This window comes from Cannabis sativa, unplaced genomic scaffold (genome assembly GCF_029168945.1).
Source record: "Cannabis sativa cultivar Pink pepper isolate KNU-18-1 unplaced genomic scaffold, ASM2916894v1 Contig1, whole genome shotgun sequence".
Classification (NCBI taxonomy): domain Eukaryota; kingdom Viridiplantae; phylum Streptophyta; class Magnoliopsida; order Rosales; family Cannabaceae; genus Cannabis; species Cannabis sativa.
The window spans coordinates 2,196,373-2,268,461 of NW_026870037.1; the positions used below are offsets into that span (position 1 = coordinate 2,196,373).

The following is a 72,089-nucleotide window of genomic DNA, read 5'->3' on the forward strand; positions in this document are numbered from 1 at the left end:
TATCTATCGAAATGGCAATTACTTGCTACTACTATCTTTTTCTGAGACAGTGGTGAACAAGTTTCGATCATAACTAAAGTTAAAAAGCTATTAGGGGCTTGTGTAGAAAGCCAGCTTCTCTAAAAGAATTACAAAATCACCTTGCCACATGTATATGATGATGACAACATATATAATGTACACTTAAATGTGAGAAAACTGGCTACTGCAAAAAATTGAAATGATTGTAACATATCAAGTATTCTCCACCGAAAGGGAAAGAAAAGAAAAAAAAAAAAAAAAAGGACCAAAAACTACGTAAAGAATCACTTTCATTACTTGTGTGTACCCATTTGAGTCATTTGATCATCAAAATTAATAATTAAATGCAAATAAGCAGTATTTGCTTAATATGGAATTAATCAAGTACACGTACATTTCCAGGGAAGGTTCGTTCCCCAATGAAACAATTACTGGAACAGTATATATGTATTTCATTTATTCTTAGTATGAGACAGTGGTCCAGGTGAAGAATATAGAGCTATTTCTTTTTCATCGCTATTAAACAATATGTATTAATCTAGCTGTAATTTCTTATATTTTAGAGGCATCAGCCGTGACTCGGCTCAAGGCAATAGCAGTCTTTGAACCTGATGGGCGACTCAGCTGCTTGCTGATGAAATCCCCAGCCTTCATGAGCTTCGGAAGATCCACATTTGTCTTCACTCCAAGTCCATTGAGCATGTATACAACATCCTCGGTGGCAACATTCCCCGAAGCTCCTTTAGCATAAGGACAGCCACCTAAGCCCGATATGGAGGAATCGACAGTGCTAATTCCCATCTGTTATTTAAGAAACTCGATTCTATTAATTAAATTAATTGCTTCACAACTTCAAAAATATAATTTCAGTGGCAACTTATTCTTCTTAATTGCACTTTGTTAAGATAGCACCACCAACTTATTATATCAAGACAAACTAAGTTTTTTACTCCCAAGGCAGAAGGTAAAAACGGCAATGATATATTGGCTAAAGTTCATACATATGCAAATAAAAATTAGGAAGCGTGGACTTCAAATCCAGTATAAGTTTGGAGTTTGAGAAGGCTTACTTGAAGGGACAGTAAAATGTTTGGCAGAGATTGCCCATAAGTGTCATGAAAGTGGACAGCCAACTTCTCAACAGGAACAACAGCCATGACAGCCTCAAGCATTGGAACAACAGAACCTGTGTACGTCAGAACAGAGAAAATTAGACAGCACTTCGCCTAATAGAAGACAACTGTGTATATGGGGAATAAATATTTTGATATTTTCCATGTGCGATTCAAGAATAATTACCAAAATTTTAAAGAGGCATTGCACAAGTCAAAACTCAAGTTTATTTTCTAATTGACTCAACTATGCATCCACAATTTGAGCTCTTATATAATTACATGCAAAATAAATTAACCAATGTCAGTGTAAGCACCAAAAAAAAAAAAAAAGAGTTACCAGGTGTTCCAACTCCAATTGTGTCACCAAGAGAAATTTCAAAGCAGCCCATGTCATAAAGTTCTTTTGCTACATATGCAACTCTTGATGGTGAAATATCTCCTTCTACAGGACATCCGAGAACACATGACACATACCTATTTAAGTAAACTTTTGATGTTAGAATTATCAGAGGAAAGCATTTTTTTTAGAGACAAAACAACACAAAGAACCACTAAATCATGGTATACTAGATACACAGTAGAGCAGGATCTTAAACAGCACATTGATTAGTATCTCTTATGATACCATATACTGGTTTTATATACTAGATACACAGTTCAAGTAGACCAGGAACTTAAACAGCACATATTGATTAATAGTATCTCATACGATACCATATACTGGTTCTACTCATGTCTGATAGGGCTTTCATTTCAATTCACTACAGTGCCTTAATGGCTGTTTTAAAAGGTGGTTATCATAAAGAAAATTCTTGGTGGCAACACTCGTCCTACCATAAAATACGAGGGATGGAAAAACTGTAGAAAAATCAGTTGGAGAATATTGACTTCAACTGGTCACAATTGGTTTTTTTTGTCTTATGGATCTGATTTCTAGGCCAGATATCTTGAGTACAATATCAACTATTTTATTCTTCTTGATGAACCTTATTGGCTTGGTAAATAGGGTGGTATGTCATTAGTTTCAATGAGTGAAAAAACCATTTCAGGAAGAACTTCTTCCCATTTTTTTCTGTGGTTGATCATAGACCAATTAAGTAGGAGCATACCCTCTAACAGGAACTGAGAGCTCTTTTGCAGCACGAGTAACAACACGGTAACGATCAAGACTTTCTTCAATGCTACAATTAATGTTTGACATCGAAAATGACTCAGATGCTGATGCAAAAACTGCGATTTCTTTCGCACCAGCTTCCATGGCAGCTTTAAAGCCCTAGAGGAAATAAACGTGTCAGAAATTCCAGCTACACCACATATCAAAGTTTAAAAACTTCCACTTTTCATAATATCATACTCACTTTCAAGTTAGGTGTCAAAACAGGCAATCTAGCACCCTCCAAATTGCGAACTGCTTGCATTACATCCTTAGCATCTGCTAGCTACAGATAAAAGGAATGTGGGAGGAAGGAAAGTGATGTTATTAAAAACTCTAAGGTGAAGGGAATATGTTAAAATGTTATTTCAAGGGAAAAAAATGATGAGCCATGAAAAGAGAAAAATAAATGCAGCTATTATGGAGGAAGAGAAAGAACAAAAATCCAAAGAATTAACATAAAGACAACAGATTCAGTAAATCCTTTAAAACAGCCATCCCTGCATTGTTTTATGGCTGCAGATTTAAGGGAACTGTGGGATAAACAAGTTACCTGAGGTACCCATTTTGGTGATACAAAACTTGTAGCCTCAACAACAGGCAAGCCAGAAGATACTAGCCTGTGAATCAATTCAATCTTAACAGCTGTAGGTACGATATTCTTCTCATTTTGAAGTCCATCCCTTGGACCAACTTCAACAATCTTCACAAACTTCGGAATACCTTTCAAAAGCTTTTTTCATATAAGAAAAAAGAAGAAAGAATAAGAAAATGAGGTAACAGTGCTGCAAAAATTTATACTTAGTCATGAACTAGGAAAAAATTAATAGTACAATTACACGTGAAAGGTTTAAAAAAACACAGTACACTACAAAACTGTGAGTCCATCAAGTACCAAGTCATAACTAAAGTACAGATAAATAAATATCCAAAAAAAAAAATATCAAGATGCATATATTGTACATAACAGGAAATTACTATTCAATAAGTCCTAAAATAGACATAATTCCACTAAAGAAGCTACTGTGTAGAAGAAGTGCAAAAAATAAAAAAAAATAAAAAAATCGAAACAGATGGAAGAAAATATTAATTGTCAACACGCTATTACAGCAGTTCTTCATTTCTAAACCATAATACCTAATTACCTTGTTTGATAGACCCTGTTTTTCTTTGTCATTATACTTGCTATTATATTGATGATCTGGAGTATACCATGTATCACAACCATTTCCAAAAATCTTGGGATTCCTGCCTAAGCTCGAAGTTCTCCAGTTTACAGTGTCGCCCTGCGAGAAGTCTCTTGTGTGTCTCACCCATGGAAATGCCTCTCTTGCAGACCCTTCATATTCTTCACTGCAAAAATAACAGATATTCCATAATTCCATGTTAGATAATTGATTACAGTTATAAACATGTAAGAATACTAACATGAAATGAAATAATTGAACCTATGACAATACAATGTAAGGCAATTCAGAGAAACAAATTTTGGTTATTTCCTAGAAATGCAAACAGAAAGTTTAACCAGATAATTTCATCATCTAAATAAAATCATGGAGCAAATCTAGGCAGATGTAATGATATTTTCTTATAAAGAACTGTTATGCTTAACTACAAGAATCAGACCAATAATACTGTGGTGCATCTCCCTTTCATCTTGCTCGCTGTAACACGAACCCCAGAAAAAAGGGAAAAAAGAATAAATAAATAAATAAAAATCAACTTGAGCAACAACACTGTTTCAAAGTAATTCATCAGCCTCTTCCTAACATTTACTTTCAATACCACAAAATAAATTAAAATGAAATGTGCATGCATGCACAATGAATGTAATCAATTTATGACTTCTCATTCATTTCAATAGTTTCCATCACACAGTTAGAAAGAAGGGATCCCAAAAAGAGAACCACTAGTCTAAAAAAGCAATTTCTGCTGCCTGTTGCAAAAGCATTAATTTTGTTCTGTACTGGTATTGAATGTTGATTGAGGTACACAAAATACCTAAAACAAGTGATAACAGCAAGCGAATGAAATTAATATTCATTTGTGCAAGAAAAGCTAAAGTGAACCATGCAATAAGAAGCATTCCAAGGTCTTTGGTTAGTGCATTAAATAGAAAGAAAATACCATACATTAAAAAAAACAAAAACAAAGATCACAGGGGTGTATTCATTGTTCAAATAAGAAAAGATCACTCGGTATGTAAACACAAATCTGTGAAAGAACATACAGCAAAAATGGTTGTGCATGTACAATGAAAAGCAGCAGCATATCATATGAACAAACAAGCAGACAGAGAATAATTCTCATTCACCTGCAACTATTGGATGTGCTGCAAGTTCTTCCTTCAATCCAGCAGTTACCCATACCCATGTTATCTTCTCTTGGCCTGCAAGCACCAGATGAAAATCTCTGCATCCTATCAATAGTACTCATACTTGGCAATTTGTCAAAACCCAGGGGCTCCTCCAAACTTGACATGCTGGAGCGAAGATGAATTGACTGAAACAAACAAATAAAAGCAAATAATTAAGTGGCCTGTAATGCAAATTTTACCAGAATTTAATTTATAGTAAACAAATGAAAGGGTCCTGAACTTAATTGAGATTGTTAATAACATTGGATCTGGTTCTTCAGAGAAACAAGAATAATACCAAATTAAGTTCACTCAGAATTAACCTTTAGCTATAATATGCCACTAGTAATCTAAGATAGTTATGTCATCTAAGACAGTAATGTTAGTAGAGATGTTTTAAAAAAATTATTTTAATAAATCAAAATGAAAATGACATTTTATTGATAGTTGTTCAAAGATGGGCTAAAATTTCAAGTACTAAGATGCATTGCTGAAATGAAGTATAGACTACAATATTAAGGAAAATTTAGTCAAATCATTAGTAGCACTTGATGACAGAAGGACAAGCATAAAAGGGAAGAGGTGATAGATAATTCAAGCACACAATACAAACAGTATAAAAATTTCTTTAAGAAATAAATGAAACAACAACAACAATAATTATGCATGTCCCCATGACACGAAAAAGTTATTAATTTTTCAAAAACAAAAACTACATTTTATTGATTACTTACTTCCACATGTAAAATATAACACCCTCATTATCATGAATACATGTTCAAGTTAAATGCCCCGAGAGGCTACTATGCACTTTGTGCTTCTTATTCTACTTATCCATCATTACTACAGCTCTGTCACCTTAACTAAATGCCTTAATTTTCATATTTGTACAAGTATTGGCTTCCCCCAATTCAAGTTGATCTTACTTAAACATGCATTCAAAGGCAATTGGTCTTCTTTCTCTTCACATTACACCATAACATCAACATTCAGCAAGAAGAATAAAAAAATATTCATAGTTAATAGTATAACTTTTTAGCATTTGCACATTAACATACAATTCATCGTACAGAACCTCCTAGAAGATTCTAAACTTTCAAACTTATTTTTCACCGATCCATCGTACAGATTTAGACTACTGTACAATGGCATAATTAACTTACTACAAGAGAGAAAATTCAGTAGCAAGAGAAAACGAAGAGCAAATTCATAAACAATGGAGGGGAGATTGAATTTGAGGCTAAACTATTATTTCAATCAGAATGACTGAATTTAACAATACAATCCAATAAGCAAAACGAGGAAAAGCACAATTTTAGAAACAAACACGATTATAAACACAACACACACAAAAGAAGGGTAAATTAGACCCCAATGCTGTTGAAGACAATCACAAACCGACCAATTCAAAGAAAATCATAATCAAGTTATATAATTCCAATTTCCCCTCAAAAAAAAAAAAAAAACCTCTTCTACATTCACTTTTTGGCAACAAACAGAAAGGAATAACTAAAAAAAAGAAAAGAGAGAAAGGCAACAGACCTGAAGTTCCCTTGAAATAGAAGAAAGCAACAAGATTAGGGTTTCTTAGCAGAGAAAGAAACCCTAAAATTTGGGGGAAAATTCTGAAGTGTAGAGAATTGGGGAAAATTAGGGAAATTTGTGGTTTAAGGGAAGAGAGTTAGATAGGAAGATGAACAAGACCAAAAATTGGCTCAAAGGCAAAAGCTTTTACATAGTTTGGTAGACTACTGCAGCCGACAAAATAATAATATATATTTTCTAAATTAGAGGAATGAAATTGAATTGAATTTTAGTTTGGTAGTATTTTAGTCTCTCTTGTTTTCTGGTTAGAGTGATAAAGGCGTGAACTTGAAAATCTCCGTCTAATTTGTTTGACTAAAGAGTAAAGAGGGAGAAAGAATGGTGGGAAAAGGGTGGTAGGTAGTTTTCAGTTGGAAGTTTGTCATTTTCTTTTATTATTATTATTATTATTATAATTCTGAAAAATTTATTATCATTATTATTTTTATTTTATTATGATTATTATGATATTTTTGGGACGGTTCTTAAATCCCAACCACTCAATATTTCCTATTTCTATTTTTTTCATTTTTAACTAGCAAATAAATTCCTTCAAAAACTAAACTTTGGTTCATAAGAAAAAAAAAATATTCCTACGAAAACTATCAAATAAGCTTCCGGTGTTATAAATTGATAAAATAATTAACAGACCTTTGAATTTTTTACACACCTAATAATTGTATCATTTATTCCAAAAAAAAAAGTAGTTATTCGCCCAAGTATACCTATTACAAAAAGTTGAAGAATCCTTTTGTTTTTACATTAATTAAATTTACTATTAAATAAAATTTAATTCATATATTTTTTTATAAGTATTATACCCAAATTATCTTTACATATTCACATACATAATTTCAAATATAATAAATTTTTTATTTTTTTTTTGGAGATGGAGCTACAGATTTGTGAGAAAGTTAGAGAAAATTTTAATTAGAAAAGATTAGAGACTATCGTAAGGTGATTGAAGTAAAACTGGTAGAATAAATAAAAAAAAAAAGGTAAATATAATAGATTTTGAAAGACAAGGTAAAATTAAAGTGATCAATTTAAAAAAAGTACGTGTAATTTTTATAATGGGTCAAGTCACCATTCTTATTAGGAATAATTACATAAGGCACCAAAATTTGTAAAATATTTACATTTTTACGTTCAAAGAATATTTTTTTACATTATTACGGTTTTTCAAAAAATAACATGAAAACAACATAAAATCAACAAGAAAACTACATAAAAGTAACATAAAAATTACATTAAAATAACAACAAAAAATAACATACACATAACAAAAAATCAACAACAAATTAATAAAATTACAACATAAAAAGACCGTATTTTCTGCAAATAAAATAAAAAAAATTGTAAAAATATTTAAAATTACGTGAAACCGTCTTTTTATAATTTTTGTGATGTTTTTATGTTTTTGTGAAATATTCCCTTCTTATTAGGGAAACTTACGAAAATACTGGAATTTGAGTTAACTTTTACAAAAATACTGTCACACGGAATTTTTTTCAAAAATACTGTGTTTTTATAAAACACCAGTAAAACACAAAGCAGTATAACTCAAAACAACAGTAGAACACTAGTAAAACACCAGTAGAACACTAGTGAAAACTTAACACAGTATACTGCAGTATGAAACTTATAAAAAAACACAGTAAAAAAGTAAAAAATACCGCCTGACAGTATTTTTGTAAAAAAATGGCAAAAGTTAGTATACCATCTAAATTTCCCTCTTATTAATCAGACCTAATTCCCAAGCCCAAGCCAAAGACCAAGCCCACATGTAACAGAACTTTTGAATTGAAAATAAATAAATAAATAAAAAAGCGGAGAAGCAAGCAAACAAACCAAAGTGCTCCTGCTCCAGTTCAATATACAACATAAGCGGCTTCATAGTGAAGAAAAGAAAATGGAAAGAGGAGGAGAAAAGAAAGAAGAAGAAGAAGAAGATATAGTTTGCTTAGACCGATCTTTCTTTATCAATGATGAGTAGGTTATTTATTCATTTTTTAGAAAAAAAAAATAATTATGTGTGTAGAGTGCTAAGAATACTATTTCTTCAACTTGTTTTCACTTTTCAGTTACCAGCTAGCTGAATTCACATTTGGCTCTCAAGTGATCAACCTCTTTTGTCTCCAATCTGCTTCTAGTAAGTTCCTTACTCAAACTTTGCAAACAAATGGATTTTATTTATTTCTCACATATTTTTAGATAATATAATTTGAGAACTATGTGTTAATTTATATAGATTATAGAAGTTGTCTTGTACTAAAATATGTCACAGGAGGTGTTCGGAAATTAGAGCTTTATAGCCATTTTAAGCCAATTTTAAAATAACAAAAGCAAATAATGATGTGTAGCTATGATGATCTGATAATTTTATTGGTTTGTCTACAAAAGACCCTGTATGACATATCAAATATTGATGAAGTCTTGACTGGTATTTGGGGTTAAGTTCACTGATCATTTGGAAGTATTTAAGTTATTGTGTTTTCATACAATCAATTGTAATGGCTTTTCACTTCCATTTGAGTACTGAAGAAAGAAACATATAGAGAGTTTGATATTCCAGTTTCCATTGATCTTAGAATAGTATGGTACTTTTCAAACTTATTCTGAAACCAATTCTATTATCGTTTTTAAGATTTGTTTTATGAGTCATAGCGAAAGGACATCTATTATACATAGTTTTCTTTGAAGTTTGTAGAAAAAACTTCCTTTACCCTCTAAAATTATTATAAATATTTTTCTTACATTCTTCAGATGAATTTAATATAACATTCATCAGTCATACATATTGAATTTTTCTTTGAAAGGGTATTTTGCCAACAACACCAAGTCATCCCTTTACCCTCTGTTTGGATCTTGGATTATAGGATTGGGAATAAGGTGGATTCCAAAGGATCTCATTTTTTCATGTTTGGATTCAAACAAAAAATTGAGAATTCTTTCTCTAGAAGAATTAAAAGTTTAATGTATTATAATTTTATAACATTTGGGAACAATTATACACATATTCAAAAACGGAAAATGTATATATGTATATTTTTTGAAAATAAAAGTCTTCTATCAAATTTCAGGAAATATATTTTCCAACATTTTTTCTCTACTCTTTTTACCTCATAGAATTCTTCCTTTGTAAATTCAATATCAAAACATAGCCTTAGGATATGTGTATGTTGTTTTAGGCCCATACTATATTCTATATAATTTCTATTCTTAATGGGATTTTTATTTGGATAATGCAGCTGATTTTGATCTGACTGGGCAATTGGTATGGCCTGGAGCTATGCTTTTGAATGATTACATTGCACATAATGTTAATCTGCTCCAAGGATGCTCTGTTATTGAATTAGGTTCTGGTGTTGGTAAGTAGTTACTATATTATCAGTGCAATATAAAATTTATTGCTTGAGATTTTTCTCAGTACTGAATTGTATGTGTTGATTAGGCTCTAGCAGAAGGGAAATCGTTTAGCTGATTTAATTATATCCCGTGAATTGCAATAATAGATGAGCAAATTTGTGAATTTTCTCCTTCTTGGTGTTTGGAGGAAGATATTTTCTCGGTATGCATAAGATTTTTCTGTATTGTGTATCAATCAGAACTTTTGCTAATGCAACAATAATATTCATTTATACTACATTTATCTTCCTTTCTACCTTTTAGGTGTTGTTTTCCCTTCTTTTATAGCTTAATTGTAAGTTGGAACTTCCACAGTTTGACTGTCTGTTTACTTTGTAGGTATTACTGGTATACTAAGTAGCAGATTTTGCCATAAATTTGTGTTAACAGATCATAACGATGAAGTAATCAAGGCAAGGTCATGAAACTATAATTCATTTCTGAGATATTTGTAATCTTCATTTATAGGATATTTGTAATCTTCAAGCATTTTGACTGTGGATTTGTGTGTCTCAGATCCTCGAGAAAAACGTAGAGCTGCATGCATCTTCTCATGCTGGTGAGAGAAAGTTCTTATAATAAGATGCGTATTTACAGTTCATTACTTCTTACAATCTTTCTTTAATATAATTCTTTTCGCAGAATTATTGGTTGAGAAACTAGAGTGGGGAAATTCTGAGCAGATTTGCGATATCTTAGAAAAGCATTCGAGGGGATTTGATCTTATTCTTGGAGCTGATATCTATATCCTTGAGTTTCCTGTCTATCTTGCTCTTGTTAGCTTATAGCAACATAAACATATACAGCAACAAATCCTTGAGGACCCTTACAAAGGGTGCCACATGCCAAGACATTGATTTAGTAATGTGTTTTATTTGTTAAAAGCTATGCTAAACTATTTAGGTCCATCATCCTATTCGAGGCTTTGCATTGTAAGTATTAGTTTTCTGTTCTCACAAGATGTAGGTTCTATAAGGTCTGCTGTTGATTTCGTTAGTGCTTATTTTACTTAGGTATAATAATACTAATGATTGCGATATTTCTGAAAGAAACTTCTGGTGTCGTGATAAAAGCTAATACCAGAAGGTAATTTACCATCATTTCCTATATTAATTTTCTCATGCATTAATATATCAAACAAGATCTTTTTTTGGGCCCTTCAAGTTTATAATCTCTTTTTGTTTTTTATTTATAAATGAACTCTATTTCTCCATTTATTTATTATTACATTTGGATTTAAACTTATGCTTGTACCTTCAATTGTTATGATTTATTCTCAGTTCTAGAATTCCCTTTTACTTCATTTCAATTGTTATGAAATCTGAACTAATTAGTAAATCAAGCACGTACTTCATCATGTTCTAATCTTTTAGCATTGCTTTGACCAAACTGGAGAGGAAAGAAAACCTTGACAATACATAAGCTTTCAACAATCGAGCATTCCTTTGCTTTTCAGTACAGTGAAGAAACTCCTTGAAGTTAGAGGCCAAGGAGAATGCAAATTCATACTAGCCTACGTATCCCGTGCTAAGAGGTAAGAACTAACCCGCCTCTTTAATCTTTCTTCCTTTTTTCATTTATTTAGCTTAAATTTCTATAAAAGTTTCTTTTATGATAACTCATCCCAAGTTTTATGAACAAATAGAGCGTTAAGTTTAGCATTTCTTGAAAGAGGCATTTGCCATATTTTCCATTTAGAAAAATGGTTCTAAATCTGCACGTATTAACTGGAGCTACTTACCTGTAAGAAGCTCACATTGGTTCTTATCTATAATGAGATATTATAATAGAAATCTCTTTACCCCCAACGATTAAACTGTATTTTGAGATGATCACACTGTACATATACTCGTTTGCTTTTCTTCCCAGTTGTTTGTTTCTTTACATAACATACTTATGTTTCTTCCTGTCTAGCATGGATTTAGTGGTTCCAAATGAAGCTAAGCGGTGCGGCTTGCAGATAACCGAAGTAGTTGGAACTCGGCGTGCTGTTAGTAATTTGGAAGGAGTTATTTTTGAGGTGACCCTTTGAAAAAGGTTTAAGCCATTTTAATGTCAAAATATTTAGTTTCCTGCCAGTTGAAAAGGAAGCTGTTTTAGTTTCATAAAATTTTGGTTATTTGAGAAGTTGCTGATATTGTCGAAGTTTGGTATTTTGAGAAGTAAATTCAACCAGCAATGATTAAGTATTTAACAGTAAGAGGATATTGGTATGAAATGGGGTTTGTTGTAAAAAAGTGTTTTTTTTTTTTTTTTTTTTTTTTTTTTTTTTTTTTTTTTTTAATTTGCAAAAATGCAACACAAAAGCTCCCTCTTTATTTTTATATCTAAGCAACGACACCAACCTAAAAAATAAGTATTTAATAACAATAAGAGTAAATAATAGCATAAATACTTAAAAATTTGAGTTTGTAAGCAACATAAATTTAATAATTTTTTTAGTGGCATAAATATCTAATATTAATAAAAAATAATTTACTTCGGTTTTATCATTACATACTTCGTTAGTGTCTTACATATGACACATGTTTTTAAATTATTGGGTGTGAAAACATAAGTTATGTCCAAATCTTCTTTTAATATATTCAAATAGAGCTTTTATAAAATTAGACGAAAATTACAATTTTATAAATATTAAGTATTTATACAGTTAAAAAAATTATGAAAAATTTACAATTTAGAACATTAAAAAAGCAATTAAATTTCAAAAATATTGTTGTTTTATTTAATACCCTAATATATATCTTTTTCTATAACGTTTTTAAAATAATTGTTTTTTTTTAATCAATATAGTTTCTCAATCTATGTTTGCAATGAGAACAACGACATCATCATTGTCCATGTCCATCACATTTCTTCTTGAGTCCATTGACTCATTGGTTTAGGTTTAGTGACCTCATCTTCCGTCACAGTCGGACATCTTTAGCCGTCTTCAACGGCCATCTTGACTATTTCATCGACAACCTTCAAGAACGCACATGTCTTTGTTTTCCAATAGGGGTAGTTGGCCACTTCCAGCATCGATGGCTCGATATAGAACCTTCTTCCCTGAACATTTTCATCCTAGAAAATAAATATCAACTAACCAGAACAATTGAGAGCTCCTAGAGTCAAGACCCAGAGAGTGTTAGTGGTGACTTGATCAACCAGAATTCAAGAAATGTAACTATGCTAAAGAGGAAAATAAATTCAATAAGATCATTTAACATAGTAACCAAGAAACGAGGATTGAAGAAAAATTTATTCTAAATTTTCAAGCTCTAATACCAAATGAAAGACCTAAGTTATTATAGTTACTGAGTTTAATTAACAATTGTGATTTTTCTTGTTGATTCAATTCGATTATAGTATTTAGACGGTAAAAGATAAAGTTAAAACAATATGAACACAATCGAATTTACAAGCTTCCCCCTGACATTTGGAAACAAATTCCAACAGAGTATTGCTTGGGTTCCTAGAACCAGGGTAAGTAGTTTCACTATAACAATTGTGATTTTTCATGTTGATTCAATTCGATTATAGTATTTAGACGGTAAAAGATAAAGTTAAAACAATATGAACACAGTCGAATTTACAAGCTTCCCCTGACATTTGGAAACAAATTCCAACAGAGTATTGCTTGGGTTCCTCGAACCAGGGTAAGTAACTTCACTATATGATTTGCAAGTTTTTTTTTTTTTTTTGATAATTTATGATTTGCAAGTTTACAACAAACAATTCGTACAAATTGCAAATTCCTTAATGCTAAATCCCTTGGCAAACTTGGCAAGATCCCCTTGCTTCTCGATCGTTGAAATTCCTTCAACAAAATCTTAGATCTAAACATCTTCAGATTTGTTTGCGAAGATATGATTGAACTCTCTTCAGTTCACACTCATCGACTGTAGGCCATATTCAGAACCTTTAAATCACCATTGACAAAGTTCCAAACTTCGACCTACAAGAACACAAGAACAAAAAGAGTGGAAAAGTAAAAAGTAAAACGTGATCTCAATCTCCGATCAAAGGTGTTAGTTACAACAGAATAAAGATCATAATATTTATACCTAACTGAACTAAGAACAATACCAGAAAACAAACAACTGTAATATACTTGACTTAAAAAAACACTAAAATGTATAGACTAAACAATAAACTCCAAACATAACAACTAAAGAACCCGGGCATGACTAGACATAATTTGTCATAAAAAAAATACTGGACCTTACATAAATTAAGTTTATGTATATATGTCCATTCTACAAAATTTACATAACATATGGTCTATATCCATAAAATCTTATGAAAGCTGAACAGTTTGTAATCACTAAATAATTGTAGATTGTAAGGCTTATTAATCAATTGAAAACAATTGTACAAAGCTTCCAAACAAACAAAAACAAAGTTGGGTTGAAAAAAACCAACCACTGAAATAATTCAAAGGTACAATCTCTCCGAGAACAGAAATTTCCATTCCAAATTGGCCATCTATAATTGTCTTCGTTTAATAAAAGTGGCAGCTCAACCCGGAAGACTGAACTCATTCCTTGAGCACCAATGTCTTCATAAGACTCAAGTTTTGCACCTTTTGGTGACCACTTTTTATTTTTATCGACAAATATCACCACCATCACCACTTGTGTATTACAAGAACACATTTTTTCTGGACATGAATTACTTCCACTGACCTTCGAATTTCTAATAAGCTGGTTTTCCTTTCATCATTATCTCTGTTCTCTGAATGGTAGTTCAACTTGAATCTTCTTGCTCATCAGAGTCCACTTTCAAATCCAATAAATACCTATTCCTCTCTCTTGTAAAAATAATAGTAGTATTCGTGCAACAGTAGCGCTGTAGATGCATCAATCGCAGCTATTTTGGTTAGCAGGATCAGTTATTTTTACAGTGATAATGTATTCTGTGATTCTTCCAAACAATCGATTTCAGGAGCATGAAAAATCCTGGAATGGAGATAAAACAAACAAGATTGATAGTTGATGTGCCATTCTAAGAAACTAGTTCATTTAAGGTCAATGATGAGTCCGATTCTATCTTTAGGCCTCTCCCATAGGCAGCAATGAGTAAAGCTTCAGCTCTCCCTAACAATGTTTAAAAACATTAGAACAAAAAATTACACTGAAAGAATGCCATAAAATGAAGCAATGTATTTTGAGTCCTTGGAATCAGAATACAGTTTATTCATCTGTCCATTTTTTCAAACTTTTCAAAATATAAATTCTCTAAAGAGAATGACAAACTAAGAAATCAGTTAATAGATGAGGTTTTCATGATGAACCCCACAAAAACTAAGTTATTTTGGGAGTTTTCCCATGGAAATACCGCAATCATAATTAGAGTGACGTTTCTTTTGCCTAAAACCTATACAACAGAAAATTAGAGTACGTCAAATAGACAATACATACATGTTCAAAAAGAGTGCCCCGAATTTTACAGTAGTTATTTGAGTGTTCCTAATGAGTTGTTCAGTTTCTGATCTGGTTGGCCAAAATGTACATCTTCCCATTTACGTCTATAATTTTTTTTAAGCATTTACTACCGTTTACAGCAGACAAAGGCCCACATCTTACAGTAGTTATATGTACCGTCCAACAATAACTGTTCAGTTTCTTCTCTTTTTGTGGATCATAACTTCTTTGAATCCTTTGTCGATATTTCATGTCTGACTTTAACTTAATTATCATAGCAGTGATCACATATAACACCAGCAATAGTGCCACACACACACAAAAAAAAAAGAGAATTGGTCGGATATGAGTTAGGTACCGTGATCTTTTTTTCGTTGTAATAGAGAACTCAGAGAAGGAAACATTGTTGATGCCAGTCTCCTGCTATCATCCTATCAAGAAAAATTTCAGTACTGAGAATTAAATTCTTTTTAGGAAAATAAAAAAATAAAAACAATAGCAATGCGAATTTTCATGTAAGCAATAGCACATTTTTCTTCACCTAACATTAATGTTAATAAAGACATGGCTCTGAACAATGTAAATAATAATGTCTTAAACAGTAAGCTTGCTATAGTTTCCATGAGATACAGAATATGGATATATGATAGTTAATTACACATAATAGATTTCTATACATCATCAGACAATAAATAAAGCCCACACTTGTATATGCAGCAAGTATCGTACAAATAAACTATGGGCATGAAAAATACAGTGTAGAATCACCCATACCTTTGAAAAAGAGCTTCCCGCGATTTCAAATTTCTTTTTCCATGAGAAAGATGGCACTGGGACAACAGAGAATCCCAAGGCAACTAGGATTCCAATCCATAGGCCATACCCAAATCCTCCACTCCACCAACCCTTCAGAAACAAAAGGGAAAATACTGAGGATTGTTGGAAAAGTCAGTCACATTGAGAAAGTAGCATCGTAGAAGCAGCTTGCTAAGTTGAGTAAAATCAGAAGCTTCCAAAGTTATGGCAGAATTTAAACAGAAGAGAATGAAACCATTACTTAGCTCCTTCGAAATCAATATGACATCCAAAAGCTCTTTAGAAATAGTTGGACAATGACCAGATAAAAAACCTAAGTAATACCTCAGCTATTTTTACCACATAAAATTGCCCAGCTCTATGACAAAATATCTGACTCATTTTTCTTCATTTTTTTCTAAAGTTCAACACTCAAGGACTTGGAACTCCTGTACAGCCCATAATACAAATTCCCAGAAACAATTACAGTAATTGAACTACAGACAACAATGTGCAAATGAATTTGCTCTAAAATTATATAATGCTCTGGAGTAGCAGGAGAAAAGAACCTGGTTCTACATCAAATACTAATTATAGAAAATGGCAGTATATTGAGACAGATAGTAGTTTACCTGCTTTCCATCTTTTGGAAAAGGGATTGATTGCTCTATGTATGCTGTAGTGCCTGAAACACGACAAACAACAAATTACAGAAGGAGTTCTAGGATAAATGAAGAACACAGAGCATAGCCTAATGGATGGCTAAGCTAAGAGAATGAGGAAAAAGCAAGTTAACCAACATGGACAGGAAATGAATAGTAGAATACTGTGTGCATTACATGTATAACTTGATGGAAATAAGAATGAAACAAATGCATTGTGCACATTACATCACCAGAATCAAAAACAGCAAAAGAACTTGCAGATATATGAGATTTTAGTAGCTGGGTAATTTGCAAAGTAAAAAGCAAAACATGGCGGAGGGAATGACAGAAATGTGAGCACAAAATGTATAGCACATAAATATGGATTGTACGAGTATTCTTAGAAATATAGAGCTCTAAACTCTCTACTAGAAAAGGATAAAAGTATCAGTGAGAGAGTAAGTATAGGGATATATTGGGTTATTGTGTAGAAAACAGAGAAGTACAAATTTTCAAATGGTAATTTTCCTAAGGGTTGTGATTCCTCTCAAATTTTGTAGTTTTCCAAGTAAATTATTGTGTGAGATAGATTTATGTTTTAACATTTATCTTTTTGTCATTGACATAACAATCGTGACATTTCTTGGAGGTGCAACCTATACAGTCTTGTTTAGGACCTTTAGGTAGACATTGTTAGAATGCAGATAAGTGAAAGAAAAAAAAATAGATATGAACTGAACTATATACTTCTAAGAAAAATTATTATTATACCTTCTAATTAATTTTGATATTATTCTCGTGGTATAACAAAAGAGTAAAAAGATATAAGTGGATTAATTTAAATTTATTGAAACCCACTTTGCATTCTTGAGTTAGATTGTCATAAATTATATTTATAAATGAAAAAAAAAAAAAACATACAAAAAATTTAACAGAAACGTACCTACGGGAGCATTAAAACCTCGAAGTAACTCAATGATAGATTTAGCATCTAAACGTCTTCTAACCTTTCCACCAACCATAACTGACAAGTGTGGAGAGTCAAACACCTAAAGGTAAAATGGGGAGAAGAAAAGATTATGATATTATTAATTTTCAATATCTTCACAAATTGTTAAAATTTTTAAACTAGAGTTTAGAAATTAATCGTTTTTAGGGAGGATTTAAGTAATGTATGATAATTTGGTAATCTTCATATAAAAATTAACCAGTTTGAGCAAATTGAGAAAAACCATATTTAAACTTAATTTTCAACCTAATTACGTACGGAGAGAATAAAAAACATTACCCTAAAGTAACCCTTACAAGTAATTGTAACAAAATTCAGACCAAAAATCCTAATTACCTGAGCAGGACATTCAGGGTCGTCGCTTTTCAAGACAGCCAATGCACCGGAAAGATCTGGGTCGATACCAATAACCCAATCAGAGCCCACATTACGTGGGTCGGAGTCGGACCCTTCTTCTTCTTCTTCTTTTGCTTCGCTATGGGAGGTTCCGAAATCTCGAGGTAAAGGGCAAGATAGAGAGGCTAACCAGTTTTCTTTGAGCTCAGCTTCAGAGGCCTTAACCTTAACCCTGGGTTTTGGAGGACAGGTGGGCTTAAGGGGAGTGGCGAGGCAGTGAATTTTGTGGGCAGGAGGAGTTGGAGACGACGGGGAGAAGGGTGTGAGGTGGGAAGAGAGGGAAAACCACGCCGTCGTTAATCTGAATTTGGAGGGGAAATATGGTGAGACTGAGAATGGAAGAGAGAGCACAGCCATGGAGTTTGGTGATGGGGTGGTATAGTCCTGAGCTGGAAATGTAGTAATTGCCATCAAAATTGTGGAAGAAGAAAAAAGGAGAAGCGGGAGAAGCCACGATATTTATTTTTAAATACAATCATTATCGGATAAAGATTTGTGTAAATAGCTGCTAAAATATTTATGTATCTACTAAGAAAAACTACTAAGAAGGGGATCCCTAAAAAAAATGGAATTCCTAAAAAAACAAAGAAAAAAAATTGTTATAAAATTATTATAAATAATATAAAATAGACAAAGAAATGAGAGAAGAGAGAAAACAAAGAAAAGAATAGAATGAGAGAGTGAATGATATTTTTCTTAGTAGTTTATTTTAATGTGGTAAACTCTTGTTTATACAAAAATATAACTAGTATAATCGAAAACTAAATCAATGAAATAAATAGAAATACAATTAACCATTTATGATGATAATTAATTTGATAATTTGAACATCTATTAATAATATTTTATAATATTTTTCTTTGAATGTCCATAAAAACTTCTTATTAAAAATTTTGCTGAAAAAACTTGGTCAAACGAAAAAGAGTGCAGTATGAATTAACTTCTCTTTATTTAGGCATTCGTGAAGATCTTCTAATCGACGAAATTCAATCTTGTATGTCATCTTCTCAAATGTTGATGGTAATAACTTTGTCAATAAGTCTGCAAGATTGACACTTGATTGAATATGTTGGACACCAATATGTATTCTCTTGAATTGTATTAAGAAGAATTTTGTGAAATGTATTTTAGTTCTATCTCATTCAATATACTCTCTTTTTAGTTGAGCGATGCAAGTCGTATTATCTTCATAGAGAATTGCTTGTGTTGATACTTCTTTATAGAGTGTAATCCATATGTTTCCTGAATATGTTATGTCATGATCTCACTCCCACAAATTTTCTACTTGCTTCATAAAGTGCAAGTATGTTAACATGATTTAAAGTTGCCTTGTTAAAAACATTGTCAGGAAAATCTAGTAGGACAAAACCTAAGCTATGGAAAAAAGAGTGCAATATATATATATTTCATATTCATAACTATTTGCAAGTTGTCTCATTAAAAAACCTTGCCAGGAAAATCCAGTAGGACAAAACCTAAGCTAAAAAGAGTACAACATGAATATATCTCCCCCTCATGCACATATGATCTATAATTATTTTGGGGATAATATATCTCATAAGATTATTGTTATCACTTTTAAAATATCAATTTATATTATCTATGATCATATATTTACTATAACTCTTTCAGAGTGTATGTGTGCACTTTTAAATTATAGATGAGGGGTCCTTGGAACATCAATATTTATCCAACTTATTGAATCATTCATGTGTGTGTATATACTATGTTGTTCATAAGTTTGAAATTTTAAGTAATATGAACATAACACATTAATGATAATATAACTTTTCATTTGCGATAATGATGGTACTCCAAAGACTATATATTTGTTCCATTCTTATTGTATAATCTTAATTTCTATATCAAATGATCATATATTTATAATTATTGATACATATGAAGTACTTCATGACTTCTCTACTAATGAACAAATTATATACATTTAATATTTCTTACTATACAAAAAGAAATAAAAATTTGTTCTTCAATAATTTATAATCTAATCAAAAACTCTTCAAGAGTCTATCACAATGTATAATTTATAAATTTATATTGCATAAACAATCATATGTTTTTTTTAACTAATAATTTACTTACATGTCTTTAATTCTATACAAAGATCTTTGTCATATAGTGTGCGCGACTTTGAATTTAAATCACTTAAGACATGTATCAATTTTTTTTTTCCAGAATATTTAGATAAGGCATACTTTAAATTCTCAATATATTAGGAGCTTCAAATAAATAACTTTAATTGCAATATTTATGTGACACTTATAAATCTTCATAAACTATATTCTAGGCTATAATCAAATTATGATTATATTTTCTCAATATTTAAGTCTTATTTCAATCAATCTGATGTCTATGTAAACTTTGTACAATAATTCATTATGTACAAATATATATTCAAATTTCTCATTATAAATATTTATTTGCACACCCTACATGTCTTACTTCACTTTTATGTGAGTAAACTTGCTTGGATTGCGTCACAATATTTTGGCCAAAAATAAAATGTATGTCAATAATTCTTGAAAAATCTAAGGATTTTTACACTAAGTGACTCTTTTTACCAATATTCAACATTTATACTTGCCCTCTATTCTTTTTACATTTTTACATTTTAGATTTTTCTTTAATACTATTATAAAGTTTGATAATTAAAATTATACGGCTAACACTATTTCTTCTTCTTCTTCCTCCTATTCACACAGATCCACCTCAAGCGGTAACCATCTCCACCTTTACTTCTTGCATCCAACCTCTCTCGTCTTCAACCCTCTTGTCCCCAACCCCTCGATGTCATGTAAAACCTCTACTCAACTTTCTATGTCGCGGTCTAGGGAGAAAGAGACACACTCCGAGTTTATTTCCCTCTTGGTCAAGCTATCTCCCTCTCTCTCAAACTTCTTTCTGTTGCTATTACTATTTTTTCAAGCTTTGATTTGTAAGGTGTTCTTTTCTTGTTCTTTTTTTTTTTTGTTTTGTTTTCAAATTACATTAATAAAAGTTGAGATTTGAAAATTTAATAAGAATATTATTGTAGTGTGATTGTTTATTATTGATTCTACTCATTTACCCTCAATTTTTGTGAATTTTTTCTTCTTCTTTAAGTTGAATTTTTTTGTTTATTATATGTATATAAGGGCACACCTTCCATGTGTTTAACGAAATGCCTAACATAGTTATTGTTAATCACTAGCCTAAAGAAAGAGGACATTTTCAATTGTGCTATTGTAATTTTTATTCTTCTTCAAACTAGGATTTTCATATTGTTCCTCTTATGTTATTTATGTTCATTTTAATTTTATGAATTAGTCAATTTATCAATAAATTTGATACAGTGTTGTTTATGGGTTGTTTATAAGTTGTTTATACGTACTATTTTGCTACTGCAGTAGAAAGGAAAAATCTTTATTCCTAGTGTTGAAGTACTTCAAAGTTGATTAGAATAGACTTTGTGATAATTTCTTTATCTTTTGTAGAATGAAGTAAGTTGAACACATTGAGAGTGTACAAGAAAATGCTCTGAAGTTGTGTGTGTGTGTGTAGTATATAAAAATACACATGCCATATGTTGGTGAAATGCCCGAAAGAATTGAATTTTCACTAACATAAAGAAAGAGAACATATTCAATTATATTTTTTCTTCTTCTTTAAGCTGAACTTTTCATATTGTTATTCTTGTTATTTTTTTTTTTGTTCATTTTAGTTTTATGAATTGGTCAATTTTATTTATAGATTTTTAATGATTTTTTTTGATATAGTGTTGTGTTAACGTTGTTTATAAGTTGTTTATATGTTATTTTGTAAATGCTTTCAATGATTATGTTGATATAGCATTGTACTAGTGTTGTTTATATGTTATTTTATAAATACTTTTATTTTTCATGATGTTATTTTGCTACTGCAGTTGAATGCAAGAAATTTGATTTCCTGTGATGATGTACTTCAATGTTGATTAGAATAGGCTTGCTGTCTATTTCTATTCATTTAGTAGAATGAAGTGAGTTGCATACATTGAAAGTGTATAAGAAAATTTTCCAATCTTCCAAGAAGGTTCAAGCTATTGTGCATGGATTAGTGATGGAGAAGTGTGTTTAGTTTTGGTTGTATGCGTTGAAGAGCAATATTTTAAAGAAACTTTGCTTTCATATATTTAAAAAAAAAATCTAGTTAATTTTACATGTATCTTGCACGTGATATTGAACATTAATATTTTGTTTAATTTGTTTACATGTAGAAGTACAAAATCTCTTCTAGAGTAGAAATAGGCTTCTTCTTCTATAAGCATAAGATGTACCATCTGGCAAGTAGACGATACACTTGTGGAATGAATTGTTATGGAGCTACTCCGGCTATTGCACAAAACTCCACGAAGTAGAACCTCAAAGGGAGACGGGCACCCATTTTTGTGTGACCCCAGCTCCAGATACCAAAGCCTCCTTCTACACATTGGTTAGGCCATTCTCCTAAGACGAACAATCTATTCCAGAATAGTCTTGGAACATTCTCAAGCCCTGTCTGTGTCTCGTATTTCCAGAGATTGTCGTAAGTTTGAAACTTATTAGTGTATTGATCTATCTCCCACGGAGATGAATTCAAGACTATCATCATGTCTACTTCCTCTCGCTGAACTCTTTTAGGCATATTGAGTTCTGAAAAATTATCAAGCAATTAGTTACCCATACCAACTAAGATAGTAGAGGCATAGGGGAATCCTCCTCCATCATTGCTTGAAGAGGTTCCCACTAGATTCATTCTCCAGAAATAATATTCTCAAAAAGAACAATTATTCCAGATAGTTGAATCGGGGACAAGAAGTGAAAGACAAGAAAGCTTATACATTATCTAGAACCATAAGGGCTTTTGTGTAGCAAAATTGTTTTCCAGCATTTGTGTAGCAAAATAGACTTTTCTCATAATAATGAAACAAAGGAATCTGACTTCTACTAGTTTAAAGCTATTCAAGATAGTATCTAGAATTTAATACTTCTATCAACAACAATATTCTAGTCAAAGGCCTAAAGTCCTAATTCTCGAACAACGAGTAAATCACACCTAATTTTTATATCGAGCACTAATCTCAAACACGCAACAAGGTTCAAAAATCAAAAAAGAAAAATAATTTACCTAGTAATGAACTGGGTGATGGTTCTGGACTTGGGAAAAAGTATGGCCTAAGAGAGCATAGTTAACGTCGAATGATGGCCTTAGAGAAAAATCTCCAACCAAAGGATGTTCAAGGCGATCAAGTCTTATTGCAATGGCGTTGGCATGGTCGATAAGAGAATCGAGCTCAAAACTTATATCTAGGTTTTCAATTTCATCTGATGATGGAGTTGTAATTACCGGGGTTGGAGCATCAGGGTATTCTTGAGCCCTAATTCGAAGAAGAAGGTGGATGCAATAATCGATATCGTGCTCCAAATTTTTTAGTTCACAATTTTTGCTCTCAAAGGATCTGTGTTTGGAGCAAGAAAATTTGAAATCTTGAGTAAAAGGGGTGAAAGGTGGCGTTACAAGGTATTTATACCTTCGAGGAATGATTCATGTGAAGTAGAGATCAACGGTCCAATTTACTCCTCCCAAAACACAAAACATATCTAAAGTCTTGGAAGCCCATCAGTCAGCCATTTAATGTTGTACCTAGAACCGAGGTAAATTAAATGATGAAATTCCCCTCAAGACTCTCACCGAAGTAAATAGTTATCAATTCAATTGCTTCGCTGCACATGCTTTATCAAGTGAACAGATGCTTCGCGAGCAAACAAAATAATGCCACGTAAAACTTGAAGGTCAAAAAATTTAAAGTTGTCTTCCATTCACAGAAAGTATTTAGAATTTGTAAGGGTTTCAACTTTAGCCTCCACCTGTCCACTTGTATAGACTAAAGCAAGCCTCCACAATTCACAGCTTTCTAGAAGCTTGGGGGTAAATTTTATCTGTGTTTTTGCAAGGGACACGTGGATTCTAAATAAAAGCTTAAAGTCCATCATTGGTCCTAAATAATATAAACTGGGCCAAACATAACTGTTATCTAGCCTTTTGAGAGAACAACTACATGCCTTGCTAGATGAGCTTCCACCAAGCCTAGTTAGCATACGGAAGAATGTCAACTCCGTGTACCTGGAAAGGGTTCTCAATGTGTATCTGGAAGCCAGTCCCAGTTTCCCATTTACTGCTCCACACAGAATAAGGTATATTTTTCTAAGATCATGGACAGAGAATAATACTGTCTAAAAAGAGAAACTGAATAATTTAAGATCAAGTAACTAATATCACATTAATTACCCATAATCAAAGGACACTGTACGAATAGCTATCATTGTGGTCAGATCTCCACATCAGCATACACATATTGCCTCATGGGCTGGGATTTGTCAGATAATTCCAAATCTATGTATTTTCTGTAAACTCCCAATTAGAGGGAAATGGTAACTATGTACGACCTCTGTTACTTTATAAATACGCATTGAATCCTTCATGAAAAGGGCTAGAAATTCTTAACTGACTTGCTCAAGAAGAGAATAGAGCGCTCATACACAGTGCAGTCCCTTAGGCTTTTCTATCCACTTTCACAATATTACTAACTCGTGGACTAAGACTCGTTAAAGCCCCAAGCATGTAAAAACTGTGAGTGCTTTATTTCTTAATCGTATTTTCTTTAGCTCTAATATTAAATAATTAGTTTTTCGAAAATCTTGGTAAACACCACGCAATATAAGATAGAAAATAAAGATAAAATACTGCATCTTTAGGGAATATATGGCAAGGGATGATGTAAATATATAATAAAAATATAGCACCAAAAGAATTTTTGATAGATTTTTTGGTTAGGATTTTATGCCCTAAATAATTCTTATTTTAATATAATCAAATTTACTAATTAATAAAAGATCAGAAATCATTTTATGTTGCATGGTTCACATGATTAATTTCATGATTATATGTTTAACATATAAATTCTATTAAATCTTAAACATATAGTTATTCGTGAGTATAATGTTATCTACACAGTGAAAAATAATCATGATTATATGCTTCAAAGTTTTTAGTCCCATGATTTATCAGTGTACTGGATTTACACTTACGTGATAATCAACAATAAATTTTACTTACATAAAGATATGTGGAATGTCCTTTCCAGGACATTTGCAAATTATACTAGTATCGGATGTATTGGGTAGACATCAGTTTGGACTTATATTGATACTGGAAAAGATATCATAAACTTACCGTTATGTCTTTTCTAGGTTAATATCACTTAGTTGATCTTAGATCAATAGATCTTAATCATAAGATGGTTAGGTTCTAGCTTAACTATATTATTTGTGTTCTTTAACTTGTTCGTTAAAGCTGACCAAATGGATCGACCAAATACTTACATCTTGGAAACATGGTAGTGTAATTGAATGGAAGCACTAATTATAGATACGGAATTTGTAGCTTCTATAGCTATTAGAAGTGAAACGATAATTTCCTTCGAGCTTGGCTTAACGCGATAAATGATAGTGCACTCATTTCAGTAATTATATTAGTTAACTGAAATATCATTTACAAGTAGCTAAGTGTTTTTAGGATAAAGTATGTAACGTCCTGACTCTCAAGGACGCCACATGTGTGCTTTTACAAACTTATTATTACTAATCTATTAATTTAGGAAAAATGTGGTTTAATTAAAACCTTTAATTAAATTCAAAATAAAAACTTTCATTTCAAATACTGTCGTAATATGGGAATCCCCTGCTAAGAAAATTCTTTTGCAACTAGTTACAAAACCGTTAATACAAGAGTAGGTTATACATCCAATCGTAGAAAAGGGTTGATCCTGCTTCTCGAAAGCCAAGACAACACGGTTGATATGTACACTGCTGGGAGACCTCTGACTCATGGCCAAACAGAACTGCTATTCTTCTTACCTGCACCATGAAGCACCCGTGAGTCACAATGACTCAGCAAGAAAAGCTACTAGACAAAAAGTATAGTAAGTACTAGTATTTACAACATAATATACATATCAGTGGATCATTACATATTTAGCATGTATATACATATCAGTACATCTATGCAAACACATTCATGACACATTATATGAATAATCATAGCAACTCATAATTAACAGTTTTACCTTTTCACTAAATAGACATTCAATCAATCCATAGCTATATAATCTCAGTGCTTTGTAAAGCTTAATAGTCATACATCATTGTAATCACATAATTTTAGTGCTTCATTAAGCACTCTACTTACACAATACCATAATTACCTAAACTCAGTGCTTCATAAAGCACCCTTACCACTCGTTATCAACGAGCTATATATGTCACTATCGTTGCCCGATAACGCGAACGATAAGTAAGAAACCTATCCGCGGTTTCAACGAGTAATTACTCATAACGGTAACGACTGTATCTTTTACTCGATCATAATTGAGTCACAACGATAATAATCATTTTATAACATCTCCCTCGATCATAATTGAGTGACAACGATAATAATTGTTTCTTAACATTTCCCTCGATCATAATCGAGTCACAACGATAATAATCGTTTCATAGCATCTTTCCTCGATCATAATCGAGTCACAACATACACATATTGGGATCTCGATCAGAATCGAGACTATCGTATTTATAATTGTTAACCACAAACGATACATAGTACTTTTCTTACCTCAGTCTAGAGATTAAGCGTGCATGTCGGCCTAAGTGGATAAACAAAGCTTGACGATCCCGGGTCCTATGTCACGACAATAACATTCAATAAATACCTTAATCAATAATTTCGGGAATAACCCTAATTCCCATAACCAGACAATTTCCTAATCCCCAATACCCTAAAATAGGCCATCTAATATTTAAGTAATCCATAATAGATGCTAGGCACAACCCTGAGCCAGAACTAGGCCTTAAGAAAACTCGAAAATTTTCCCCTGCAGTACAACCTGTCAACCGATTCTGTCACACCAGAACCAACCGCTAGACCGGTTTTGGAAGACCAAATTTCAAGAGTTTTCTTCCCCAAATTTGAACCAAAACTAGCCATACCTGCCCAACTGCTCCAGTTCAGTATAATATCACAAATACAACCTATCCCAGACATCATTTAATCACAATTTATTCATTTACTCAAACTTGCATACTTAAGTGAAATAATCCTCATAAAACCACATCTAACTCAAATCAAGTTAAACAACCCTTATCTCTAACCATAACCAACTCAAACAAGCTCTCAAACAAGCCTAAAAACTTGCTACAATTTCAATTTAGCATCACAGCCCCAAATTTCGAAAACTTTAACCCAAACTAACCTAAAACTTAAGATATCATTCAACAAACACAAAGAACACTTACATCAAAACCTTGACAGCCTCTAATCCTTGGTGAACCAGTTGGAAAAAGAGCAATTGAAGAAGAAATTCCTTGGTTGCAGCCACTCCTAGGGTTCGGGCAAGAAGGAAAAAGAAAGAAGGTGTTGGATAACTTCTTCCTATCTTAATTCCAAACCTTTTATTGTTTTTATTATTTACTTATTTTTATTTTATTAAATCAATCTTAATCCCAGCCAACAAACCATATAAGACAAAGCCAATATTTAACCCTAAAATGACCTTTTTACCCTTGTAGGAAATCTTAAACCTAAAATTAACCCTAGGGATATTTTGGTAATTATACATAATTCGTCAAACCGACAACTTAAAATTCTAAATTAGTCTGGTATAATTCTAATTTAATTCATCTTTTATTGTTGTGACATTTCTGACCTCCCCGTCAAGTTTCACACGGGCTCAGCTGATTAGGTGATACAATATACTTGTTGGCGATACATTATTTGGTACGGGCGATAATGATATGAGAATGACGGGTTATGGCATAGATTAAAACCGTTGTTGGGTTTCCTCTTGGTGGCATATTTGATTAGGTACATGCAGCAGTGACATGTGAGTACCAGGCTATGGTACGAGCTCGTCTAATTAGGCAATGCGATATATGTTGGGTTTTATGCCCTAAATAAAACTCATTTCAATATAATCAGATTTGTTTATTAATATAGATCAGAAATAACATTTAATGTTGCATGGTTCACATGATTTATTTCATGATTATATGTACATAATGTATAAATTCATCTGAAACCCTTTTCACATACTTGATCTTTTTTTATTGTGCCGTCAACACATTGGAAAGTAAACATGACTATGTGAATAAAGTTTCCTAGATTTATCAGACATAGGGTTTTACTGATATGATAATCTACAACAAGAGTTTACTTGTATTTGGAGAAATACTATGTTCTTTCCAGAACATTGGTTAAAGTAAAGCTCAGGTTGGATGCATGGAGTATGCATCGGAAGGGACCGATATTGAACTTTGACTTAGATTTAATTAAACTTACCGTAAAATCTATTCAAGTCAATATCGCCTAGTTGATCCTAGATCAAATGATCTTAATCCAGATATGATTAGGCTCAATCTTGAAAGGCTATTCGTGTTCTTTGATTTGTTAGTTAAGCCTACTTTTAGGTCAGGGTGATACGTACATTTTGGGAACACGGTAGTGCAATTGAGTGGGAGCGCTATCATAAACATGGAATCTATAGCTTCTATCTGGCGAATAGTAAGCAAAGGATGATCTCCTTCGAGCTTGACCAAACGAACATAAATGGTGGAGTACTCATTTCACATAAGCTGAAATATCATTTATACGGGGTCAAGTGTTTTAAGGAATAAATACATTGTAGGGTGTAACGGTAATTTAATCCCTTTACAGTGTAGATCATTCATATAGAGGATCATTGATCAAATTAGGATTATAACAATGGATAACTAATGATGTGTCTATATGGTGGAACATATAGAGCATTCTATATACTGAGAGTGCAATTCTAAGTTCTATGCGTGGATTCAACGAAGAATTAATAAGTTAGTGAATTTTAGTGTTAAATTCTTGATCTACTTATTGGAAGCTCGGTTATATAGACCCATGGTCCCCCCACTAGTTGAGATAATATTGCTTGTAAGACTCATGTAATTGGTTTTGATTAATCAATTATAATTCTCAAATTAGACTATGTCTATTTGTGAATTTTTCACTAAGTAAGGGCGAAATTGTAAAGAAAGAGTTTATAGGGGCATATTTGTTAATTATGATACTTTGTATGGTTCAATTAATAAATATGATAAATGACAATATTATTTAATAATTATTTATAGTTATTAAATAGTTAGAATTGGCATTTAAATGGTTGAATTAGGAAATTGGCATTTTTGAGAAAATCAGATACAAAAGGTGTTAAAATTGCAAAATTGCAAAAAGCAAGGCCCAATCCACTAAGTTTAGGGCCAGCCACTTTTGTAGGCAATTTAAACTGATATTTTCATTATTTTAATGCCAAATAATTCAAACCTAACCCTAGTGGAATGCTATAAATAGATAGTGAAGGCTTCAGGAAAATTACACTAAAATTTTCTATTTTTCCTTCAGAGAAAAACCTGAGCCTTTCTCTCTCCCTATCTTTAGCTGCCACTTCTTCTTTCTCTTCCCTCTTGAAATTTCGAAATTTCTTAGTGTATGAGTAGTGCCCACACACAGCAAGTGATACCTCAATCATAGTGAGGAAGATCGTGAAGAAAGATCATCAGCAAAGGAGTTTCAGCATCAAAGATTCAGAGAAAGAGATCCAGGTTCAGATATTGATAATGCTCTGCTACAGAAAGGAATCAAGGGCTAGATATCTGAACGGAAGGAGTCATATTATTCCGCTGCACCCAATGTAAGGTTTCCTAAACTTTATATGTGTTTATTTCATCGTTTTAGAAAGTTCTTATTTAGGATGTTAATAAACATACTTGTGAGTAGATCTAAGATCCTGGTAAAATAAATTCCAACAATTGGCCTCAGAGCCATGGTAATTGATCTACTTACATGTAATTTGGACTTTAAAACGATTGTTTGTATGTTCTTTGGATGGTATCATGTTGTATTGAGTGTTATTTGATGATTGATTGATGATTGTGAAATTTTCGTGAAAAATAATTGTTATTTCGGTTCTGGCATTATTTTTATTGGATAGTATGGAAAAAATTAAGCAAGTTAGCCTTTTACAGAACTCAATTTGGATTATATTTGAATTAGTTATGATTTTTTGAAGATTTGACAAAATCGGGGCTGTGCTGATAGTTTCCTGCGATCGCAGAACTGTCCGTACAGTTTCGAATTTTTTCAATTTTCTTCAATTTTTCATACTTTTTCATGGAATTAACTTCCAATTTTTTGTATGGTTTTGTATATATACTATTACTATTCCTAATTCAATTCTAATTATCATTTTGAATTAATTTAAATTTTTTTTTAATTTAATTCAAGATATTAGTGTAATTTGAATTTGAATAGAATTAGTATTTATCTTTTTGCTTAAAAATCTATCTTATTTTTAAATTTGATTATATTTTTTTAAATTTAAGGTCAGATATTTTAAGATATTTATAATATCTTTTAAGATATTTATAATATCTTTTAAGATATTTAAAAATATCTTATCTTTTAAAGATATTTATAATATCTTTTAAGATATTTTAAAAATATCTCATCTTTTAAGATTTTTTAATTAAATCTTTTTAGATATTTTGACCATATTTAAATTTAAAATAAGATATTTATAATCATGTAATTTTAAATAGATATAAGATATTTTGCTAATTTTTTTAAATTTTGTTATTTTATTTATTTAAATTACATTTAAAAATTTGAAAAAGATATTTATTTATCTTTTCTAATTTTTTATTTAATTTTTATTTATAAAATAACATTTAAAATTTAAAAGTAGTTAGCAAATTTTTGAAATGATATTTAGGTTGGTTGAAACCTAATTTTTCAAAAATTGTAGGTTTAATTTTAAATTTTTTTTTAAATTTCGAATTTTTTTTTAAATTTTTTTAAAAATTTTATAAAAATTTTATTTTTTTTATTTTTATTTATTTAATTAATTATTTTCGAAATTAAATATTTATTTAAAATTAAATAAATCCTACATCCAACTATCCAGCTAACCTTGTTGCAGGAGTATGTGTTTTAGCTTATGTGTAAGTTTTTAAAACCTATTATTACTTGATTGCAAATAGCCATGGTTACTTTTTGCCAGATCTAATGATCTGATGGCTCCCTTGGTCAAGATAATAATTTGTAACAGGTATATTTACAATCTTCTTTCATCTGTGTATGACCTAGCAACATGATAGGACCCATCCAAAGTGTGCCTGTGTGAGCCTATGTGTTTAATTTTATTATAGATGCATATAGGTTAATGTTGCTAAATAAAATGTCATAGTCATTGATAGATTTTATTTAGGCCCATTAAGTTTTGGGCTTATTCAATTAATAACAGTTGTTCTTATTAAGGTTAAATTCCTCTCTTTTGGGCCTTGTGTGAGAGTTGGGAGCCATAGAAGTGGGTACGACATACTGAACCCAAAGACCCCCTCACACAAACCACCCCAATTGTGAAGGCCCATTTGCTCGATTTGAATGATCGTACTAGGTTAATTAAACTAGTTTAACCTAATAAAATTGATTAGCAACATAATTAATTTCATTTATTTTGAAATTAATTTAAGAAAAATATAGTTTAAGGAATTTTATATTCTAAGCTAAACTATATGTATTTTCTTGTATTTAATTAAATATAGAATTATAACCATCTAGATTCTTTCTGGAACTTAATTTAAATTTTTCATTAAATATTCCTATTTAAGTTGATATTTAGTTATCTTCAACTAACCAACTTAAATCAATATCTTTTGAATTTCAAATTTCAAAATTAAGTTGAGGAATTTTAGGCATTGGTTATTAAGATTCTTTAGATATTTTTTAAGTTAATATCTTTTCGAATATTAACTTAAAATGGAATATTTTCAAATTAAGTGGTTACAACTTAATTTTTGATATTTAATTAAATTTAAATTTGAAAAATATTTAGGTTCTAGATTTTTTCTAATACGACTTAAATTAGATATTTTTTCAAATTTTGTGGAAAAGATACTTAGTCAAATAAGATATTTTCTAGATAGTTATTTCTAGACTACTTATTATTTCTAATATTAAATAGGAAAATATTATAAATTGTGAAATTAATTATTTATATAATTAATTTTGGTACAATTTATTTTAAGTATATTTTTCCTAGTATTAAACTAGAGATTAATAATTAAGCCTTCTCTACACTTAATTATTTATTTCTTGAATTTAAAACATTTAATTAATTTGAAAATAAAATATCTAAGTTGATTTAATCATCATACTTAAATATTTCTTTTTCATGACATTTAATTAAAAAGAAAATTATTTTTAGTTGAAATTTAATTTTTCAACTAAATTTAAATAATTTTCAAAATATATTTATTTTTTATTTTATTAATCAATTTTCGAAATTGCATTTCTTAAATGCTAGAATTTCGAATTTTATCTTGAAAAATAGATTAAGTTGTAAATTAATTATTTAGTTTAATTAATTCTTGGATCAACTTAAATCAATGATTTTTTCATTTATTGATTAATTTAAAATAAATTAAATTAAAGTATATTATTAGAAATTGAATTAATTAGTCAAAGAAAATCTAGATAGATTATATTTTTGCTTGAAGTATTTTTCTAGTGTATTTAATTAAATAGAAAATTAATATTTAAGTTGATTTTCATCATCATACTTAAATATTTGAAATTTTTCTTATATATTTAATTAAATAGGAAAATTATATTTTTTGTTGTAAATTAATTTTATTAATTAATTTTGGGCCAACATTAAATTAGAATAATTTTTCCAGGATTTATTTTTTTTTATTTTAATATGCATTTTTCGAAAATTGTATTCTTATATACTTTAATTTTTCGAAATGCAATATATATTTATAGAAAATTAAATTTGAGTTGTAAATTAATTTAAATTAATTTTGTAACAACTTAAATTGAATATTTTTCTAAATATTTATTGGAAATTATTACTAAGATGGAAATAATTCATATTATTTCATATCCATCTAAGTAAAATTTATAAATATTAAATTAAAATTTATATTTAGAATTTTTCATTCTAAATTGGAAATTTTAATTAAATAAATATATATTTAAAATAAATAGAATAAATAAAGAGAATCAAAGAAAATACAACTCACTTTAAATAATGAGCTTGATTATTATTAAGATATTCGATCTCCATTGTTGGTCTTACAAAAGTTAAATGTTTTCAATATAACCTCGAGACGCTAGACTTCGTCCCCCTATGGATGGTTATTCGTTGAACGCATTTAACACCGTAAGATTTCATTTGATAAGTGTTTTGTAAGTTTTCGTCTCTATTAGACTCTCCCCTACGGTGACTACTTAGAGATAAACTTATGAAACATGAAACAATGGTAGAAGCTCATAAAATGAGAATAACCTTGACTCTCGCCTACCGGGACAACGTTGGATTCTTATTTTGATCGAATAAAAGGTTGCTAGAATGGTTTCTATTTTAGATGAGCTGACAACTCTATTCAATAAATGATGCTTTGACTCTCGCCTACCGGACACCGTATCGGTTGTTGAAAACCTTGGAAATTATTTAGGATTGTAAGTTTTAGTATTTTCACTTGTCATTCCTACTTGCTATATGCTTATAATTTCTGAATTGTGTATGAATTTATATTGAACCATGTTATTTTCTGTTATTAAGTTGTAGTTTAATTTCGAATCTTCATTGTTGGTCTAACATGTTTGTTTTGTTGGGTTTTATGCCCTAAATAAAACTCATTTCAATATAATCAGATTTACTTATTAATATAGATCAGAAATAACATTTAATGTTGCATGGTTCACATGATTTATTTCATGATTATATGTACATAATGTATAAATTCATCTGAAACCCTTTTCACATACTTGATCCTGTTTATTGTGTCGTCAACACATTGGAAAGTAAACATGACTATGTGAATAAAGTTTCCTAGATTTATCAGACATAGGGTTTTACTGATATGATAATCTACAATAAGAGTTTACTTGTATTTGGAGAAATACTATGTTCTTTCCAGAGCATTGGTTAAAGTAAAGCTCAGGTTGGATGCATGGAGTATGCATCGGAAGGGACCGATATTGAACTTTGACTTAGATTTATTAAAACTTACCGTAATATCTATTCAAGTCAATATCGCCAAGTTGATCCTAGATCAAATGATCTTAATCCTGATATGATTAGGCTCAATCTTGAAAGGCTATTCGTGTTCTTTGATTTGTTAGTTAAGCCTACTTTTAGGTCAGGGTGATACGTACATTTTGGGAACACGGTAGTGCAATTGAGTGGGAGCGCTATCATAAACATGGAATCTATAGCTTCTATCTGGCGAATAGTAAGCAAAGGATGATCTCCTTCGAGCTTGACCAAACGAACATAAATGGTGGAGTACTCATTTCACATAAGCTGAAATATCATTTATACGGGGTCAAGTGTTTTAAGGAATAAATACATTGTAGGGTGTAACGGTAATTTAATCCCTTTACAAAGTGTAGATCATTCATATAGAGGATCATTGATCAAATTAGGATTATAACAATGGATAACTAATGATGTGTCTATATGGTGGAACATATAGAGCATTCTATATACTGAGAGTGCAATTCTAAGTTCTATGCGTGGATTCAACGAAGAATTAATAAGTTAGTGAATTTTAGTGTTAAATTCTTGATCTACTTATTGGAAGCTCGGTTATATAGACCCATGGTCCCCCCACTAGTTGAGATAATATTGCTTGTAAGACTCATGTAATTGGTTTTGATTAATCAATTATAATTCTCAAATTAGACTATGTCTATTTGTGAATTTTTCACTAAGTAAGGGCGAAATTGTAAAGAAAGAGTTTATAGGGGCATATTTGTTAATTATGATACTTTGTATGGTTCAATTAATAAATATGATAAATGACAATATTATTTAATAATTATTTATAGTTATTAAATAGTTAGAATTGGCATTTAAATGGTTGAATTAGGAAATTGGCATTTTTGAGAAAATCAGATACAAAAGGTGTTAAAATTGCAAAATTGCAAAAAGCAAGGCCCAATCCACTAAGTTTAGGGCCAGCCACTTTTGTAGGAAATTTAAACTGATTTTTTCATTATTTTAATGCCATATAATTCAAATCAAGCCCTAGAGGAATGCTATAAATAGATAGTGAAGGCTTCAGGAAAATTACACTTTTCTTCTGACTTTTTCTATTCAGAAAAACTGAGCCTTCTCTCTCCCTATCTTTAGCTGACCACTCTCTCTTCTTCCTTAGAATTTCGAAATCCTTAGTGATTAGAGTAGTGCCCACACACATCAAGTGATACTTCAATCATAGTGAGGAAGATCGTGAAGAAAGATCATCAGCAAAGGAAATTCAGCATCAAAGATTCAGAGAAAGAGATCCAGGTTCGTATATTGATAATGCTCGCTACGTAAAGGAATCAAGGGCTAGATATCTGAACGGAAGGAGTCATATTATTCCGCTGCACCCAATGTAAGGTTTCCTAAACTTTATATGTGTTTATTTCATCGTTTTAGAAAGTTCATATTTAGGATGTTAATAAACATACTTGTGAGTAGATCTAAGATCCTGGTAAAATAATTTCCAACAACTCGGCCTCGCAGCCATGGTAATTGATTTACTTACATGTAATTTGGACTTTAAAACGATTGTTTGTATGTTCTTTGGATGGTATCATGTTGTATTGAGTGTTATTTGATGATTGATTGATGATTGTGAAATTTTCGTGAAAAATAATTGTTATTTCGGTTCTGGCATTATTTTTATTGGATAGTATGGAAAAAATTAAGCAAGTTAGCCTTTTACAGAACTCAATTTGGATTTTATTTGAATTAGTTATGATTTTTTGAAGATTTGACAAAATCGGGGCTGTGCTGATAGTTTCCTGCGATCGCAGAACTGTCCGTACAGTTTCGAATTTTTTCAATTTTCTTCAATTTTTCATACTTTTTCATGGAATTAACTTCCAATTTTTTGTATGGTTTTGTATATATACTATTCCTAATTCAATTCTAATTATCATTTTGAATTAATTTAAATTTTTTTTTAATTTAATTCAAGATATTAGTGTAATTTGAATTTGAATAGAATTAGTATTTATCTTTTTGCTTAAAAATCTATCTTATTTTTAAATTTGATTATATTTTTTTTAAATTTAAGGTCAGATATTTTAAGATATTTATAATATCTTTTAAGATATTTTAAAAATATCTTATCTTTTAAGATTTTTTAATTAAATCTTTTTAGATATTTTGACCATATTTAAATTTAAAATAAGATATTTATAATCATGTAATTTTAAATAGATATAAGATATTTTGCTAATTTTTTAAATTTTGTTATTTTATTTATTTAAATTATATTTAAAAATTTGAAAAAGATATTTATTTATCTTTTCTAATTTTTATTTAATTTTTATTTATAAAATAACATTTAAAATTTAAAAGTAGTTAGCAAATTTTTGAAATGATATTTAGGTTGGTTGAAACCTAATTTTTCAAAAATTGTAGGTTTAATGTTATTTTTTTTTTTTTTAAATTTCGAATTTTTTTTAAATTTTTTTTAAAAATTTTCGAAATTTTTTTAATTTTTTTTTATTTATTTAATTAATTAATTTCGAAATTAAATATTTATTTAAAATTAAATAAATCCTACATCCAACTATCCAGCTAACCCTGTTGCAGGAATATGTGTTTTAGCTTGTTTGTAAGTTTTCAAAACCTATTATTACTTGATTGCAAATAGCCATGGTTACTTTTTGCCGCATCTAATGATCCGATGGCTCCTTCGTCAAGTTAATAATTTGTAACGAGTAAATTTTACAATCTTCTTTCATCTGTGTATGACCTAGCAACATGATAGGACCCATCCAAAGTGTGCCTGTGTGAGCCTATGTGTTTAATTTTATTATAGATGCATATAGGTTAATGTTGCTAAATAAAATGTCATAGTCATTGATAGATTTTATTTAGGCCCATTTAGTTTTGGGCTTATTCAATTAATAACAGTTGTTCTTATTAAGGTTAAATTCCTCTCTTTTGGGCCTTGTGTGAGAGTTGGGAGCCATAGAAGTGGGTACGACATACCGAACCCGACTCCCCTCACACAAACCACCCCAATTGTGAAGGCCCATTTGCCTGATTTGAATGACTGTACTAGGTTAATTAAACTAGTTTAACCTAATAAAATTGATTAGCAACATAATTAATTTCATTTATTTTTGAAATTAATTTAAGAAAATTATAGTTTAAATAATTTTTTATTCTAAGCTAAACTATATGTATTTTCTTGTATTTAATTAAATATAGAATTATAACCATCTAGATTCTTTCTGGAACTTAATTTAAATTTTTCATTAAATATTCTTATTTAAGTTGATATTTAGTTATCTACAACTAACCAACTTAAATGCAATATCTTTTGAATTTCAAATTTCAAAATTAAGTTGAGGAATTTTAGGCATTGGTTATTAAGATTCTTTAGATATTTTTTAAGTTAATATCTTTTCAAATATTAACTTAAAATGGAATATTTTCAAATTAAGTGGTTACAAATTAATTTTTGATATTTAATTAAATTTAAATTTGAAAATATTTAAGTTCTAGATTTTTCTAGTTCAACTTAAATTAGATATTTTTTCAAATTTTGTGATAAAGATACTTAGTCAAATAAGATATTTTCTAGATAGTTATTTCTAGACTACTTATTATTTCTAATATTAAATAAGAAGATATTATAAATTGTGAAATTAATTATTTATATAATTAATTTTGGTACAATTTATTTTAAGTATATTTTTCCTAGTATTAGACTAGAGATTAATAATTAAGCCTTCTCTACACTTAATTATTTATTTCTTGAATTTAATACATTTAATTAATTTGAAAATTAAATATCTAAGTTGATTTTCATCATGATACTTAAATATTTCTTTTTCATGACATTTAATTAAATAGAAAATTATTTTAGTTGAAATTTATTTTTTCAACTAAATTTAAATAATTTTCAAAATATATTTTTTCTTTATTTTATTAATCAATTTTCGAAATTGCATTTCTTAAATGCTAGAATTTCGAATTTTATCTTGAAAAATAGATTAAGTTGTAAATTAATTATTTATTTTAATTAATTCTTGGATCAACTTAAATCAATGATTTTTTCATTTATTGATTAATTTAAAATAAATTGAATTAAAGTATATTATTAGAAATTGAATTAATTAGTCAAAGGAAAATCTAGATAGGTGATATTTTTGCTTGAAGTATTTTTCTAGTGTATTTAATTAAATAGAAAATTAATATTTAAGTTGATTTTCATCATCATACTTAAATATTTGAAATTTTTCTTATATATATTTAATTAAATAGGAAAATTATATTTTTTGTTGTAAATTAATTTTATTAATTAATTTTGGGCCAACATTAAATTAGAATAATTTTTTCCATGATTTATTTTTTATTTTAATATGCATTTTTCGAAAATTGTATTCTTATATACTTTAATTTTTCGAAATGCAATATATATTTATAGAAAATTAAATTTGAGTTGTAAATTAATTTAAATTAATTTTGTAACAACTTAAATATTTTTTCTAAATATTTATTGGAAATTATTACTAAGATGGAAATAATTCATATTATTTCATATCCATCTAAGTAAAATTTATAAATATTAAATTAAAATTTATATTTAGAATTTTTCATTCTAAATTGGAAATTTTAATTAAATAAATATATATTTAAAATAAATAGAATAAATAAAGAGAATCAAAGAAAATACAACTCACTTTAAATAATGAGCTTGATTATTATTAAGATATTCGATCTCCATTGTTGGTCTTACAAAAGTTAAATGTTTTCAATATAACCTCGAGACGCTAGACTTCGTCCCCCCTCTCGATGGTTATTCGTTGAACGCATTTAACACCGTAAGATTTCATTTGATAAGTGTTTTGTAAGTTTTCGTCTCTATTAGACTCTCCCCTACGGTGACTACTTAGAGATAAACTTATGAAACATGAAACAATGGTAGAAGCTCATAAAATGAGAATAACCTTGACTCTCGCCTACCGGGACAACGTTGGATTCTTATTTTGATCGAATAAAAGGTTGCTAGAATGGTTTCTATTTTAGATGAGCTGACAACTCTATTCAATAAATGATGCTTTGACTCTCGCCTACCGGACCATCGTATCGCTTGTTGAAAACCTTGGAAATTATTTAGGATTGTAAGTTTTAGTATTTTCACTTGTCATTCCTACTTGCTATATGCTTATAATTTCTGAATTGTGTATGAATTTATATTGAACCATGTTATTTTCTGTTATTAAGTTGTAGTTTAATTTCGAATCTTCATTGTTGGTCTAACTTGGCTTGTTTATCTAATGAGATAAATCCCTAGTGGATTTTCACCATTAGACATACATAATAGTGTTAGATTTCGAAAGATAAATATTGTACATGCGACATCTAGCTGTTCATCAATTGATGACACCTTAGACTAGTATTTTTACGATATGAAACAAGAAGATTATATAAATAAGATTACTTTGACTTTCGCTAATCGAAGCATCGTTGGATTCTTATTTTAAACGAAATTATCCTAATTCCTCTTAGCTTATTCATTTCGAATTAGCTTTCAAAACATATCATTGGATGAATGGTCTATAAATTATTTCATGTCATTTTATATGACGCATATGATTATAATCCCGAAATTCTATTCCCAATTGATATAAATCCTTAATCTTAGAAATCTCCTACTTGTAATGGGCAAATCGACTTAGAGTTTGTATTAGTAGTCTTGGTCCAAGATAGAATTACTCATTATATTTGTTATAAATTTTAGTCTTTGACTTTAATTTTAGATTCCACATAGAAATTTTCTTAAATTTCTAATTCCGTAATACAATACGGTTACACTTTCTCAAGTGTTTAATATCCATCTTTTATTAATGGATTAAACCGTATGGAATGTGAGTTAGGTATTCTCGTGACCGGGATCCACTTGAAGTATTCTAAGAACTCTTTGATGTAACTAACCCTATATCATCCAAAGACACTACCACATTTTTTTTAATCTATGGCATTTGTATCTTGTTCATAGTGGTTTTGACAAGATCAATCTCTCGCAAAGAGTTAATATGCCTATATCCACCGAAAGTAGTTCATCTCATTCGCGGATGGATGTACATTCGGGGGTGGATATGAGTTTTTCGTTGTATTCTTAAAACGATAACTCTAGATTATACCTTATGCAAAGAAATTTGAAATGTTTGAAAAATTTCATCAATTTCTAGCAATGGTTAAACACCATTAAGGTATGTGGTTAAAGATCTTGCGAATCGATAGGGGTGGAGAAATAGTTAGTAGATATGCAAGTTCAAAGATCATTACATTGATTTTTGAATTATATCCAAACTTACCTCCCGTAAATTTCGAGTTGCATGTTGATGATTAGTTACTAGTCGTTGCCTAATTCCTTCTATGGTAATACAATTTCGAATGATGTAATGGTTGTATACTTAATGTAAATCATTACTAGATTCATGGATGACCTAATCAAAATCTTAAGAAAAGCTAGAACCATTAACCATGGTTTGTTAGCTATTCTAAGTGATTAGGGTGGACCATCCCATTGTCAATAGATAAGAAAGTTTTTGTTCAAACAAATACTACTTTTCTAAGATAATGACTAAGTCTCGAAAACAAGTAGCAAATAAAGGAGATATTTAATTCTTGATTCCAAAAGTGTTCTATCATCTTATATAACATATGATGATCCCACTCGCCTCTCGTTGTCTTGTCACAACCGAAGAGATCAATACCATTTAGTTTTCTTAGACATAATTCACGGTGCCTTGTCGTAGTGGGAGCAGTTTCTAGGAACTCACCTTCTTATGACTTGGGAGACACTAGTGATTAAAATCCATTGTGAGTTTAAACAAGTAATGGATTGTCAAGATAAGAAACTAAGAAGAAAGCCAATAGAACTATGGTTTAATCCATTCACATGGAGTAACCTAAAGTTTTCTATTACAAGGACATAAAAGGAAATTTTAGTTAATAAGTCTATTCTATGGACTTAACAAACTTCCCTGTTCCTAGCATTATAGGTTTGAGTTTATCTAAACCTATGGCTTATGGTATACCCGGTAATTACTTACTCTAATGCAAGCAACTTACTTTAGTAAAATGTCAAGCATTTTCTTTCTAATGGCAATCTATAGAAGCTTCACAACTTCTAAGGTATAGATTTTATTTATCTAAGGAAAAGTCTTAACTATTCCGAAAAGATAAAGCCATGAAAGAATTTCTTATATCAACAGTGAGAGGTCTTAGATATGCTTTTGTATGCCTTAGACCAGACATCTGCTGTTGAGTGGGAGTAATGAGTAGGTATCAGATTAATCCAGGAGAAGAACATTGGAAGACAATCAAGTAAATTTTAAGATTAAGAAGAGGAACTATATGTTAGTCTATAAGGGTGTGTTTAAAACTCTTAGACTACACCATATCAGATTTCGAAATTTGCCTATGTGCTAAGTAAATCTTTCGATAAGATGGTGGTTACTCCGGGGGTGGAATAGTGATTTTGGAGAAGTGTAAAAACCTATCCGAATTCTCTAAGTCTACCGCAGAGAGACCGAATGTTAAAGTGCAGGAAAGTTACTTATTCGGTCTAAGGAAAGTTCTATACATCTTTGGCACCATTCCAAATTGCCTTAAACTACTAAAGTGTTAATTTCCCGATTAACCAAAAGTAGTTGCCAAAGGTATAGAATCCAAACATCCCAAGAGAGTAGACATATAGAGAGGAATTTCACATTATCAATGATTTTGTGATTAAAGGAAGAGTAATGGTGGAGAAAAGGTTGTGGTTAATTCAACCTTTCAGATCCTATTACGAGGAGTTTACTACTACTACACTTGATTTGTATATCAAGGTGTTGAGATTATTTGAAACGCACTTTTTGTTTTATATTAGTGCAAGTGGGAGTTTGTTGGGTTTTATGCCCTAAATAAAACTCATTTCAATATAATCGTATTTACTTATTAATATAGATCAGAAATAACATTTAATGTTGCATGGTTCACATGATTTATTTCATGATTATATGTACATAATGTATAAATTCATCAGAAACCCTTTTCACATACTTGATCCTGTTTATTGTGTCGTCAACACATTGGAAAGTAAACATGACTATGTGAATAAAGTTTCCTAGATTTATCAGACATAGGGTTTTACTGATATGATAATCTACAATAAGAGTTTACTTGTATTTGGAGAAATACTATGTTCTTTCCAGAGCATTGGTTAAAGTAAAGCTCAGGTTGGATGCATGGAGTATGCATCGGAAGGGACCGATATTGAACTTTGACTTAGATTTATTAAAACTTACCGTAATATCTATTCAAGTCAATATCGCCAAGTTGATCCTAGATCAAATGATCTTAATCCTGATATGATTAGGCTCAATCTTGAAAGGCTATTCGTGTTCTTTGATTTGTTAGTTAAGCCTACTTTTAGGTCAGGGTGATACGTACATTTTGGGAACACGGTAGTGCAATTGAGTGGGAGCGCTATCATAAACATGGAATCTATAGCTTCTATCTGGCGAATAGTAAGCAAAGGATGATCTCCTTCGAGCTTGACCAAACGAACATAAATGGTGGAGTACTCATTTCACATAAGCTGAAATATCATTTATACGGGGTCAAGTGTTTTAAGGAATAAATACATTGTAGGGTGTAACGGTAATTTAATCCCTTTACAGTGTAGATCATTCATATAGAGGATCATTGATCAAATTAGGATTATAACAATGGATAACTAATGATGTGTCTATATGGTGGAACATATAGAGCATTCTATATACTGAGAGTGCAATTCTAAGTTCTATGCGTGGATTCAACGAAGAATTAATAAGTTAGTGAATTTTAGTGTTAAATTCTTGATCTACTTATTGGAAGCTCGGTTATATAGACCCATGGTCCCCCCACTAGTTGAGATAATATTGCTTGTAAGACTCATGTAATTGGTTTTGATTAATCAATTATAATTCTCAAATTAGACTATGTCTATTTGTGAATTTTTCACTAAGTAAGGGCGAAATTGTAAAGAAAGAGTTTATAGGGGCATATTTGTTAATTATGATACTTTGTATGGTTCAATTAATAAATATGATAAATGACAATATTATTTAATAATTATTTATAGTTATTAAATAGTTAGAATTGGCATTTAAATGGTTGAATTAGGAAATTGGCATTTTTGAGAAAATCAGATACAAAAGGTGTTAAAATTGCAAAATTGCAAAAAGCAAGGCCCAATCCACTAAGTTTAGGGCCAGCCACTTTTGTAGGAAATTTAAACTGATTTTTTCATTATTTTAATGCCATATAATTCAAATCAAGCCCTAGAGGAATGCTATAAATAGATAGTGAAGGCTTCAGGAAAATTACACTTTTCTTCTGACTTTTTCTATTCAGAAAAACTGAGCCTTCTCTCTCCCTATCTTTAGCTGACCACTCTCTCTCTTCTTCCTTAGAATTTCGAAATCCTTAGTGATTAGAGTAGTGCCCACACACATCAAGTGATACTTCAATCATAGTGAGGAAGATCGTGAAGAAAGATCATCAGCAAAGGAAATTCAGCATCAAAGATTCAGAGAAAGAGATCCAGGTTCAGATATTGATAATGCTCTGCTACAGAAAGGAATCAAGGGCTAGATATCTGAACGGAAGGAGTCATATTATTCCGCTGCACCCAATGTAAGGTTTCCTAAACTTTATATGTGTTTATTTCATCGTTTTAGAAAGTTCATATTTAGGATGTTAATAAACATACTTGTGAGTAGATCTAAGATCCTGGTAAAATAATTTCCAACATGTTTTTCTAATGAGATAAATCCCTAATGGATTTTCACCATTAGACATACATAATAGTGTAAGATCTCGAAAGATAAGTATTGTATATGCGACATCTAACTGTTCATCAATTGATGACACCTTAGACTAGTATTTTTACAATATGAAACAAAAAGATTACATAAATAAGATTACTTTGTCTTTCGCTAATCGAAGCATCGTTGGATTCTTATTTATAAACGAAATTATCCTAATTCCTCTTAGCTTATTCATTTCGAATTAGCTTTAAAAATATATCATTGGATGAATGGTCTATAAATCATTTCATGTCATTCTATATTTTCTCTTAAGAAATTAAATGACGCATATGATTATAATCCTGAAATTCTATTCCCAATTGATATAAATCCTCAATCTTAGAAATCTCCTACTTGTATGGGCAAATCTGACTTAGAGTTTGTATTAGTAGTGGTGGTCCAAGAAAGAATTACTCATTATATTTGGTTGAATTTAAGTCTTTGACTTTAATTTTAGAATCCAAACAGAAATTTTCTTATATTTCTAATTCCAGATACAATACAGTTACACTTTCTCAAGTGTTTAATATCCATCTTTTATTAATGGATTCAAACTGTATGGAATATGAGTTAGGTATTCTGTGACCAGGATCCACTTGCACTATTCTAAGAACTCTTTGATGTAACTAAACCTATGTCATCAAAAGACACTACAACATTTTTTTTAATCTATGGCATTTGTATCTTGTTCATAGTGGATTTGACAAGATCAATCTCTGCAAAGAGTTAATATGCCTATATCCACTGAAAGTAGTTCATCTCATTCGCAGATGGATGTACATTCAGGGGTGGATATGAGTTTTTCGTTGTATTCTTCAAACGATAACTCTAGATTATACCTTTTAGCAAGAAATTTGAAATGTTTGAAAAATTTCATTAATTTCTAGCAATGGTTAAACACCATTAAGGTATGTGGTTAAAGATCTTGCGAACTGATAGGGGTGGAGAAATAGTTAGTAGATATGCAGTTCAAAGATCATTACATTGATTTTTGAATTATATCCAAACTTACCTCCCCAGAAATTTCGAGTTGCATGTTGATGATTAGTTACTAGTCGTTGCCTAATTCCTTCTATGGTAATACAATTTCAGAATGATGTAATGGTTGTATACTTAATGTAAATCATTACTAGATTCATGGATGACCTAATCAAAATCTTAAGAAAAGCTAGAACCATTAACCATGGTTTGTTAGCTATTCTAAGTGATTAGGGGTGGACCATCCCATTGTCAATAGATAAGAAAGTTTTTGTTCAAACAAATACTACTTTTCTAAGATAATGACTAAGTCTGAAAACAAGTAGCAAATAAAGGAGATATTTAATTCTTGATTCCAAAAGTGTTCTATCATCTTATATAACATATGATGATCCCACTGCCTCTGTTGTCTTGTCACAACCGAAGAGATCAATACCATTTAGTTTTCTTAGACATAATTCACGGTGCCTTGTCGTAGTGGGAGAGTTTCTAGGAACTCACCTTCTTATGACTTGGGAGACACTAGTGATTAAAATCCATTGTGAGTTTAAACAAGTAATGGATTGTCAAGATAAGAAACTAAGAAGAAAGCCAATAGAACTATGGTTTAATCCATTCACATGGAGTAACCTAAAGTTTTCTATTACAAGGACATAAAAGGAAATTTTAGTTAATAAGTCTATTCTATGGACTTAACAAACTTCCTGTTCCTAGCATTATAGGTTTGAGTTTATCTAAACCTATGGCTTATGGTATACCTGGTAATTACTTACTCTAATGCAAGCAACTTACTTTAGTAAAATGTCAAGCATTTTCTTTCTAATGGCAATCTATAGAAGCTTCACAACTTCTTAGGTATAGATTTTATTTATCTAAGGAAAAGTCTTAACTATTCCAGAAAAGATAAAGCCATGAAAGAATTTCTTATATCAACAGTGAGAGGTCTTAGATATGCTTTTGTATGCCTTAGACCAGACATCTGCTATTGAGTGGGAGTAATGAGTAGGTATCGCATTAATCCAGAGAAGAACATTGGAAGACAATCAAGTAAATTTTAAGATTAAGAAGAGGAACTATATGTTAGTCTATAAGGGTGTGTTTAAAACTCTTAGACTACACCATATCGATTTCGAAATTTGCCTATGTGCTAGTAAATCTTTACGATAAGATGGTGGTTACTCGGGGTGGAATAGTGATTTTGGAGAAGTGTAAAAACCTATCCGAATTCTCTAAGTCTACCGAGAGAGACCGAATGTTAAAGCTGCAGGAAAGTTACTTATTCGGTCTAAGGAAAGTTCTATACATCTTTGGCACCATTCCAAATTGCCTTAAACTACTAAAGTGTTAATTTCCGATTAACCAAAAGTAGTTGCCAAAGGTATAGAATCCGGTATCCCAAGAGAGTAGACATATAGAGAGGAATTTCACATTATCAATGATTTTGTGATTAAAGGAAGAGTAATGGTGGAGAAAAGGTTGTGGTTAATTCAACCTTTCAGATCCTATTACGAGGAGTTTACTACTACTACACTTGATTTGCATATCAATGTGTTGAGATTATTTGAAACGCACTTTTTGTTTTATATTAGTGCAAGTGGGAGTTTGTTGGGTTTTATGCCCTAAATAAAACTCATTTCAATATAATCGATTTGTTTATTAATATAGATCGAAATAACATTTAATGTTGCATGGTTCACATGATTTATTTCATGATTATATGTACATAATGTATAAATTCATCTGAAACCCTTTTCACATACTTGATCGTGTTTATTGTGCCGTCAACACATTGGAAAGTAAACATGACTATGTGAATAAAGTTTCCTAGATTTATCAGACATAGGGTTTTACTGATATGATAATCTACAACAAGAGTTTACTTGCATTTGGAGAAATACTATGTTCTTTCCAACATTGGTTAAAGTAAAGCTCGGAGTTGGATGCATGGAGTATGCATCGGAAGGGACCGATATTGAACTTTGACTTAGATTTAATTAAACTGACCGTAAAATCTATTCAAGTCAATATCGCCTAGTTGATCCTAGATCAAATGATCTTAATCCGTATATGATTAGGCTCAATCTTGAAAGGCTATTCGTGTTCTTTGATTTGTTAGTTAAGCCTACTTTTAGGTCAGGGTGATACGTACATTTTGGGAACACGGTAGTGCAATTGAGTGGGAGCGCTATCATAAACATGGAATCTATAGCTTCTATCTGGCGAATAGTAAGCAAAGGATGATCTCCTTCGAGCTTGACCAAACGAACATAAATGGTGGAGTACTCATTTCACATAAGCTGAAATATCATTTATACGGGGTCAAGTGTTTTAAGGAATAAATACATTGTAGGGTGTAACGGTAATTTAATCCCTTTACAGTGTAGATCATTCATATAGAGGATCATTGATCAAATTAGGATTATAACAATGGATAACTAATGATGTGTCTATATGGTGGAACATATAGAGCATTCTATATACTGAGAGTGCAATTCTAAGTTCTATGCGTGGATTCAACGAAGAATTAATAAGTTAGTGAATTTTAGTGTTAAATTCTTGATCTACTTATTGGAAGCTCGGTTATATAGACCCATGGTCCCCCCACTAGTTGAGATAATATTGCTTGTAAGACTCATGTAATTGGTTTTGATTAATCAATTATAATTCTCAAATTAGACTATGTCTATTTGTGAATTTTTCACTAAGTAAGGGCGAAATTGTAAAGAAAGAGTTTATAGGGGCATATTTGTTAATTATGATACTTTGTATGGTTCAATTAATAAATATGATAAATGACAATATTATTTAATAATTATTTATAGTTATTAAATAGTTAGAATTGGCATTTAAATGGTTGAATTAGGAAATTGGCATTTTTGAGAAAATCAGATACAAAAGGTGTTAAAATTGCAAAATTGCAAAAAGCAAGGCCCAATCCACTAAGTTTAGGGCCAGCCACTTTTGTAGGCAATTTAAACTGATATTTTCATTATTTTAATGCCAAATAATTCAAACCTAACCCTAGTGGAATGCTATAAATAGATAGTGAAGGCTTCAGGAAAATTACACTAAAATTTTCTATTTTTCCTTCAGAGAAAAACCTGAGCCTTTCTCTCTCCCTATCTTTAGCTGCCACTTCTTCTTTCTCTTCCCTCTTGAAATTTCGAAATTTCTTAGTGTATGAGTAGTGCCCACACACAGCAAGTGATACCTCAATCATAGTGAGGAAGATCGTGAAGAAAGATCATCAGCAAAGGAGTTTCAGCATCAAAGATTCAGAGAAAGAGATCCAGGTTCAGATATTGATAATGCTCTGCTACAGAAAGGAATCAAGGGCTAGATATCTGAACGGAAGGAGTCATATTATTCCGCTGCACCCAATGTAAGGTTTCCTAAACTTTATATGTGTTTATTTCATCGTTTTAGAAAGTTCTTATTTAGGATGTTAATAAACATACTTGTGAGTAGATCTAAGATCCTGGTAAAATAAATTCCAACAATATATTGGTGCCAGGTTGTGGCACAGACTCACCTAATTAGGTAGCGTAGTGATATTATATATGATGTTAAATTATGACATGGGCTTGCCTAATTAGGCAATACAATATATGATCATTTCTATTTCCATGCATATGGCTGGTTATATTACCCAATCTTGAATGTTTTTGTTTTATCATTTCATAATAGTGAAATATATAATTAGTAATTCGATGTATTCTTCTTTGTTACATTTCTTGTTGAGTCTATATGATTCACGGGTGCTCTTTAGTGCAGGTAAGGACAAGGAAATGTTAGAGCAACCATGAGATGACAGTCTTCTCCAACAATGTACATATTAACCTCAACAACATGTGTGTCAAGTTTCCAGGAGTTGTTTTGGGCTGTATCTGCTGTGTATCTTAATTTTGTTTTTTGAATTGTTGTCGTATATAGTCCTTTTATAAAACTTTTATAACAGGGATCCCCAGAATACATTTTTAATGTTATTATGATGTTCGTTTTTAGTATTTTACTTTAGTCAAGTTTTTAATATTATCACAGCTTTTTAATAATTAATTAGTCTATAAGTATTAAACTAGTTTTTAAATCACACGCGTGTCGTTCCTATGGATTAGGGTGTTACACTATCACTCCTCAACGTGGGCTTAGACAAGGTGATCCCATGTCTCCTTATCTTTTTTTACTTTATGCTGAGGACCTTTCGAGATTGGTTAGAAGGGATTGTGATAATAAATTATTGTATGTGTTTCTTGTGGTCGGGGTGGCCTTGTTATTTTGCACTTGCTATTTACTGATGATAGTTTGTTCTTTTTCAAGGCTTTTGATGTGTGTTGTGTGAGATTTCGACAACTTTTGAGTTGCTATGGAGCGGCCTCAAGATAGTTAGTAAATTTTGACAAGTCTGTAGTGTGTTTTAGCCCCAATGTCATTATTTAAGTTTTCCTTGTTTTGCGGGAGACAACGAGACAGGGTTGTTTAATTCTATTCGAGATAGGATTTTGAGAAGCTTAATGGGTGGAAATTGAAATTGATCTCTATGGCGGGACGAGAGATTCTCATCAAAGCAGTTATCAAGTCCACTCCTACTTATTCTATGAATCTTTTTAAGCTTCCAAAGACATTTATCACAAAATTCCATCATATGTGTGCTCGCTTTTGGTGGGGTGGTAATGATGCAAAAAATAAAAGATGCATGGTGTACTTGGGACACACTTTATTTACATAAGGATGATGAAGGTATGGGATTCAAGGACATTCGCTTATTTAATTAGGCTCTCTTGGCTAAGCAAGCTTCTCACATTTACAATTTTCCTGATTCTTTGGCTGGTTCTATGTTAAAGGGTCTGTATTTTCGAAAGTGGTCCTTTGCCGAGATCAAGAAATCAAAGAGTGGCTCTTTTGTGTGGAAAAACATCTTATGGGAGAAAGAATATTTTGACTCTAGGGCTGTTTGGCGTGTGGGGAATGGGAAGGACGTTGCTATTTATTCTGGCAATTGGATTCCTTCAGTTTTGCCTTTCATTTTGTCTGCTCCTTGTCAAATTGATGGATCTAGTAAGGTGTCTGTGTTAAGGAAAGACTTGGGTGTTTGGGATAATGTGTTAATTCGATCCATTTTCTTACCTCATGAAGCTGAATCTATGATTTCTATCCATCGTTCCTCACATGATGTGGCTAATAAAATAATTTAGAACTTTGAGAATTCAGGTTGGTATTATGTTGAGAGTGGTTATTGACTTGGCCTTTGTAATCTGGTTCATCCTCGTGCTTCTCTATCTAGTAGCGCATTTGGTTGGTGGAAAAAGATTTGGTCTCTTAATCTTCCTCCAAACATTAGACTCTTTACTCGACAAGTGTTACACAATTGGATTCCCACTAAAATTAATTTAACACGTCGTGGTCTATTATCTAATGTGTTATGTCCTTTGTGTGGGTTGGAAGGTGAAACTACTCATCATGCTCTTTGGGGGTGTACTACATTGTTACAGTGCAGGAAACTCTGTGAGTTTGTGTGAAGGGATCCTCTTGTTCATTGTGTGGATTTTCTTGAATTCATTCATGGGTTTATTGATTCCCTTTCAAAGGAGATGATTGAATTGGTTATGGTGACTTTTTGGAGGATTTGGTTCAGATTTAATAAAATGGTCCATAACAACATTGAACCGACTCCTGTGCTTACTGTGCATTGGGCCCGTAATTACGTGGGGACGTTTAATAACAAATAGGCATCGGTGATGGCTCCCACCTGTTGGAAGGTGGCTAACATCCTATTGTTGATGGAATTTTTACAACACCAAAAATAAATTATGATAATAATAATATGGAGAATTTATGCGAGTGCTCAACCCAAAATGGAGAGTATTCAAATTATGGACACAAAATACTTAATAAAAACTGGAAATATAAAAAACACAAGAGAATATAGTGGTTCAGTCAGATCACGGTCTGCTTAGTCCACTGCTGCAAGGATTTCTGCCTTGTCTATTCCGTGGTGGATCACCCCTTTATATGCAAAGCAAGTGTCCATTCATTTACACAGAGATTGAATTCATTATCAATCCGTTCGTACATTGAATTACAATAACTAAACTAAAAAAAGTAAACATAATAAATGAAGAACAGTCTCCAGTTTAATTCACTAAATACAGCAACGTATGTGACTTCTATAGTGCGAGTTGGATGTTCACATTCTTACATAAGCTCACAGGCTTGAAATGCATTCGAGACTAGTCGAGTCTAGGATCTCTGTGTCCTCTTGAAGTCGCTTATACAGACATCTCGTAATGAGCTGATAAACTAAGACATGCGAGTCTGTATCAGTTTATCAAGGCTGTTGGGTCAACTGGACCAGCTCGCAGAGCAGAGAATCGATTTCTATGTTTTCGCAGGAGGAACTTGGGGATACTTGCATATACCCTGGTACATACGAGTTTGAAACCGTTCCTTGGTCCTACATTATGCGAGCCATACGAATGCGATTAGACTCGGTCATGTTCGCATCATCTCGCTCAATTCAGTTCAGGCGAGGTTCACATTCGAGGGGTCTCTCATCGACATCTCAGCTCTCCTCGAGGAAAGTGAATACACGTGTCTTTTTAATAGGAGTCCGGTCTCGAGTTTCTAGGTGAGAAAATCTCACTATAACACATCCCTACTGGTGGGATGGTGTCTCAGACAGCCCCTCTTCAGGTAGTCTCGAAATGGAAACCTCCCCTACTTGGTTATCTCAAAGTCAATACAGATGCCGCTATCAGTTCTTTGGGCAATTGTAGTGGCTTGGGTGTGGTGATTCATAATCATTTTGGAATAGATGTAGCTTCTTCAAGTTGGCATTTGGATGACTGCTTGTTCCTAAAGTCGCTGAAGCTTTGGCTATCTGTAAGGTGCTATTTTAATGCATCTCTTTTGGGCATGGAAACATTATTGCTGAGTCTACTTATCTGAATATTGTGCTTAAAGATGTTAATTTTGGGTCTAGTTTTAGATGATATTATTGGTCTTGGTAATAGGCTCCAAGATGTTAATTTTGTGCATTGTAATAGATCTTGTAATGGTGTTCCCCATACTTTGGCCAAACTTGCTTTAACATATGTAAAAAGTGTAGTTTGGTGGCCAGGGAATCCTACTTGTATTCAAAACATATTAATAGCAGATGCTATTTTTGAATAAATCCTCGCTCCCACCTTTGTAGAGCATTTGTTGCTCTTAGTGTTTGGTGGTTGAGAACGTTTTCTCAAAAAAAAAAAATCAACGATATGATGTACTAACACACTAATTAAGTGTAATGTTTTGTATAATATATTGACCAAGTAGATAAGATCAAATAAGATGTATTTTTTACATCAAATTTGGATTGATTATAATTATTGAATTTAATCAGTACACTACTACAAAAAGTACTATTCTTGTCGATCTTCAAATTGATTTTTTTAAGACCACCATTAATAAAAGTAAGTGACTGTTTAAAACAGTACACTATAGTTAAGTTTTCTCGACAATTTTAAATAGTCATTTAGTATTCTTGATGGTTTTAAATAGTTACAAGATGAAAATTGAAACAAGGTGTTTTAAAGGGAATCCCCAACAGTATAAATTGTTGGGGATTCCCATGTAAATATAAAAGGGGCTTTTTTATTTTTACATTTCAAAATAATTTTTTTTGTATTTTTACAGAATTCTACATAGAAACCCCTATTGCAACTAGCGCTCCAACTTAAATCGCAATAAAAAATTGTACAGCAACCCACATAGAAACCACCGGAGAAACTACTTTAGAAACCCAAACCGTAAATTTGAAGAAAAAAAAGTTAAAAAAAATAGTATATGGGGTAATTCCCCAATATAAAACCCTTTCAATGTTTCACATCTCACATTCTCTCTCTCTCTCTCTCTCTCTCTCTCTCTCTCTCTCTCTCTCTCTCTCTCTCTCTCTCTCTTAACCACGTGCAACCACCGCCACTGCCACCTCCTTCTCTCTCCATACTCGATCTTTCTCCAACCTCGCTCTCTCTGTTATGGATCTCCATTTTTTCCTAGATCCGTCAAAGAACGGCAAGACCCGTCGTGGGTCTCTCTATCTCTCTCTCGGCATGCAACCCACAACCACCGTCTCCACAATCATTCGTTAGTGAGCCACCCACAACCACCGCCTCTATAGGTATATATATATTAATTTATTTATTTTTATTTTTTAAAATACATATTTATTTACATATTTATATGTAAATAAATATATTTAAGTATGTATTATTTTTTTAATGAAAATATGTTATGTAATTATTTATTTAGTATTGCTTTTTTTAAAAAAAATAAATAAATTGAATTGGTATTGTTTAGTTTGATAATAGATATGTTAGGTATATTGTTGTGTGCATAGCTAAAATGTTTGTGAAAAAATTTCATAAATTGTCTTTAGTATATTTTGAATTAGAAAGATTTATAAATTTTTTCATAGCATTTAAGTTTTAATGTTAATGTTTAATTTGTTATTAAGAAACATATGTGGAATGTGTAACTAGTTTAGTTAAAGATTTTTTTAGTGAAAGTTTAGTAGTTTTTGAAAGATAAAAAGTTTAGTATACTTTAAGTAATGTATATGTGATATGCATGTTTAAGTTAATTTTAATTTTGATCTAAGTTAATTTTAATTGTGAAATGTTAATTGTTAATTTTCTTAAGTTTTTATTTTTGGTGATACCGTTTAAAAAATTTATGGACGCTATACTAGACTTGGTAATCTACTAAAATTATTTTCCTTAATCTTTTACAAATTTTAGAAACGTTTGAAGTGTTTAGCTATTGTTAATTTTAATTTTGTTTAAGTATTACTTTATTAGTTGTGATTTTGTTCGAGGATGTTGATTAAGAACTTTATTGGAGATAGTAAGTTACTAAAATTTTGTTCTTAATATTTTATAAATATTAGTAGAGTTTGAATATCCTAGATATTCATTTGTAGTGAAGTAGGTTATGAAATTAATTGTATTGCGGTAGGATGGGTGGAATATGCATGTAAGATAAATTTGAATATCTTAAATATTCATTCGTAGTGAAGTAAGTTATACGAATATATGTATTGTGATCAGATAAGTGGATACTTTTTTTATATTTTTAATGTTATTTTGTTTATGTTGTATTATTTTGTGTGCTTTGTTTCTTATTTGATGCATGTTTAAAATTTTCGGGAACATCTGATTATAGTTGTTATACTTTCAAAATTTCGATAAAATTAAGATAAATTTTACTAAAAATACATAAATATTAAAAAAAAAAGTATTATATTCTAGTAAAAGTTCATATATGTGTGGTAATTAATTTAACTAATTAACTACTACACATATTCAAATAAATAATTGAATTTTTTTTAATGGTTTCAGAATAGATGAAACTTGGTTTAATAATTTTAATGTTACTAATTAATAATTTCATTCTTTTATTTTTCAGGACAAAAGGTTCGACACCCCGTATACAAATGATGAGACTAATGTTTATTACATTTTAATTTATGTTTATATTTTTTCATTAAGTAATTAGTTTTATATAATTTACGATTTGTATATTTTTTTTGATTAACTTAGTTAAATAGATTTTGATATTACAAATATTTTTAAATTACAAATAATGTTAAATTAATTATTTTTGTTGTTATATAAAATTGTAATAATCTAAAATGTTCAAGCTCGTGAAAAAAAGGCATAAAATTTGTATTTTTTCTCTATTTTAAAATGCAACATAAAAAAAAATGTTGTTGTAAAACTTAAATTTTTTTGTTTTGGCACCATCACTCATAGTATAGGTGATTGTGCAAAACAATGAGCAATTCTTCTTAGTATTGTCGATAATTTTTAAGTGTCAGGAAATATTTTTCTGACATTTTTCAACTGAGCAATTTTATAGATATGTTTAATTATAAGGAACATAATAGGAGTTAAAGATAAACACCTGCAATAAATATATGTATTAGGGGTGACAAAAGTCACTCCTAAAACCATAGAAAATTACCTCTAATGATTATTAGAAGCAACAAGTCGCTCTTAAAAAGTCGCCTCTAATAATTCGCGTCTACAAGTACTATTAGGAGCAACAAAAAAGTCACCTATAATTATGGGCAATAATGTTGCCCCTAAAAGTAATCGACGAAATTTTGAACTTTATTTTTAAGGGCGATAGTATAAAATTACCCCTAAAAAGCATTTCCAGAAAAGTATTTTTGATTTTTAAGAACAACATATATGTCGCTCCTAAAAGTTTTTCAATTAAAAAAAAATATTTATCATATATATTAACACATACCATATAAATATTCATATATATATGGAGGAGGTTTCAATGGTTACATTTTTATTGTAACCATCATGGTTGCATTTTTTTTAACCATTGGATCACTATTAAATGGTTGTGATTAATTTAGAAATTAAATAAAAATAAATAAAAAATGACCTGTAACCTGATATTAACCTGTTAATTTATTTACTTTTAAGACTTTAATTAGGATTAATTATATTTTAAAATTAAATTAAGTATAATTATTAATTAATTTTTTGTAATTTATTATTAAATAAGGATCTTTTAGCAATTTATTTTTGTATACTTAAATTATTTAAATTTTTATAACAAAACTCTTTATAATTTAAAATTATACACATATAATTTCATAATTATAATTTTATTATAAAATTATTAAACTTAATTATTTAATTTTTTATTTAAATATTTATAAAGTGAAAAATAAAATAGATTACGGTGAAAAAGAATAGAGGGACTTAATGGCAGATGGTTTGAAATTGTGATAGATTATGGTGAGAAAGAAGAGAGGAAATGTTGGATTTCACAAATGTGAAAGATTACGTTCATTTTTATTCAGCTTCTTCCAATAATGATTTTTCTTCCCTTACTTGAACAAAACCCTCAGAAATTGATAGCTAACACAATCTTCCTTTCGGAAGTGAATAATCTTCTGGAAAAGTTCCAAAATACAATAAGCAAGATTTGAGGTGGAAAGGCAAATCAACATAGCTGAGAGAGAGAATTTCAAAAATTCCTACGAGTTGAGGATTTGTTTTTAACTCAAAATATAATATCATTAAGAACTTTTTTCCATTCAGATTGAACCTTCTTTTTTCTAGATAGTAAACCAGTTATGGCCCCTATTGCAAGCGGCAAACCTCGACATTTTTTGAGAATCTCATAAGATAATTTCACTAACTCTTCAGGGCAACAACCATTAAACTCATGTCTAAATGTCTTTTTAGAAAATAGCTCAAGAGCCATTTTATTATGTAAAAAAAATTAATTATTTAAAAATTTATTATAAGCTTGAGGCCCAGCACTAACTTGAGGCCTCATCATCTAATTGTAAAAAAATAAATTATTTAAAAATTTATTATTATGAGAGAATTTTAATTTATATAAAAATAAGTTTATTTTTTTAAAAAAAAAAATCGTAAATATTATAATTAAATAACTTAACTGTTAAAATAATTATAGTATGGATTTATATATAAATAAAAAAAATTATTTATAAATTTTAATTGCTTAAAAAGGTTTTGTTAAATATTTATTTAATTATTTAAAAAATAATTAATTATAATTAATTAATTCTAAAAATGTAATTTTTGCCTATTCGTAACCTGCTGTTACAGGTTAAAAAAAATATAAACATATAGTTACAATAAAAATGTAACCATTGAATAATCACCTATTCACATATATATCTCTTTATATATATACATACACATATAAATATACATACACACAAATATATACATATACAACTATTAAAATATATATATATATATATGCATATATTTGTAAAAATACATAATCTTACACATATACAAACACTAAAAATCTAAATTTTAATACTATTATCAATAAATCCATAACTTTGTATACTTACAAATAAAGTCTAGAACAACTTTGTTCTAGATTTAATTGTAAGTATACCAAAACTATGAATTACCCCAAATCAAAACTAAAAAATTGAAAAAAAAATTAAAAACAAAAACAAACCTTGTTCGAAGTTAATGGCGTTAATGGCCGCACCCTGTTCTTCTTTTTCTTCTTGCTCGATTTCTTGGATTGAAGGTGTTAATGAAGTTTTTTTGTGGGTTGAAGAAGGGGTATTTTGAAGAAGAAGAGAGAAATCTAAAAAAATGGGTAAAGTAGCTCGTGAAAGAAGTAGATTTGAGATTTTAATAGGCATACTATTAGACGCGACAATAGGGGCAACAAAGTCGCCCCTAATGCCTTGATCATGTTAGTGGCAAGGCATTAGGGGGGACAAAAGTTTCCCCTATAGTTTGAGCGGGAAAATTTCAGTCTATTTGTAACTATTGGGTTTTAACTTTTTAGGGGCGACTAAGCTTCTAATAGTTTTAGGGGCGACATGTGTCACCCCTAATGTTGGACAGATTAAAAAAATTCAAGTTTCTTTAGAGGTGACATTTAATTGTTGTCCCTAATCTAGGGCTGTACAAAAAATTCGTAAACCGCCCAAACCGAATAACCTGCCCAAACCAAACTGATAAAAATTACAAACCGAAATAACTCGAAAAAATTACAAATCGCCCAATCTGTTAATTGGGCGGGTTGAAAATAGGTCCAACCCGCCCAATTAAACTGAATAACCCGACCAACCCGATTTTGGGTTTTATTTTTTTTTTACTTTTTAGTTTTTATTATATATAACATGAATGATTAAATATATAGTAATATAGAATTATATACTTAATTGTTAGTTTTAAAGACATACATATTGTGGTGTGCTTTGGTGGAATTTGATATTTTTAATTTATCTTTTTAATTTTTATTGACTTTGAAACCAAAAAAAGAAAAAAAAGTTTGGTCGGTTTGGGCGGGTTAACCTGACCAAACCGTCCAAACCGTTGGTCAGCTTACAATTTTCTTTTTAAATTGGGCGGGTTGCACTTAAATTTTAGCAAACCGAACTTTAGATTGGGTTAGAAAATATATAGGATAAACTGCCCAAACCGACCGATGCACAACCATACCCTAATCCCCTTACTATTAGATGCAACTTTCTGTTGCCTCAAAATTGATCGCCCCTAAAAGTCATATTTATTGTAGTGAAAATACACGAAAAAAAAATAAAATGGGGATGAGAGTAGGAATAGGAATACAATGAAATGTAATCAAATTTAAATTTTAGAAAAAAATAATTGATAAAAATTATTAAGTTTTTCACAATCTTGCATTAGAATAGTCTTTACTTTCATTTTAAAATAGAAGTCGTTGCACTAAAATGGTGAAAAAGTCATTCTTTTAGAATGGTAATATAATAGTTTGCAACCAAACAAAGTAATGGAATGAAAGTAGAGTTTTTACATTCCATTCCATTATCTTTGATCAAATACTACCTAAAATAATAAGTGTCATTCTAAAAATATTTGAATGGTTTGAGATTGTGAGGCTGACTGGAGAGTTGAGGGAAAACATGGAAAAAAATGTATGGTAATGCATAAATAGACCCTTCCACTCAAAAATAAGTTACGAAAGTTCTGTACACACTCTTAATGAGATATTTCAGTACAACTTTTACATATTTTGACATTCATGAAAAAAATTTAATTAGTCTATTTTTTATAATGTTGCCAATTATAATTATTTAAAAAAACCTGTAAATTTTTCAGAAAATTATGAATAGTTTCAAATGCCAAAAATGAGATCTAAACTTTATAAGAAAAAATATTCATGTGTGCAATAAAATGTTTGAACTTTATTTTTGATATTATAATTTATTCGAAATTGTTTAAAAATTTACAAATGGTCCTAAATAAGTATAAAATAACCCAATATCAAAAGAAATTTAACTAAAGAGATACTCCCCCAATAAGTTATGCATAAACTAGTGAAGTTTCTAAAGATTCAATAAATGAATTTGATCAGCTCAAACGATGTTGATAGTAAGATCTTCATTATACAGTCAATACAGAGGTACAAATAGAAAAGATGAAAACAATCATAGCCTTACATGTGGTACAAGCAATCATTACAAAAAATAGAATATGCAATAACAGAATGTAAAAGGACAACTGGATTGATTCTCTCGAGATTACCAAAATCTCCAATAAACTTGACACACACATAGCTCTGACCATAATGCCCTGCATAAACTGTGTATTTTCTTCTGTAACACCACCCTCAAGCGAGAGGGTGTTTTCAACACACCAAGCTTGTCAACCAAGAACTGGAATCGAGTGTGTGTGAGACCTTTGGTAAGCCAATCAACAATTGATTGTGAGAAGGGACATATCTGATTTCAAGCTCTTTACTGAGTACCTTATCACTTACAAAGTGCACATCTAGTTCATTGTGTTTAGTTCTTGCATGATACATTGGATTAGCAGCCATTGCACTTGCACTCATGTTGTCACACCAAATCACAGGGACATCAGGGAGTTTGAATCTCATTTCTTTGAGTAGTTCTTCTAACCAAGCAATCTCAGTAGCTAGTTGTGTCAAGGCCTTGTACTCAAATTCATTACTTGATATAGCCATAAAAATTTGCTTTACAGATGACCAAGAAATGAGGGAATCTCTTAAGATCATACAGTATCCTGTTGGGTTTTATGCCCTAAATAAAACTCATTTCAATATAATCAGATTTACTTATTAATATAGATCAGAAATAACATTTAATGTTGCATGGTTCACATGATTTATTTCATGATTATATGTACATAATGTATAAATTCATCTGAAACCCTTTTCACATACTTGATCCTGTTTATTGTGCCGTCAACACATTGGAAAGTAAACATGACTATGTGAATAAAGTTTCCTAGATTTATCAGACACAGGGTTTTACTGATATGATAATCTACAACAGAGTTTACTTGCATTTGGAGAAGTGCTATGTTCTTTCCAGAGCATTGGTTAAAGTAAAGCTCAGGTTGGATGCATGGAGTATGCATCGGAAGGGACCGATATTGAACTTTGACTTAGATTTAATTAAACTTACCGTAAAATCTATTCAAGTCAATATCGCCTAGTTGATCCTAGATCAAATGATCTTAATCCTGTTATGATTAGGCTCAATCTTGAAAGGCTATTCGTGTTCCTTGAATTGTTAGTTAAGCCTACCTTTTGGTCAGGGTGATACGTACTTTTTGGGAACACGGTAGTGCAATTGAGTGGGAGCGCTAGCATAAACATGGAATCTATAGCTTCTATCTGGCGAATAGTAAGCAAAAGGATGATCTCCTTCGAGCTTGACCAAACGAACATAAATGGTGGAGTACTCATTTCACATAAGCTGAAATATCATTTATACGGCGTCAAGTGTTTTAAGGAATAAATACATTGTAGGGTGTAACGGTAATTTAATCCCTTTACGGTGTAGATCATTCATATAGAGGATCATTGATCACATTAGGATTATAACAATGGATAACTAATGATGTGTCTATATGGTGGAACATATAGAGCATTCTATATACTGAGAGTGCAATTCTAAGTTCTATGCGTGGATTCAACGAAGAATTAATAAGTTAGTGAATTTTAGTGCTAAATTCTTGATCTACTTATTGGAAGCTCGGTTATATAGACCCATGGTCCCCCCACTAGTTGAGATAATATTTCTTGTAAGACTCATGTAATTGGTTTTGATTAATCAATTATAATTCTCAAACTAGACTATGTCTATTTGTGAAATTTTCACTAAGTAAGGGCGAAATTGTAAAGAAAGAGTTTATAGGGGCATATTTGTTAATTATGATACTTTGTATGGTTCAATTAATAAATATGATAAATGACAATATTATTTAATAATTATTTATAGTTATTAAATAGTTAGAATTGACATTTAAATGGTTGAATTTGAAAATTGGCGTTTTTGAGAAAATCAGATGCAGAAAAGATAAAACTGCAAAATTGCAAAAAGTAAGGCCCAAATCCACTTGTATAGGGCTGGCCACTTTTGTAGGAAATTTAAACTGATATTTTCATTATTTTAATGCCAAATAATTCAAACCTTACCCTAGTGGAATGCTATAAATAGATAGTGAAGGCTTCAGAAAATTTACACTTAAATTTTCTATTTTTCCTTCAGAGAAAAACCTGAGCCTTCTCTCTCCCTATCTTTGGCTGACCCTTCTCTTTCTCCTTCCCTCTTCAATTTCGAAAATCTTAGTGTGAGAGTAGTGCCCACACACATCAAGTGATACCTCAATCATAGTGAGGAAGATCGTGAAGAAAGATCATCAGCAAAGGAGTTTCAGCATCAAAGATTCAGAGAAAGAGATCCAGGTTCAGATATTGATAATGCTCGCTACGTAAAGGAATCAAGGGCTAGATATCTGAACGGAAGGAGTCATATTATTCTGCTGCACCCAATGTAAGGTTTCTTTAACTTTATATGTGTTTATTTCATCGTTTTAGAAAGTTCTTATTTAGGATGTTAATAAACATACTTGTGAGTAGATCTAAGATCCTGGTAAAATAATTTCCAACAACTGGCCTCAGAGCCATGGTAATTGATTTACTTGCAAGAAATTTGGACTTTAAAACGATTGTTTGTATGTTCTTTGGATGGTATCATGTTGTATTGAGTGTTATTTGATGATTGATTGATGTTTGTGAAATTTTCGTGAAAAATAATTGTGATTTCGTTTCTGGAATTATTTTTATTGGATAGTATGGAAAAAATTAAGCAAGTTAGCCTTTTTACAGAACTCAATTTGGATTTTATTTGAATTAGTTATGATTTTTTGAAGATTTGACAAAATCGGGGTTGTACTGATATTTTCCTGCGATCGCAGAACTGTCCGTACAGTTTCGAATTTTTTCTTTTTTCTTCAATTTTTCATACTTTTTCATGGAATTAACTTCCAATTTTTTGTATGGTTTTGTATATATACTATTACTATTCCTAATTCAATTCTAATTATCATTTTGAATTAATTTAATTTTTTTTTAATTTAATTCAAGATATTAGTGTAATTTGAATTTGAATAGAATTAGTATTTATCTTTTTGCTTAAAAATCTATCTTATTTTTAAATTTGATTATATTTTTTTTAAATTTAAGGTCAGATTTTATAAGATATTTATAATATCTTTTAAGATATTTTAAAAAATATCTTATCTTTTAAGATATTTTAAAAATATCTTATCTTTTAAGATTTTTTAATTAAATCTTTTTAGATATTTTGACCATATTTAAATTTAAAATAAGATATTTATAATCATGTAATTTTAAATAGATATAAGATATTTTGCTAATTTTTTAAATTTTGTTATTTTATTTATTTAAATTACATTTAAAATTTGAAAAAGATATTTATTTATCTTTTCTAATTTTTTATTTAATTTTTATTTATAAAATAACATTTAAAATTTAAAAGTAGTTAGCAAATTTTTGAAATGATATTTAGGTTGGTTGAAACCTAATTTTTCAAAAATTGTAGGTTTAATTTTAAATTTTTTTTATTTAAAATTTCGAATTTTTTCAATTTTTTTTAAAAAAATTCGAAATTTTTTATTTTTTATTTATTTAATTTAAAATTAAATAAATCCTACATCCAACTATCCAATTAACCTTGTTGCAGGAGTATGTGTTTTAGCTTATGTGTAAGTTTTCAAAACCTATTATTACTTGATTGCAAATAGCCATGGTTACCTTTTGCCAGATCTAATGATCTTATAGCTCCCTTGGTCAAGATAATAATTTGTAACAGGTATAATTTACAATCATCTTTCATCTGTGTATGACCTAGCAACATGATAGGACCCATCCAAAGTGTGCCTGTGTGAGCCTATGTGTTTAATTTGATTATAGATGCATATAGGTTGCTGTTGCTAAAATAAATTATCATAGTTCTTGATAGAATTTATTTAGGCCCATTTAGTTTTTGGGCTTATTCAATTAATAACAGTTGTTCTTATTAAGGTTAAATTCCTCTCTTTTGGGCCTTGTGTGAGAGTTGGGAGCCATAGAAGTGGGTACGACATACTGAACCCAGCACCCCCTCACACAAACCACCCCAATTGTGAAGGCCCATTTGCCTGATTTGAATGACTGTACTAGGTTAATTACACTAGTTTAACCTAATAAAAATTGATTAGCAACATAATTAATTTCATTTATTTTGAAATTAATTTAAGAAAATTATAGTTTAAAGAATTTTTTATTCTAAGCTAAACTATATGTATTTTCTTGTATTTAATTAAATATAGAATTATAACCATCTAGATTCTTTCTGGAACTTAATTTAAATTTTTCATTAAATATTCTTATTTAAGTTGATATTTAGTTATCTACAACTAACCAGCTTAAATCTGAATATCTTTTGAATTTCAAATTTCAAAATTAAGTTGAGGAATTTTAGGCATTGGTTATTAAGATTCTTTAGATATTTTTTAAGTTAATATCTTTTCGAATATTAACTTAAAATGGAATATTTTTGAATTAAGTGGTTACAACTTAATTTTTGATATTTAATTAAATTTAAATTTGAAAATATTTAAGTTCTAGATTTTTTCTAGTACAACTTAAATTAGATATTTTTTCAAATTTTGTGGAAAAGATACTTAGTCAAATAAGATATTTTCTAGATAGTTATTTCTAGACTACTTATTATTTCTAATATTAAATAGGAAAATATTATACATTGTGAAATTAATTATTTAAATAATTAATTTTGGTACAATTTATTTTAAGTATACTTTTCCTAGTATTAAACTAGAGATTAATAATTAAGTCTTCTCTACACTTAATTATTTATTTCTTGAATTTAATACATTTAATTAATTTGAAAAATTAAATATCTAAGTTGATTTTCATCATGATACTTAAATATTCTTTTTCATGACATTTAATTAAATAGAAAATTATTTTTAGTTGAAATTTATTTTTTCAACTAAATTTAAATAATTTTCAAAATATATTTTTTCTTTATTTTATTAATCAATTTTCAAAATTGCATTTCTTAAATGCTAGAATTTCGAATTTTATCTTGAAAAATAGATTAAGTTGTAAATTAATTATTTATTTTAATTAATTCTTGGATCAACTTAAATCAATGATTTTTTCATTTATTGATTAATTTAAAATAAATTGAATTAAAGTATATTATTAGAAATTGAATTAATTAGTCAAAGGAAAATCTAGATAGGTGATATTTTTGCTTGAAGTATTTTTCTAGTGTATTTAATTAAATAGAAAATTAATATTTAAGTTGATTTTCATCATCATACTTAAATATTTAAATTTTTCTTATATATTTAATTAAATAGGAAAATTATATTTTTTGTTGTAAATTAATTTTATTAATTAATTTTGGGCCAACATTAAATTAGAATAATTTTTCCAGGATTTATTTTTTATTTTAATATGCATTTTTCGAAAATTGTATTTTTATATATACTTTAATTTTTCGAAATGCAATATATATTTATAGAAAATTAAATTTGAGTTGTAAATTAATTTAAATTAATTTTGTAACAGCTTAAATTGAATATTTTTCTAAATATTTATTGGAAATTATTACTAAGATGGAAATAATTCATGTTATTTTCATATCCATCTAAGTAAAATTTATAAATATTAAATTAAAATTTATGTTTAGAATTTTTCATTCTAAATTAGAAATTTTAATTAAATAAATATATATTTAAAATAAATAGAATAAATAAAGAGAATCAAAGAAAATACAACTCACTTTAAATAATGAGCTTGATTATTATTAAGATATTCGATCTCCATTGTGGGTTTTACACCGCGTTTGTTTTAGTGAGTAATCCTCCCTAATGGAGGAACGTTCATTAGCAATTTCGCACCGTTTAACCTCGCATGATAAGTAATTTGTAAGTGTTTTGTATGGTATGGATCACCCTAATGGTGGCGACCATACTTGACTTGCAAATTATGAAACAATGGTGGAAGCTCATAAGATAGAATTGCCTTGACTCTCGCCTAAACGGGACAACGCTGAATTCCAATCTTGATCGAATAAAAGGTTGCTAGAATGGTTATCATTTTAGATGAGCTGACAACTCTATTCAATGGATGATGCTTTGACTCTCGCCTAAACGGGACACTGTATCAGTTTGTTGAAAAACCTCGGAAATTATTTAGGATTGTATGTTTTAGTATTTTCACTTGTCATTCCTACTTGCTATATGCTTATAATTTCTGAATTGTGTATGAATTTATATTGAACCATGTTATTTTCTGTTATTAAGTTGTAGTTTAATTTCGAATCTTCATTGTTGGTCTAACATGTTTGTTTTTCTAATGAGATAAATCCCTAATGGATTTTCACCATTAGACATACATAATAGTGTAAGATCTCGAAAGATAAATATTGTATATGCAACATCTAGCTGTTCATCAATTGATGACACCTTAGACTAGTATTTTTACAATATGAAACAAGAAGATTACATAAATAAGATTACTTTATCTTTCGCTAATCGAAGCATCGTTGGATTCTTATTTATAAACGAAATTATCCTAATTCCTCTTAGCTTATTCATTTCGAATTAGCTCCATAATATATCATTGGATGAATGGTCTATAAATCATTTCATGTCATTATATTTTCTCTTAAGAAATTAAATGACGCTTATGATTATAATCCCGAAATTCTATTCCCAATTGATATAAATCCTCAATCTTAGAAATCTCCTACTTGTATGGGCAAATCTGACTTAGAGTTTGTATTAGTAGTGGTGGTCCAAGATAGAATTACTCATAATATTTGGTATAAATTTAAGTCTTTGACTTTAATTTTAGAATCCAAACAGAAATTTTATTATATTTCTAATTCCAGAATACAATACAGTTACACTTTCTCAAGTGTTTAATATCCATCTTCTATTATTGGATTAAAACTGTATGGAATATGAGTTAGGTATTCTGTGACCAGGATCCACTTGCAGTATTCTAAGAACTCTTTGATGTAACTAAACCTATGTCATCATAGACACTACCACATTTTCTTAATCTATGGCATTTGTATCTTGTTCATAGTGGATTTGACAAGATCAATCTCTGCAAAGAGTTAATATGCCTATATCCACTGAAAGTAGTTCATCTCATTCGCAGATGGATGTACATTCAGGGGTGGATATGAGTTTTTCGTTGTATTCTTAAAACGATCACTCTAGATTATACCTTATGCAAAGAAATTTGAAATGTTTGAAAAATTTCTTAAATTTCTAGCAATGGTTAATACCATTAAGGTAAGTGGTCAAAGATCATTAATTTGATTTTTGAATTATATCCAAACTTACCTCCCCAGAAATTTCGAGTTGCATGTTGATGATTAGTTACTAGTCGTTGCCTGAATCCTTCTATGGTAATACAATTTCAGAATGATGTAATGGTTGTATACTTAATGTAAATCATTACTAGATTCATGGATGACCTAATCAAAATCTTAAGAAAAGCTAGAACTGTTAACCATGGTTTCTTAGCTATTCTAAGTGATTAGGGGTGGACCATCCCATTGTCAATAGATAAGAAAGTGTTTGTTCAAACAAATACTACTTTTCTAAGAAAATGACTAAGTCTGAAAAACAAGTAGCAAATAAAGGAGATATTTAATTCTTGATTCCAAAAGTGTTTTATCATCTTATATAATATATGATGATCCCACTGCCTCTGTTGTCTTGTCACAACCAAAGAGGTTAATACCATTTAGTTTTCTTCGACATAATTCACGGTACCTCGTCGTAGTGGGAGAGTTTCTAGGAACTCACCTTCTTATGACTTGGGAGACACTAGTGATTAAAATCCATTGTAAGTTTAAACAAGTAATGGATTGTCAAGATAAGAAACTAAGAAGAAAGCCAATAGAACTATGGTTTAATCCATTCACATGGAATAACCTAAAGTTTTCTATTACAAGGACATAAAAGGAAATTTTCGTTTATAAGTCTATTCAATGGACTTAACAAACTTCCTGTTCCTAGTATTATAGATTTGAGTTTATCTAAACCTATGGCTTGTGGTATACCTGGTAATTACTTACTCTAATGCAAGCAACTTACTTTAGTAAGATGCTGAAGCATTTTCTTTCTAATGGCAATCTATAGAAGCTTCACAACTTCTTAGACATAGATTTTATTTATCTAAGGAAAAGTCTCAACTATTCCAGAAAAGATAAAGCCATGAAAGAATTTCTTATATCAACAGTGAGAGGTCTTAGATATGCTTTTGTATGCCTTAGACCAGACACCTGCTGTTGAGTGGGAGTAATGAGTAGGTATCAGATTAATCCAGGAGAAGAACATTGGAAGACAATCAAGTAAATCTTAAGATAAAGAAGAGGAACTATATGTTAGTCTATAAGAGTGTGTTTAAAACTCTTAGACTACACCACATCAGATTTCGAAATTTGCCTTTGTGCTAGTAAATCTTTCTGATAAGATGGTGGTTACTCTGGGGGTGGAATAGTGATTTTGGAGAAGTGTAAAAACCTATCTGAAGTCTCTAGGTCTACCAGAGAGAGACTGAATGTTAAAGCTGCAGGAAAGGTACTTATTCAGTCTAAGGAAAGTTCTATACATCTTTGGCACCATTCCAAATTGCCTTAAACTACTAGTGTTAATTCCCTGATTAACCAAAAGTAGTTGCCAAAGATATAGAATCCTGTATCCCAAGAGAGTAGACATACAGAGAGGAATTTCACATTATCAATGATTTTGTGATTAAAGGAAGAGTAATAGTGGAGAAAAGGTTGTGGTTAATTCAACCTTTCAGATCCTATTACGAGGAGTTTACTACTACTACACTTGATTTGTATATCAAGGTGTTGAGATTATTTGAAACGCACTTTTTGTTTTATATTAGTGCAAGTGGGAGTTTGTTGGGTTTTATGCCCTAAATAAAACTCATTTCAATATAATCAGATTTACTTATTAATATAGATCAGAAATAACATTTAATGTTGCATGGTTCACATGATTTATTTCATGATTATATGTACATAATGTATAAATTCATCTGAAACCCTTTTTCACATACTTGATCCTGTTTATTGTGCCGTCAACACATTGGAAAGTAAACATGACTATGTGAATAAAGTTTCCTAGATTTATCAGACACAGGGTTTTATTGATATGATAATCTACAACAGAGTTTACTTGCATTTGGAGAAGTGCTATGTTCTTTCCAGAGCATTGGTTAAAGTAAAGCTCAGGTTGGATGCATGGAGTATGCCTCGGAAGGGACCGATATTGAACTTTGACTTAGATTTAATTAAACTTACCGTAAAATCTATTCAAGTCAATATCGCCTAGTTGATCCTAGATCAAATGATCTTAATCCTGTTATGATTAGGCTCAATCTTGAAAGGCTATTCGTGTTCCTTGAATTGTTAGTTAAGCCTACCTTTTGGTCAGGGTGATACGTACTTTTTGGGAACACGGTAGTGCAATTGAGTGGGAGCGCTAGCATAAACATGGAATCTATAGCTTCTATCTGGCGAATAGTAAGCAAAAGGATGATCTCCTTCGAGCTTGACCAAACGAACATAAATGGTGGAGTACTCATTTCACATAAGCTGAAATATCATTTATACGGCGTCAAGTGTTTTAAGGAATAAATACATTGTAGGGTGTAACGGTAATTTAATCCCTTTACGGTGTAGATCATTCATATAGAGGATCATTGATCACATTAGGATTATAACAATGGATAACTAATGATGTGTCTATATGATGGAACATATAGAGCATTCTATATACTGAGAGTGCAATTCTAAGTTCTATGCGTGGATTCAACGAAGAATTAATAAGTTAGTGAATTTTAGTGCTAAATTCTTGATCTACTTATTGGAAGCTCGGTTATATAGACCCATGGTCCCCCCACTAGTTGAGATAATATTGCTTGTAAGACTCATGTAATTGGTTTTGATTAATCAATTATAATTCTCAAACTAGACTATGTCTATTTGTGAAATTTTCACTAAGTAAGGGCGAAATTGTAAAGAAAGAGTTTATAGGGGCATATTTGTTAATTATGATACTTTGTATGGTTCAATTAATAAATATGATAAATGACAATATTATTTAATAATTATTTATAGTTATTAAATAGTTAGAATTGGCATTTAAATGGTTGAATTTGAAAATTGGCGTTTTTAAGAAAATTAGATGCAGAAAAGATAAAACTGCAAAATTGCAAAAAGTAAGGCCCAAATCCACTTGTATAGGGCTGGCCACTTTTGTAGGAAATTTAAACTGATATTTTCATTATTTTAATGCCAAATAATTCAAACCTTACCCTAGTGGAATGCTATAAATAGATAGTGAAGGCTTCAGGAAATTTACACTTAAATTTTCTATTTTTCCTTCAGAGAAAAACCTGAGCCTTCTCTCTCCCTATCTTTGGCTGACCCTTCTCTTTCTCCTTCCCTCTTCAATTTCGAAAATCTTAGTGTGAGAGTAGTGCCCACACACATCAAGTGATACCTCAATCATAGTGAGGAAGATCGTGAAGAAAGATCATCAGCAAAGGAGTTTCAGCATCAAAGATTCAGAGAAAGAGATCCAGGTTCAGATATTGATAATGCTCTGCTACAGAAAGGAATCAAGGGCTAGATATCTGAACGGAAGGAGTCATATTATTCCGCTGCACCCAATGTAAGGTTTCTTTAACTTTATATGTGTTTATTTCATCGTTTTAGAAAGTTCTTATTTAGGATGTTAATAAACATACTTGTGAGTAGATCTAAGATCCTGGTAAAATAATTTCCAACATATCCAGCTATAGAGCGTCGATCATCTGGGCAACAAGCCCAATCAACATCTAAGAAACCAGTTAAGAAAAGCCTATCACTTAGAGAGATGTGTATTCCATGATCTAATGTCCTTTTGAGATATCTCAGGACCCTTTTGGTGGCATTCCAATGGACTGTTGTTGGGCTTTTTAGGATTTGACTAAGTTTTTTGACTACAAAAGAGATATCTGGCCTTGTGTGACTGAGATATTGAAGAGCTCCTATTACGCTTCTGTAGTGTGAAGGTTTTGCCATAAGCTCTCCATCATGAATAGACATAGGTTTGCTTGCAGTCATGGGGGTAGGACTTGGCTTCATGTTGTTCATGTTAATTTTGTTTAGTAATTCTAATATGTACTTCCCTTGAGATAATTAACGCCTAGTTTCATCTCTAAAAACTTTGATCCCTAGGAAAAAGTTTAAAGCTCCCATGTCTTTGATTGAGAAAGTCTTGTGTAGCTTGCTAATAAATTATTCTAGCTCCTTGGAATTGCTCCCTATGATGATGATATCATCTACATAAATCAGTATCATGGTCACATACTTAGAATACTTTAGCATAAAGAATGAGGAATTTACTTTTGAGTTGACAAAGTGACACTGCAGTAGAGTTATTTTAAGCTGGTCGTACCAGGCCCTCGGTGCCTGTTTAAGACCATAAATAGATTTAGTGAGCTTGCATACATAGTGGGGTTTCAAGGGATCTTCAAATCCTGAGGATTGAACCATGTAAACATCCTCATCCAATGTGTCATTGAGGAAGGCATTGATGATGTCAAGTTGTCTAATTTCCCAGTTGTGAGCTATTGCTATAGTGAGAACAACTCTTACTGTGGAAGCTTTAATGACAGGGCTAAATGTTTCTCCAAAATCTATCACAGGTCTTTGATGGAAGCACTTGGCCACGAGTCTCACTTTAAAACTTTTAAAACTACCATCTGCGTTAAGTTTCTCTTTGTATACCCACTTACACCCAACCACATTATAGTTAGGTGATGGTGGCACTAAATACCAGGTTTTGTTTCATTTTAAAGCCACAATTTCAAAGTTCATGGCACTGTTCCACCCCTTATGGTGAAGAGCATCCTGGAGAGAAAGTAGCATTAGGGAAGCTAGAGGCAAATGAGTTGTGCTAAGCAAGACTCTTGGTTTAAAAATACATGCCTTACCCCTAGTTACCATAGAGTGAATATATGTTGCAGGTCTAAGCAGGGGTTCAGGTATGCTATGTATTGATGCTTGAGGTGAAGAGGGTTGTTGAGTATGATCTGAACCTGAAGCTGCAACTTGAATAGCAGGTTCAGCAGTAGGTGTTGAACTACTAGCACGGTGAATTGGTGAGTGCTCAAAGTACATATCTAAGTGGTTAAAAGAAACAACAAAAGTAGGACATACAAGCTAAGATTTTTGCAATACCTAATCTGATGTGTGAGGTGCTTGGATTGGTGGTTCTAAAGAGGTCTAAGGTGAAGGAGAAGAGACTGGTAGGTCGAACAAGGAATGAGGTATGGTAACTGTGATTGTTTGTTCTAGTTTATAGTTATTGAGAAAGGCATTCTTAAATGGGAATTCCTTTTCATTAAAAACAACATGCATCGATATATATATATTCTTCCATATGGAATAAGACACTTATATCCTTTATACACCTCACTATAGCCTAGATTAACATACTTAATGGAGTGCTATTAAAATTTATGTGTTTGACAGGCTCTTAGACATGGAAAATAAGCAGTCCTAAACAATCTGAGAAACTTGTAATTTAGTTTTTTTATTGTATAATTTCAAAAGGAGACTGATGTTGAAGTAGAAGTGTTAGTAATCTATTTATGAGGAATATAGCCGTCAAAAATGCATTAGACTAGTATTTTTGTGGCATTGCAGCTTGAGCAAGCAATGTCAAACCCAATCTATGATATTGTTGGAATTATTTTACCAGGATCTTAGATCTACTCACAGTATGTTGATTTAACAACCTAAATATGAACTTCTAAAACGATGGAAAATTAAACACATAAAAGTAAGAGAAATCTTACATTGGGTGCAGCGGAATATATGTCTCCTCCCACTCAGATCTCTAACCCTTGATTCCTGTCTGTCGCAGAGTATAATCAAGATCTGAGCCCGAATGTCCTTCTTTGTTGAATCTGAATTCTACACAGCCTTCCTCACTATGATTGAGGTATTACTTGAAGTGTGTGGGCACTACTCTATCACTTAGAGAATTTCGAAAACAGAGAAGGTAGAGAGAGAGAGAGAGTGTGGCGGCTTGAGCAGAGTTTTTGTGTGAACGAAAATTCTGTCAAAGTGTTACAAAAAACTGAAGCCTTTACCTTCTATTTATAGAAGACCACATAGGGCTATGGTTGAATTACTTGGCATTAAAAAATTAAAAAATCAATGGGAAAAGGGAAGCAAAGTGGCCGGCCTAGGCATTGTGGAAACAAGGCTTTTCACTTTT

General features: G+C 30.6%; 3 protein-coding genes across 3 annotated transcripts; 1 reads left to right on the plus strand and 2 right to left on the minus strand.

The window, feature by feature from the left end:
• Window positions 1-294: 294 nt before the first annotated feature.
• On the minus strand, window positions 295-6,604 carry LOC133032988 (hydroxymethylglutaryl-CoA lyase, mitochondrial-like). Its single transcript, XM_061107484.1, has 9 exons — window positions 6,188-6,604; window positions 4,604-4,791; window positions 3,435-3,642; window positions 2,843-3,022; window positions 2,495-2,575; window positions 2,246-2,409; window positions 1,474-1,610; window positions 1,092-1,207; window positions 295-822 (listed from the first exon to the last, which is right to left on the minus strand). Exons 2-9 carry the CDS (start codon window positions 4,768-4,770, stop codon window positions 574-576), a joined length of 1,302 nt encoding a protein of 433 aa, XP_060963467.1. The 5' UTR covers window positions 4,771-4,791; window positions 6,188-6,604; the 3' UTR covers window positions 295-573.
• Window positions 6,605-8,048: 1,444 nt separating this feature from the next.
• On the plus strand, window positions 8,049-11,855 carry LOC133032989 (uncharacterized). The gene is made up of 8 exons (XM_061107485.1): window positions 8,049-8,221; window positions 8,314-8,381; window positions 9,481-9,600; window positions 9,977-10,050; window positions 10,154-10,196; window positions 10,280-10,381; window positions 11,060-11,171; window positions 11,552-11,855. The coding sequence occupies exons 1-8, from the start codon at window positions 8,142-8,144 to the stop codon at window positions 11,667-11,669; spliced, it is 717 nt and encodes a 238-aa protein (XP_060963468.1). The 5' UTR covers window positions 8,049-8,141; the 3' UTR covers window positions 11,670-11,855.
• Window positions 11,856-13,846: 1,991 nt separating this feature from the next.
• On the minus strand, window positions 13,847-18,358 carry LOC133032933 (Holliday junction resolvase MOC1, chloroplastic-like). Its single transcript, XM_061107408.1, has 6 exons — window positions 17,827-18,358; window positions 17,425-17,530; window positions 16,470-16,522; window positions 15,817-15,948; window positions 15,401-15,473; window positions 13,847-14,715 (listed from the first exon to the last, which is right to left on the minus strand). The coding sequence occupies exons 1-6, from the start codon at window positions 18,295-18,297 to the stop codon at window positions 14,624-14,626; spliced, it is 927 nt and encodes a 308-aa protein (XP_060963391.1). The 5' UTR covers window positions 18,298-18,358; the 3' UTR covers window positions 13,847-14,623.
• Between the last annotated feature and the right edge of the window lie 53,731 nt (window positions 18,359-72,089).

Excerpts from the sequence above, each read along its gene's own strand:
- LOC133032988 (XM_061107484.1), bottom strand. The coding sequence starts at position 4,770 with ATGTCAAGTTTGGAGGAGCCCCTGGGTTTTGACAAATTGCCAAGTATG. Across the intron at positions 2,410-2,494 it reads TTTTGACACCTAACTTGAAA|GGCTTTAAAGCTGCCATGGA; the intron begins GTGAGTATGATA and ends TATTTCCTCTAG. Across the intron at positions 823-1,091 it reads ACATTTTACTGTCCCTTCAA|ATGGGAATTAGCACTGTCGA; the intron begins GTAAGCCTTCTC and ends CTTAAATAACAG.
- LOC133032989 (XM_061107485.1), top strand. The coding sequence starts at position 8,142 with ATGGAAAGAGGAGGAGAAAAGAAAGAAGAAGAAGAAGAAGATATAGTT. Across the intron at positions 8,222-8,313 it reads TCTTTCTTTATCAATGATGA|TTACCAGCTAGCTGAATTCA; the intron begins GTAGGTTATTTA and ends TTCACTTTTCAG. Across the intron at positions 11,172-11,551 it reads TACGTATCCCGTGCTAAGAG|CATGGATTTAGTGGTTCCAA; the intron begins GTAAGAACTAAC and ends CTTCCTGTCTAG.
- LOC133032933 (XM_061107408.1), bottom strand. The coding sequence starts at position 18,297 with ATGGCAATTACTACATTTCCAGCTCAGGACTATACCACCCCATCACCA. Across the intron at positions 17,531-17,826 it reads ACCCTGAATGTCCTGCTCAG|GTGTTTGACTCTCCACACTT; the intron begins GTAATTAGGATT and ends TTTTACCTTTAG. Across the intron at positions 14,716-15,400 it reads ACAACGAAAAAAAGATCACG|GGAGAGCTGAAGCTTTACTC; the intron begins GTACCTAACTCA and ends AAACATTGTTAG.